Source organism: Nicotiana tabacum, chromosome 2 (assembly GCF_000715075.1).
Source record: "Nicotiana tabacum cultivar K326 chromosome 2, ASM71507v2, whole genome shotgun sequence".
In the NCBI taxonomy this organism is placed as follows: domain Eukaryota; kingdom Viridiplantae; phylum Streptophyta; class Magnoliopsida; order Solanales; family Solanaceae; genus Nicotiana; species Nicotiana tabacum.
This window is the reverse complement of record NC_134081.1, coordinates 83,533,776-83,605,864: the sequence shown is the minus strand read 5'-3', so window position 1 is coordinate 83,605,864 and position 72,089 is coordinate 83,533,776. Positions and strand designations below refer to the sequence as shown.

The window sequence follows — 72,089 nt, the reverse complement described above, 5'->3', positions numbered from 1 at the left end:
GCAGGAAAGGAAATAGAAATCTGCAAAGCGTTTCATGGAAATTGTTTGGTCCCTTGGTTTCAAACAGGTGATCTTTGTGCTATTGGAATTCTTAAGAATCAAACCAAATGGAGATGGAACATTTCCAAGACAAGATTAGACTCCTTGTCATATTATTTGTTTCGTGCATTAATGAATAACTGTTTTCTAAAACCACTAGATCTGACTGGTCCTTTTCATCTCTTTTGAATAGTCAACCCCAGCAATCAAGCAGATACTCCGATTATTGTAGTAATAAGAACAGATTTTGAATACTTCGGTCTCTTTCATTTGACCACATGGCCTGCCTGTTTACCCTAAAAAACAGATAACAATTAAATTTGTTTGTGGTTTTAAGGATACGTGGATTAATTCGATACAAACGATAAATTGCGTAAGATTAAACGGATAAAGGAGGTGATAAATTATCAAACCACTTGAGGGGGGTGATTTCGGACTTAACAACAGCCTTAATGAAATATCCGCCCTCGATCCCGGACTCACAATGACCAAGCACTGATGAACAAGAACTGGAACTTGGAATAACAGAGAAAATAATAGTATATTACATTGATAAGCGTGTTACACTATCCCAAATGAATAATGAGACCCCATTTATATAGTAGAGAAGTTTTATCCTAAGTACAATTTTATGAAAGGTAAAGAATCTTTTGTTTAACCAATCACTCGTTTTGTGCTGATAAGTGCCGAGATCCACGCCGTGATATCCGGCTGGTTACAGATATCACAGCCTTTTGTTGGTCGTGCTCGGTTACCTAGTAGTGTTCTCTGAGGCCTTTGGGATTCGAACCAAACTCAGGGTCATGGCTCCGATACTCTCGAGGCCGGGCGCTTTTCCCGGACCCCGGCTCGAGGGGCTCCTGGTCTCGATTCCGGATCCCTGCCGTTGCGCCTATTGCTCCGTTTGCTTCATCGGAAAATGAGTCATCTCATGGGCTCGATTTTACCGTATACCTCATTTTTTAGAGAGTAAGTTTACGGAAACGACATGAGCACCTCGTTTCCTTCCCAAAACGTCGCAGCAGAAACGACAAAAGATTCGAAACGTCCCGTCAGATGTGTCATAATGACTTCAAATGCGTGTTAGCTATCGACATGATGTCCTTGGATACGAAACATCGCGAAGTCCCTATAAATACCCCCATCTTTCATTCATTATTTAATTTTTGACCAAGTTTCTACCCTCGTACCTTCAGGATATCAGTGCTTCTCTTCCCACCCTAATATTTTTACCTCTGTTCTTCAAGAGTTTTCAGCAAATTACAAGTTTCCGTTTATCTTTTTACCCGAACCAGCACGTTTGATCTTCTCAGCAAACTTTTGTCCTTCATCTCCTAATCTTCCTTTTCACTTATTCTAACTTAGATAACAATGGTGAAGACTTCTAAGACTGTTCCCCAAAAAGTTGTTAAAGGCCGACCGCCGAAGTTGAGGAGAACGCTCCTGATGTGGTTGACCTTGAGAGGTTCGCTTCGGGCGCGGCTACCAATGAACCGGAAGCCGAACCTCCCTTGAAAATGTTCGTACCCGGAGGATGTTCGATCACTGACGACTTTAAGGTCGAAAAACCTTCATCGGTGCAAGGTCGATGCGAGGCGGTATCTTGGTACATTTGCTCCATCACCGAGGTCGTTCTCCCTGCGGTTCGCAAGGACTGTGGCTGGACGGATAAGGACATAGTAATCCCCGGGCCCGATGACGACATTACTACCCATATGAAGGGATATCTAAGTGTTTACACTTACCCCTTGACACTAGGCCCGGTGGACCCGGGTGTTCTGGATTTCTGTAGGAGGTATGAAGTGTGCTTCGATCAGATCCACCAATCTCTTTGGAGGATCGTAATCCTCCTCCGATTCTTCGTGAATAAAATTAGCTCCTCCCTGTTCACTATCGATCATCTACTCCGCATATACAGTCCCCGAATCTTCCGGAGGGGGACTGACAAAGCTCCTACGACGGGCCAGCAAAGCCCCATTTTCATGCATTGACGAAAATCGAGATCGGGGTTAGTAGGAAAATTTTGTCTGAGTGAGGACCGCCGACCTGATACCTGCCAAATTTAGGTCATTCTCTGAGAAGTTTAATGTACACGTAAATGTCCTTTTCTTTTATATGTCGATTTCACGTTTTACCTCCCTTTTCCTTATCGGTATTTGCAGTGGCTCTCGAGGCTCTCGAATACGTGAAATAGCAGTCCCGAATAGAGGCTCTCGAGGTGGTCCATGCCCGGGTTTTTGACCTCTTGGTCGAGATCGAAGATGCTAAAAGGCTCAAGGCCGAGGTCAAGAAGCTGGATGACCCCGAGGACGAGGAAGGCTCTGAGGACTCCAGCGAACCCGAGGGCGGAGAAGACCCCGATGGCCCCGGTGATGAGGCTGGCTTCGGTGGAGATCAGGCTTAGGTTCCTTAGAGATTTTTCTTTTGTTTTTGTGTTTTTGTTCATTTTGTTGAGGCCGTTTGGCCTTTGTAAATATCTTTATTGGAATATATATATTAGGCTTTCCTTTGGCAATTTTCGAGTTAGTTTCTTTGGTTTCTTCTTTATGATTGCAAAGATTTCCAATGCCTTAACACGAAATAAAACGTAGTAATAGGGTCTCGTTTGGAGGTTCTTACAAGGATCGTTCTAGATGTAATTTAGTTTGAAACTCGTGGGGGCTTGGTATGACTGGAAGCTTTCCCCAAAGTGCGTACTTAAACATTTTTAGATTATAGTTTTGCCGAGGGTAGTCTTTGAATTGGTTTGGAATTTTTGAAGGCCTTAAGTTTTGACTACGGGCCTTGGACGTCTCCAAGTCATTTTTAGGATGGCCATAGCCTTTTAAGTTTGGGTATTGGCTAATATGCTTTGTACCCCCGAGGCTCGATACCTAAGCCGTCCGAGCTTGCCTATGATGACAGTCCCCGAGTGGGGGTGATCTCTTGGATCCGGATAGAGGCGACCCTTGGGCTCAATATCTATCCTTAAGGAACAAAATGTAATAGTCTTAAGGGACAAAATATGTATCTGCAAGGTAGAAACTTTTTTTTATTTCTGTGTGCAACATACAAGATTGCAAATGTGTACAAGCTTCGTGTTATGGCTTAAGTGGTCTATGTGGGAACGGTTCATTTGACCGTTTGTCCCCTATAATAAATCCTATCCATCGAGCCCAGACTCTTGAAGCACAAAGTTTTCTTCCTTGCTAAAATCATTATCCGAGGGTGATGGCCCCCATTATTCGAGGTCTATCGTTGAAAGGGCTTGGATACTGTTGATGCGACCCTCGACTCCGGTTCATAACCGGCCTTCAATTCTAAGTTAGCACGATCTACTGTTGCCTCATTAAAAACCTTGCCTGAAAACCCATTTGGGACAAAATCGGTTCAAGGAAGAAAGAGTACAATTCGTGCTTTCGTGCCTAATAGCTGCATCATTCTTTGGTTGTTGCCTGCAAGTGATAGTCCAATTCGTAATATATGTAAAGAAAAGAATGGATGGGGTCATATCTTAGTAGTAGTATCTTTTTAATTGGGTTACGTTCCAGTTGTTCGATAGCCGCTCACCATTCCCTACTTCGATTTTTTATGATCCTTTGTCGGTAATCTCGATAATCCCACATGGACCTTCCCAATTTGGTCCCAATATTGAAGTATCGTAGGTTGGCTCTCCGCTTGTAATACCTTTCGATCCGTTATTTTTGGCCGGCCAATAGGACAAGGGCAGCATCGCGCCTCTCGTCCAATAATTCCAGGCTCGTGCTCATGGCCTCATCGTGTGATTCTTCATTCATATATCGGAACCTAAAACTCGGGTCTCCTACTTTGGCTGATATTACTGCTTTGACACCGTAGATCAGTGAGAACAGGGTGGCCCTGGTACTAGATTTTGAGGCCGTACGATATGTCAACAGGACTTCAGGCAAAATTTCCTTTCATTTTCCTTTGGTGTCGGTCAATCTCTTATTAAGGTTTTGGATTATGGTCTTGTTCGTAGAATCCACCTGACTGTTCCCACTAGGGTAATAAGGTATTGATAGGATCATTTTGATCTTATGGTCCTCGAAATATTTGCTCACATTACTGCCGGCGAACTGCTTCCCGTTGTCGTATACGATCTCGGCCGGTATTTCAAACCAGCATATTATGTGGTCCCAACTAAAATCAATAACTTCTTTCTCCATGACTTTCTCAAATGCCTGGGCTTCGACCCATTTAGAAAATAGTCAGTCATAAATAATATAAATTGAGCCTTACCGGGTGCCCATGGTAGGGGACCAACGATGTACATCCCCCATTTCATGAATGCCAAGGTGACAGGACCGAATGTAGTAGCTCCCCGAGCTGATGGATCATCGGTGTGTGCCTTTGACATCCGTCGCACTTTCATATGAACTCCTTCGCATCTTTTTCCATGTCGATCCAGTAGTAGCCAGCTCTGATTATCTTATGAACCGACGATTCGGCACCCGAATGATTCCCGTAGGTGCCTTCGTGAACTTTCCTTAAGATATATTCGATATCACCCGGTCCCAGACATATGGCGAGTGGGCCATCGAACGTTCTCCTGAATAGGGTGTTATCTTTGGACAAATAGAACCTGGCCGCCTTTATGCGCAGGGCTCTTGATTCTTTAGGATCCGAGGGAAACTTCCGATCTTCAGGTAATCTATATACTTATTTCTCCAGTCCCACGTTAAGCTTGTCGAACTTATCTCAGCGTGGTCTTTTTCCACTACCGATTTCATAAGTTGTATGACCGTTCCCGAGCTGAATTCATTGCCATCAACCGACGATCCCAACTTAGCGAGAGCATCGACTTCGTTGTTTTGATCCCGAGGTATATGTTACAGGGTCCACTCCTTGAACCGATGTAGCGTTACCTGTAGTTTATCCAGATACCCTTGCATTCGTTTCTCTTTGACTTTGAACGTCCCATTGACTTAGATCACCGCAAGGAGGGAATCGCACTTAGCTTCGATCACATCGGCCCCCAGGATTTTAGCCAGTTCGAGACCTGCAATCATGGCCTCATACTCGGCCTCGTTGGTAGTAAATTTTACAGTTCTAATAGATTGCCTAACTACATTACTCGCCGGTGGCTTCAACACGATGTCAAGTTCAGACCCCTTTGTGTTTGAGGCACCTTATGTAAAGAGGGTCTAGATCCTCGAGGAAGTCCCCGAGTTCAACAATAATTCCCTTTCGACCTCGGGTATTAGGGCCGACGTGAAGTTGGCCACGAAGTCCGCCAAAATTTGAGATTTGATGGCGGTTCGGGGTCGATATTCGATATCGTATCCACTGATTTCCATGTGATGGCATTGAAAATACGGTTTTAACTTCCTAGAGGTGCTTAGCAAAGCGAGCGCCAATTTTTTCAGATGAGGATATCTAGTTTCAGCCTCGTCTAGAGTCCTGCTAACATAATAGATAGGAAATTGTGTACCCCGGACCAGGACTCCACTTACCGCTATCTCAGATACCGCTAAGTACAAGTACATCTGCTCATCTTCTTTCAGAGTATGAATCAAAGACAGGCTTGGAATGTACCGCTTGAGTTCTTCAAAGGCTTGTTGGCACTCCGGGGTCCATGAGAAGTTATTCTTTTTCTTCAATAACGAGAAGAACCGATGGATCTTATCGGAGGACTTTGAAATAAATCGACCCAAGGCGGCAATGCGCCCGGTTAACCTTTGGACGACCTTGACATTGTCCACCACAGTAATGTCCTCTATGGAAATGATCTTATCGGGGTTGATCTCGATTCCTTTGTTGGACAGCATGAATCCGAGGAATTTCCCGGACCCGACTCCAAATGCACATTTCTTTAGGTTTAGCTTCAGATTGTATTTCTTCAATATGTTGAAGGTTTCATGTAAATGTTTCAAATGGTCCTCTGCTCGTAGGGACTTAACTAACATGTCGTCAATATAAACCTCCATTGATTTTCCTATTTGCTTTTCGAAGATCCGATTTACTAGGCGTTGGTAAGTGGCACCAGCATTTTTTAGTCTGAATGGCATTATGTTATAACAGTAGGTGTCGTACTTAGTGATGAAGGATGTTTTTTCCTGGTTGTCAGGGTCCATCCGAATTTGGTTGCACCCGGAATAGGCATCGAGAAAGCTGAGGATCTCGTGGCTGGCCGTCGCATCGATCATGCGATCAATGTTGGGCAAAGGAAAAGAATCCTTGGGGCATGTCTTGTTCAAGTCTTTATAGTCTACACACATTCTTAATTTATTCCCCTTTTTAGGGATTACTACTACGTTTGCTAACTAATCCGGGTATTTAACTTCCCGAATGGATCCTATTTTAAGGAGTTTAGATAATTTGTCTTTGATGAATGCATGTTTGACTTCGGACTGAGGCCTCATTTTTTGTGTGACCGGGTGGAACTTTGGATCCAGGCTCAGCTTGTGAGTAGTTATTTCTGGCGGGATCCCTGTTATGTGAAGGTAGGACCAGGAGAAACAATCTATGTTAACTATAAGGAATTCAATGAGTTTTTTGCTGAGCTCGGAACTTAACCCCGTGCCTAGGTATACATTCGATCGGGCAGGTGCTCGATCAATATGACTTGCTCCAGCTCCTCGATCGTTGATTTGGTGGCATCGGTATCGTTGGGGGCTATGAAAGACCTGGGAACTCTATAGTCGTCATCATCACTCATTCCCTGCTTTTCCGGCTCGGTCGGGGCCGGTATATGTGATTTCTATTTGGTTCCTTCCTTGGTGATCGAACTCAAATTCTTTGATGTCCAGAGTGCAGATATCGAGACCACCTCATCGATTACAAACATCTCCTTTGCGGCCGGTTATTCTCCATAAATTATTTTAATCCCTCCTGGTGTTGGGAATTTCAAAACCTGGCGTAGTGTCGAGGGCACCGCCCTCATGTTGCGATTCCATGGTCTCCCAAATAGAGCATTGTATCTCATATCTCCTTCAATAATGTAAAACTTTGTTTCCTGAACGGTTCCGACGGTGTTCACCGGTAGGGTTATCTCCCCTTTAGTGGTCTCACATGTCGTGTTGAATCCGTTTAGAACTCAGACTGCAGGCACAATTTGGCCTCGTAGACCCAGCTGTTCTACGACCCATGATCTGATGATATTGGCTGAGTTACATGAATCAATTAACACACGCTTAACTCGATATTTATTTATGAGTACAAATATTATAGTGCATCATTGTGCGGTTACACGCCGCCTTCAGCGTCCTCGTCGTTGAAAGATACAGTTCCTTTTGGCACGTAATCTCGAGTCCGTTTCTCCCTTGTGATGGACACGTTGGTGCGCTTTAACACCGGACCCTGGGGGACGTCGACCCCATCAATGATCATGTTAATGACATGCCGAGGTTCCTCCTGCTCGATCTTCTTTTTAGAGTCCCTATTCCTAAAATGATTTTTGGCTCGATCGCTCAGGAATTCTCGAAGGTGTCCGTTGTTGAATAACCGTTTACTTCCTCTCTTAGTTATCGACAGTCTTCAGTTATGTGGCCGTGAGTGCCATGATATTTACACATTAGGTTGGGGTCTCTTTGGGCAAGATCAAACTGTAAAGGTTGAGGCCATTTGGTGTCTTTGATGCGTTCGATGATAGATACGGTAGCAACAGCATCGGCATTGAAGTTGTATTCTTATAACCTTAGCGCTTCCTTAGGCTCGATGGGCTTTTCAAAACCGCTTTTGCTCATGAGCCCCCTGTTATTTTGTACTCGATCGCCTCTTATTTCACTTCTCACAAGGTTTCATCCTGGCCCATTACCTCTTCGATCTCCGTTATATGGTTGATACCGGTTTCTGTTTAATCTTGATTCACGATCAATGTCTCTTTTGGATCTGTCACTAGCTCTGACGGGATAAACGGACCCGGAAGGGGCCCCAAGCTGGTCATCTTCGATCCTGATTTTTGATTGGTACCGGTTATGGATGTCGGCCCAAGTTACCGCTAGATATTCTATCAGATTTTGCTTCAAATTTTGTGAAGAGCTTCGAGCATTGAGTCCTTGGGTGAAGGCTTGAACGGCCCAATCGTCCGCGACCGGAGGCAGGTCCATTCGTTCCATTTGAAACCGGGACACGAATTCCCTGAGCATCTCATTATCTCTTTGCTTAACTTTGAAAAGGTCTGACTTTCTGGTCTCGACCTTGATGGCCCCGGCGTGTGCTTTCACAAAGGCGTCTGCAAGCATAGCAGACGAGTCAATAGAATTAGGGGGTAAGTTGTGATACCATATCATAGCTCCTTTTGACAAGGTCTCTCTGAACTGTTTCAGCAAGACGAACTCGATCTCATCATCTTCCAAGTCGTTCCCCTTGATGGCACACGTATAGGAGGTCACATGTTCATTTGGGACAGTTGTCCCGTTGTACTTAAGAATTTAGGGCATGAGGAACTTCTTTGGGATCGGCTTCGGAGCTGCGCTCGGAGGGAAAGATTTTTGAAATCCAGACCCTTAAATATCGGTGCTGCTCCTGGGATTTGGTCGACCCTAGAATTGTAGGTTTCTACTCTTTTGTTATTAGCTTTGATCTTCTTTTCTCCCGATTCCACCTATTTTGTCAGTTCCTCAAGCATCTTTATAATCTTGGGGTTAGTCCCGGGTTCAATTTCACTCAGCCTTTCTATGATTGGTTCATTTATGCGAGCATTTTCCCAAGAAGGTTTGGGCTCAACCCTGCTGGGGGCGCGACTCTAGTTTTGCAACTAGGCTATCACTACTTATTGAGCCTGCAACATTTCGATGATTACTCGTAAGTTGATCCCATCACCTTCACCATCGTTTATGTTTTGGGCTACCGATCGGACTCCCCCACTGATGATGTTCTCAGAATCGGTAGGCGAGTTTGCATTGATGGCCACATGCGAGTTAGTGTCGATCGGGTCGGTGGCCGGAACTCCGTTGGGGTCGACAGGGGTACCTCGTTACTGGGTTCCACATCGTTGTTCTCGCCATAGTGTCCAGACTTAGCATCCACGTTCAAAAGGGAAGATTGGGAGTTCGACATTTTAAGCCTTGACCTGAAATTAAAGACTTTAAAGAACAAGTGAAAAATAGGGTGTGTTATAGAAATTCGTATCAAATTGCCACTATTATCCTTAGCCCCACGGTAGGCGCCAAACTATTTATCCTAAAAAATAGATAACAATTAAATTTATTTGTGGTTTTAAGGATACGTGGATTAATTCTATACAAACGATAAATTGCATAAGATTAAACGGATAAAGGAGATGATAAATTATCAAACCACTTGAGGAGTGTGATTCCGGACTTAACAATAGCCTTAATGAAATATCCGCCCTCGATCCCGGACTCACAATGACCAAGCACTGATTAACAAGAACTGAAACTTTGAATAACATAGAATATAATAGTATATTGCTTTGATAAGCATGTTACACTGTCCCCAATGAATAATGAGACCCCCTTTATATAGTAGGGAAGTTTTTTCATAATTACAATTCTATGAAAGGTAAAAAATCTTCTGTTTAACCAATCACTGGTTTTGTGCCGATACGTGCCAAGATCCACGCCGTGATATCCGGTTGCTCACGGATACCACGGCCTTTTGTTGGTCGTGCTCGGTTACCTAGTAGTGTCCTTTGAGACCTTTGGGATTCGAACCGAACTCGGGGTCATGGCTCCGATACTCTCGAGGTCGGGCGCTTTGCCCAGACCTTGGCTCGAGGGGCTCCTTGTCTCAATTCTGATTTCCTGCTGTTGGGTCTCTTGCTATGTTTGCTTCATCGGAAGATGAGGCATCTCATGGGATCGGTTTTACCCGTATACACTACCTACTTTTTATATTCTACAGGACAGCGGCTGCTTAATTTTTTCCTTCAAGAGAAGTTTTCGTAAATTTCATTTTTAGTATGGGCGATTGAAGATAATTCTTCTATTACTCCAAAGCTTCATCCTTGTTTCTTGTCAATACCGTCCTATGCCTTTGGTTAGATGAACTTGTGGGTTTGCCCTGAATTTCTAATTTAAGTATTAGGATTCTATTTCTTGAGGAATGGGAAAAAGACTCCTAAAATGAATAAATCTCATTTATATGTCTTATTCTTTTCTTGGAGGAAAAGTATTTGACATCTATAAATTGAGGATCTCTCCTTCATATACAACAACAATAACCTCCACAATGTAGTCTTTTAGAGAGTTTTGTTTAGGGGAGACCGTTCTCTCAAAAAAAATTGTTTTCTCCTTTGATATTAGTGATGAATCATATGTAGATCGATTGATCAAACCATAATAAATTATTATGCCTAGTTTAATATATTTTTCTTTTATACTCTGATTTATCGTCCATCAAACTTTGCATTGTTAGCTTCCGCATGCACCGTGTTATTTCGATCCTAACAGAACAGACTTTTTTAATGGTTTATAATATGCCAAAAGAAAAGAAAGGGTAGCCCCTTTAATTTAAGAAAATGTTGCATAACATGAATCACACTTGACGAGTGAGAACATAAAGGCAGTCTTTGCAACTAGGATTTTATTTGTATTGCTAGAGAGTTAGTTTTGAAAGGAGCTTTGGTGCAACAGTAAAAGTTGTCGCCATATGACAAAGAAGGTTACTTATTGAAGCCGGAGAAATTGCCTCTTGTAAAAATGTAAAGTAAAACCGAATACATAAGAGTTAAGACCTAAAGTAATCCGACCCTTTCTAACACGTAGCGAAAGCTAAGTACACCAAGATACCTTTTTAGAGAGTTAAGCGGTCAATCCTAAAAAAAAAAAAAGAAGAAGAAATCAACGTTGAGCAGTATTTTAGACTTGTATAAAGAAGCAATTTGTCCCATCTGCATCAATCATTATCCGTGGAAAATTGACTTGGTCTTGGTAATTGAGCAATCAATGACGAATTATTGTAACAAATAAAGACTGGCATGCATCAATAGTCAGAGTTGCCTTTTACTACATCTGGTAATTTTATATACTTTATCCATTTCAATTTATGTGAACATATTTAGTTTAAGAAAAAAGATAAGACTTTTGAACTTGTGATTTAAGATGAAGCATATTTATTTTGTATGGTTATAAATCATTACATAAAAGTAAATTGTTTCCAAATATAGAATGTGGTCATTATTTTTTATACGGACTAAAGAAAAAATAGGTTCACATAAATTGAAACTTTGAAAGTAGTAGTATATTCAATTTCAATACACGTATTTTTTCTGTACATAGCCCTTAAATAAAGGAATCCCCTCTTGTTTTTCTTGTTGAATGTTCTTCTTGAAGGTGGGCGTTTATTGAGAAATTCATAGTTATGTCACTTTCAACCCTTTATGTTTGATGTTGAAATTTATCCTTATAATTGCAGTCTCAATAAACTATGGACTATTCTTATTTCTTAGTCGACAAGGGCATAATAACCACATAAATCAGACAAGGAAAAAAAAGATAATTTTATTTTTGGTCTGTTCAATAAAAAAAAGAGTATACTTTCTTATTTGTAAATAATTTAACTTTAAATTTCCTACTTTATCCTTAATGAGATGATTGTCAGTCACACAAATATTTATGTCTTGTTTTGAACTACAAATTTCAAAAATTTCTCGTTCTTTCTTAAACTCCGTGAATCAAATACCGCCACATATATTAGAACCGGGGAACTAATATTTTTTATTCTTAAATCAATTTTACAACTGACTAAATACTCTGGAATTAGCATAGCTATTTTAAAATTAAAAGAAAGCGACTTACTGTAACTTGATTTGAAATCAAGGCGCGGCCTCACAAACAAACAAGTGGCAAAAGCTTTTAAGTGTTACGGCTTGTTTGGCGTGTTGTTTTATAATGTATCGTATTATATCGTATCGTATTATATTGTATTGTATTGTAATGAAGAATACAATGGTTGGATATATTGTATCTTTTGCCGTCATTTCATAATGTCATGTACTAACAATATGAAGCATAAACTTATAAAATTATTAAGAAAAAATAGGATACAAAATAAAATTATTATTTTAAAAAAGTAGAATAAAGGATAAAATATGATTATTTAATTCTAATTAGGAGAGGCAAGATGAGAGAAAAAAGTAAGGAATGCCGCTACCACACCAAATCTGTCGTTTCATAAAGTGACACTTTTCGTTATTATATAACGATGAATTTAACGATACGATGCAATAAAATTTAAGTAACAATCAAAACAAATATTATATTTAAAGTAACAATACGGTAAAAAATAATAGGTAACAACCATCCAAACAACCTGTTAGTTACCTTTCGTGTAATTTATGACAAGATGCATGGTCCATCGTTATAAATTGATTCTATACATTGTATCTAATGTCGGACAAATAGAAAATATAGCAAGCCAACAAATTTTTGACATGTATTAAATTAATTGAATTTGGTGTAACATCAAATGTGAATTAAATTTTTAACAAAAACAAAATTCTCCTTCTGGTTACTGCTCCTTCAAATTGCATTGCTAAAAATCTCTCATTTCTCCTAAGTTCACAAATTATTACCTTACTGCCGGCGTCGCTGCGTCATCAGCCAATATTCGAAGTTCAATTAAATCTCAGACCAGCAAAGGTGACGGAAACTTAGGATCCACCAAACTATATAAGTATCACGATTCAAAATTCTAACCTGTTTTGATGGTGCCTATCTCAATATTAGGCAAGCCGACAACCTCAATAAACCATATTTTCTCTTAAGTTTAAAATCATAATATTTGAATTTTCATAGAAAAATCTCACAAATTACTGACATAAGATACATTCCCAAAATTCGATGTCATTAAGTACATGAGCATCTAAATAATAACAAAATTTGACTGCTTAAAACACTGTCTGAAAATATAGAGCAGTCTAAAAAGTGAAAGGAAAGAGAGTCAAGGTCTGCAGACGCTAAGCAGCTACCTCGATAATCTCCAACAGATAAAATTTCGAGAACTAGCAACTGTCGTGTCCAGAAGTACCTGGATCTGCACACGAGGTGCAGGGTGTAGTATGAGTACAACCAACTCAGCAAGTAACAATACTAAATAAAGAACTGAAAGTAGTGACGAGCTTCACAATTAAGTCCAATTACAGTAATTTCCAACATAAGAAAGCAAGCATACTTGTAAGTTTAACAATTAAGGCCCAAACAGTAATTTCATATCAAGTTCAACTGAAACAGGAGATAATATCTCTCAGAAATTTACAACATAGTGATATATGACAACTGTAGTGCAATAAGAATGAAATCAAATGCATCCTCTTAGGACCACAGTCACTCGGCCATTCCATTCACTCAGCACTCGCACTCAGCAGGTATCTGCGCTCACTGGGGGTGTGTATAGACTCCGGAGGGGCTCTTTCAGCCCAAGCGCTATAATCCGCACGGACAATTCACGTGCTGTACGGACAAATCACGTGCTATAGTATCAATATCTAGATCCGCATGGACAACTCACGTGCTATAGTATAATATCTGGATCCGCACGGATAACTCACGTATTGCACGGACAACTCACGTGCTATAGTATAATATATGGATCCGCACAGATAACTCACGTGTTACACGGACAACTCACGTGCTTTAGTATAATATCTCACAATCAGGCCCTCGGTCTCACTCAGTCATAAATCTCTCTAGTCTCTCAGGCTCTCAATAATCATGAAAATCAGCCCAAACAACAATGATATGATGCATCAATAATGAACAATAAAGATTGAGATAAAATAAATAAGTAAACTGTGACTGAGTACAAAATAATAATTTAGCAGATAATTCGACATGTACACGACCTATGTGAGTCCCTACAGTGCCAACACATAATCTAAACATGATTTGTGGTTCAATTTCTCTACTACATGGAGAATGTACAAATAACAATAAATTATTCAAATAAACATTTCCATGGAATTTGACCAAGTCACAATCCTTACGGTGCACTCCCACATGCCCGTCACCTAGCATGTTCGTCACCCCAAAACCAATCACATATCACAACAATCTGGGATTTCACACCCTGAGGACCAAATTTAGAACTGTTACTTATCTCAAACCGTGTAGTTCTTTATTCTTCAATGCCTTTTCTTCGCGAATCGGCCTCCAAACGCCTCGAAGCTAGCCACAAATAATTCGATCCAGTCAAAACAAATTATAGGAATTAATTCCAGATGAAAATACTAATTTTCCAACAAAATCCAAAATTTTACCCAAAACTCGCCCGTGGGGCCCACGTCTCGAAATCCGATAAACGTTACAAAATTCGAAAGCCCAATTGACTATGAGTCTAACTATACCAATTTTGACCTAATTCCGATATTAACTGGACCCTCAAATCTTCAAATTAAACCAAGAGGGTTTTCTGAATTTTCCAACTTAATTCACCCATTAAATGTTAATGGAGTACTCATCCGACCACCTAAACGGATGAGTACTCTCTTCACACTCATCCGACCACCTGAACGGAGTATCTTTCTGGGTCAATTTAGTCATAGGCATTGCAATTGACGAGAAACCCTCCACGAAGCGACGATAATAACCGGCCAAGCCGAGAAAACTCCTAATCTCAGTAACTGAAGATGGTCTGGGCCAACTCTGAACTGCCTATATTTTCTTCGGATCCACCTTAATTCCTTCACTGGACACTATGTGTCCCAAGAATGCCACCGAACTAAGCCAAAACACACACTTAGAGAATTTGGCATAAAGTCTCTCCTCTCTCAGCCTCTGTAATACAATACCTAAGTGTTGTGCATTCTTCTCCTGGCTACGTGAGTACACCAGAATATAATTAATAAATACTACGATAAATAAATCAAGATATGGCTGGAATACACTATTCATCAAGAGCATAAATGCTGCTGGGGCATTGGTCAGCCCAAAAGACATCACGAGAAATTCATAGTGACCATAACGAGTCCTGAATGCTATCTTTAGAATATCTGAATCCTGAATTTTCAACCGGTGATACCCAGATCTCAAATCAATTTTGGAGAATACCCTCGCTCCCTGAAACTGGTCAAATAAATCATCAATACGCGACAAAGGATATTTATTCTTGATTGTAACTTTGTTCAACTGCTTGTAATCGATGCACAACCGCATAGTATCATCTTCCTTTTTTCACAAATAGAACCGGTGCACCCCAAGGTGACACACTAGGCCTAATAAACCCTTTATCAAGAAGTTCCTGAAGTTGCTCTTTCAATTCTTTCAACTCGGCTGGTGCCATAAGATATGGAGGAATATAAATGGGCTGAGTGCCCGACACCAAATCAATACCGAAATAAATATCCCTTTCGGGTGGCATAACCAGCAGGTCTGCATGAAATACATCCGGGAAGTCTCGTACTACCAGTACTAATCAATAATAGGAGTACCTGCATCAACATCTCTCACAAAGGACAAATATGACAAACACCCATTCCTAACCATACGTTGGGCCTTCAAATAAGGAATTACCCTGCTAGGAACATAATCTAGAGAACCTCTTCATTCGACCTTCGACAAACACAACATCACCAACGTTACGGTTTTTGCGTGACAGTCCAGAATTGCATGACATGGAGACAACCAATCCATACCCAAGATTACATCGAAATAAACCATACTAAGAAATAAGAGATCAACTCTAGTCTCCAATCCCCCAATAGTTACCACACATGACCGATACACACGGTCCACAACACGAACAGGTAAAACTAATGACTCGTGGGGCATATCCAGATAATGAGTAAAATACGATGATATATACGAATAAGTTGAACCAGGGTCAAATAATATAGAAGTTTCCCTGTGGCACACTGAGACAATACCTGTGATCACTGCATCTAAGGCAACAACATCTAGCCTAGCAGGATAAGCATAAAACCAGGCCTGACTGCCACCTGACCGGCCTCCCCCTCTTGGGAGACCCCAGATTGGCTGAGCCCCACCCAGAGTTGGCTGGGGAGGTGGTGTAACTGCTGGTGCCGTCGGCCGAGAACTCTGCTGTGGAGCCCCTCTCAGGAGCCTAGGACAATCTCTCTTGAAATGACCAAATTCTCCGCACTCGTAATAATCCCTCCTCTGAGGGAACTGCTTCTCCTGATAACCCGAGGAATTACCTGTAGAAGCCTGAGCGGATGAGGCATGGTGAGAACTCTACACTGGTAGTGCACTGAATGAAGACTGGCTTGAGTGAGCATTGTAAAAACCGTGGCTAGCTAATGCACCACGATGAGCTGGACAAGTCATCTGAGCGGGCCTATAAGGACGACCCCTGCTGTGGTAGGACTGTCCCCTAGAAGGTATCCCACCAAAACCGCCCGAACCTCAAGGCCTCTTGGTCTCCCTGTCACCATGCTCTTGGCTACGGACCACCTCTATTTGTCGAGCAATGTCAACTACCTCATCAAATGTAGCCCAGACACCCTTTTCCGAGTCATAAGTTACCGAAGCTGATATGTAAGGCTATCAATGAATATCCTAATCCTCTCCCTATCGGTGGGAACCAACCAAACTACGTGATGAGCCAACTCAGAAAACCTCATCTTTTACTAGGTCACAGACATGCTATCCTGCCGAAGCTACTCAAATTGTCTGCGCAGCTCCTCCCTACGAGACTGCGGCACGAACTTCTCCAAAAAAGAATAGAGAACTCCTTCCATGTAAGTGGTACTGCACCGACCATCCCGCGCCTCTCATAAGCCTCCCACCATCTGAAGACAGCCCCAGAAAACTGAAAAGTAGTAAACGAGACCCCACTGGTCTCCAAAATACCCACTGTCCGAAGTATCCGTTGGAACATATCCAGAAAACCCTGAGAATCCTCTGACCCAGCACCGCTAAATGATGGAGGTCGAAGCCTCCCAAATCTCTCAAGTCTCCTCTGCTCATCATCTGCCATAACGGGGACTACCGGGGCATGAACAGCTGCAGCCAGCTAGGCTGGTAGTTCCCCCGGTATCTGAAGTCCCTACACTACCTGCTCTGGAGTACGGGCAATAGGGGTATGAGTACCTCCCCCGGCTTGAGAAGTGGCAGGTGCGGCCTGAACCAAAAACACCTGAGCAAGGCCAGTGCAAACTGTCAATATCTGGGCCAAAGCCTCCTAATGGCCTTGAATCACAATGGGCACAGCTGGTCCTGTCGGCTCAGCTATGTCTGGAATCTGCTCCTAAGTTGGAGCAACTGGTGGTGCTACTCCAACTGCTGTACGAGCTACACCTTGACCTCTACCTTTGCCCCGGCCTCTACTACGGCACCAGCCTTTCGCGGCCCTAATTGGTGGTTGACCGTCCGATCCGGTAGTTCCTCACCATCTGTGAGAGAATAGAATAACATAAATATATTTCCCAGAATTAACAAATTCGCATGACAGAGTACAAGAAAGTCAAATTTTCCTAAGGGTTCGGCAGCCTCTCGAAGATAAGTACGGACGTCTCCATACCGATCCACAAGACTCTACTAAACCTGCTCATTACTCGTGAGACCTATATAACCTAGGCTCTGATACCAACTTATCACGACCCAAAAATCCTAACCTGTCGTGATGGTGCCTATCTCAATACTAGGCAAGCCGACAACCTCAATAGACCACATTATCTCTTAAATTTGAAATCATAATATTAGAATTTCCATAGAAAAATCTCACAAATTACTGACATAAGATACATTCCCAAAACCCTGTGTCACTGAGTACATGAGCATCTAAATGATAACAAAGTCTGACTGCTTAAAACACTGTCTGATCATATAGAACAATACAAAAATTAAAAGGAAAGAGAGTCAAGTCTGCGGACGCCAAACAGCTACCTCGATAATCTCCAACAGATAAAACTCCGAGAACTAGCAACTGCCGTGTCCAGAAGTACCTGGATCTGCACACGAGGTGCAGGGTGTAGTATGAGTATAACTAACTCAGCAAGTAATAATACTAAATAATGAACTGAAGGTAGTCACGAGCTTCACAACTAAGTCCAATTACAGTAATTTCAACAATAAGAAAGCAGGCATGCTTGTAAGTTTAACAATTAAGGCCCAAACAGTAATTTCATATCAAGTTCAATTGAAACATGAGATAATATCTCTCAGAAATTTACAACATAGTGATATATGACAATAGTAGTACAATAAGAATAATATCAAATGTATCCTCTTAGGACCATAGTCATTCAGCCATTCCATTCACTCAGCACTCAGCACTCGCACTCAGTAGGTACCTGCGCTCATTGGGGGTGTGTACAGACTCCGGAGGGGATCCTTCAGCCCAAGCGCTATAATATGCACGTACAACTCATGTGTTGCACGGACAACTCACGTGCTATAGTATCAATATCTAGATTCACACGGGCAACTCCCGTATTGCACGGACAACTCACGTGCTATAGTATAATATCTAGATCCGCACGGATAACTCACGTGCTGCACAGACAACTCACGTGCCATAGTATAATATATGGATCCGCACGGACAACTCACGTGCTGCACGGACAACTCACGTGCTATAGTATAATATCTCACAATCAGGCCCTCGGCCTCACTCAGTCATAAATCTCTCCAGTCTCTCGGACTCTCAATAATCATGAAAACTAGCCCAAACAACAATGATATGATGCATCAATAATGAATAATAGAGATTGAGATAAAATAAATAAGTAAACTGTGACTGAGTACAAAACAACAATTTAGCAGATAATTCGACATGTACACAACCTATGTGGGTCCCTACAGTGACAACACATAATCTAAACATGATTTGCGGTTCAATTTGTCTACTACATGGAGAATGTACAGATAACAACAGATTATTCAACTACACAGTTCCATGGAATTTGATCAAGTCACAATTCCTACGGTGCACGCCCACACGCCCGTCACCTAGGATGTGCGTCACCTCAAAACCACTCACATATCACAACAATTCGGGGTTTCATACCCTCAAGACCAAATTTAGAACTGTTACTTACCTCAAACCGTGTAATTCTTTATTCTTCAATGCCTTTTCCTCGCGAATCGGCCTCCAAACGCCTCGAATCTAACCACAAATAATTCGATTCAGTCAAAACAAATTATAGGAATTAATTCTATATGAAAAATACTAATTTTTCAACAAAATCCGAAATTTCACCCAAAAATTGCCCGTGGGGCCCACGTCTCGGAACCTGACAAACGTTACAAAATCCGAAAGCCCAATCGACTATGAGTCTAACCATACCAATTTACCTAATTCCGACATCAACTCGACGCTCAAATCTTCAAATTAAACCAAGAGAGTTTTCTAAATTTTTCAACTTAATTCACCCATTAAATGTTAAAAATAACCATGGATTCGGTAATTTGACCAATATTAAGTTAAGAACACTTACCCCGTTGTTTTTCTTGAAAATCTCCCAAATATTGCCTCTTCCCGAGCTCCAATTCATCAAAAATGGGAAATGGGACGAGGTCCCATTTTCAGATCTTAAACATTCTGTCCAGGTTCGCATTTGCGGACAAAAACTTTGCATTTACAAATGAACAGTAACCTCCCATGAATAGTGTTCGCAATTGCGATAAATTGTTCGTAATTGCGAACTACACTAAAATCCAAAAATCATCGCAATTACAATAAATTGTTCGCAATTGCGAGTGCACAGTAACCTCCAATGAACAGTGTTCGCAATTGCAAAAAATTGTTCGCAATTGCAAATGAACAATACCTCACCAGAAACCAGCAAACTCAAACTTCTCTGAAATGATCTGAAACCATTCCGAAACTCATCCGGAACCTCCTTGACACAAACCATATATGCATTTCACTCATAAAACACGTTATGGACCTGCTCGCGCACTCAAAACACTGAAAAAAGTTCGTCTTGACCCGATATTTAACATGGTCAAACTATCAAATTTCTTAACTTTACTAATCTCTTAGTCAATGATCCAAAAATACACCCAAGCCCATCGCAACCCCGTCAAATCATACCAACAAGTCCTAAAACATCATACAAACTTAGTCGAAACTTCAAATCACCTCATACAATGCTAGAACCACGAATCATATCCCAATTCAAGCTTAATGAAACTAAGAAATTCCAACTTCTACATTCAATGTCGAAACTTTTCAAATCACGTCTGATTGACCTCAAATTTTGCACACAAGTTATAAATGACATAACAGACCTATTTCAATTTCCAAAATCAAAAAGTCAACTCCTCGATCAAACTTTCCAAAAATTCAACTTTCGTCATTTCAAGCTTAACTCCACTACAGACCTCCAAATCACAATCCAGACACGCTTCTAAGTCCAAAATCACCCAATGGAGCTAACAAAACCATCAAAATTCAAATCCGTGGTCGTTTATAAAACATTCAACATCCGGGCAACTTTTTTAACATAAGTTTTCAATTGTGAGACTGAGTGTCTCAATTTACTTCAAAATCTTTCCGGACCCGAACCAACTAACCCGGTAAGTCATAAACTAACTGTAAAGCATAAATTGAGCAGTAAATAGATAAACGGGGCTATAATACTCAAAATGACCGGCCGGGTCATTACAGTAGAGAACCTGGTTCTCTATCATTTCCCACGAAATATACACAATAATAGATAAATAAATGACACAACAGAGTTTTATGCGGAAAACTCCTAGCTCATGGGATTAAAAAACCATGACCTACACTCGTAGAATTTCAACTTCACTACTGAGAAAACTTTAGATTACAAACTATTGTAACCTAGGAATTAATTTCTTAATCCCTCACTCTCTTGTAATAAATCTATTACAAAGCTCACAACTTGACTAACTCTAGCCAAGACACAAACACAAGGTTTATGGTTTTACTAATGGTTTCCTACACAATGCTTCTAGCTAAGCTAAGTAGGAATTACAAGTAGATCACTCTAACAAAGTTACAACACAACTAAGGACATATGGTAACTCAGTGATGGAAATTGGTCCTTTGTTCTGTTGTTCTTTATTCTTGAAGCCTTGAAGTCACTTGCAAGATGGCAACACACTTGAGAGAAGACTTGTTGATTTTTTTAGGATGTGCAAGTGTGTGTGTTTTTCTTTGCTTCATGTTGATAATATGTAAGTGATGTCACTTAGATGATGCAAGCAATTATCTTGTACAAGGCATTTCCCCATAAACTGATTGCTGCACTGTTTGCATTGTTGCGTGTGTGCAAGGGAACAATTGCAACGACTTTACAGTTGTGGGGAGTTGACTGATACAGTCAGCAAGGGAACTGATGTCCATCTGTTCCTTCTATCATTTCTTTGACTCTAGTTGTTGGAACTTGTCCCCGACTTGAGACTTGTTGTTCTTAAGCACTTTGAGGATGTGTAACAGGTTCCCGATCTGGTTCTTATCATAAAGTTTATTAGATTATCAAAATTTAAAAAGGCACATAACTTATCAATTTTCCCATTTTGATGATGACAAACTTATAATTGAAGTTCCCCCCTGGGAACCGGATCACCATATAATATTTTCTGTATTCCCTCAGGGAGAACCTGTTCCCCCTTCTCCTTCTCAATTTTCTTCCCCCTTTTGGCATCATAAAAAAATTATACACAAGTAATAAGCAAAAAGGAAGTCCAACATGGTTAACTCATGTCACATGTGTGCACACAAGCAAGACTAAAAACAGAGCATAAGAGTATAACATTCATAGAAAGAAAAGATGAGAGGCTCATTAATTTAAAGAAAAGGAGAACAGAAATAGTAGTACCATTGTTACACTACCATTCACAAAAAAAATAACTTTAAAATACTAGCCACAAAAATAAAAAAAAGAGGACTAAGGTAGGACAAACAACATTTAACTGGACACTGGGAAGGGGACTGTTTTAAGGAGCACTAGAAGGAGGAGGCAGGGATGAGGAGGAAAGGGTTCTGAGGAGAATATCCATTCGAGCATTTGCAAACACTTGTTTGTTAAGAAGACGCTCTTTCAGGTCCTCGACCTGTTTCCCGAGGTCTGCATTTTCCTTGGTTAGGCGTGCAACCTCTGTGCCTTATGCACTGCTGGAACCAAGTGCTTCCTGGGTCTGACTGAGCTGCCCTACAAGAATGGCATTCCGTGCACTCAACCTACTTATCTCCTCATTTGCAGCATTCTGAGCATCAATCAATTGAGAGATAGTGGAATTGTTGTCAACCCCTCATTTCTTATCAATGCACTCACATTCCTCCAAGGTGGTCATTGAGAAGGTCTTCTTGCGAGTTCCCACTGTTGCTTTTCCCAAGGGGACTTTGAAGAAGTGAAATACCTTAGTGAGCAAGAACACATAGGGTAGACCATGATTTCCATCCTTGAAGTCTGCCACTTTCTTCATATGTTCTATCATGAGACCAGGTAGATTGATAGTGGTGTAGGCATCCAGTGCTTCCATGAGGAATAGGTCTGATTTTGAAGTAATGGAATGCCTTTTCATACGTGGAAGAAATACCTTATTCACCATCTCAAACAGAAGTTGATATACTAGAAGAAGGGCCTTCTTGTGCACCCGTTCCCTTTGCTGCACAACATCATCCTTCAGAATGGCACTTTTAAAATTAGGAGAACAAGTCCCCTCAATGGATGAGATTTCTTTAGTAGGCACTCCCAAAATGTTCCCAAACACAACCTCGTTCATCACAAAATCTACTATGTTGACCTTCAAGCAGATGTTATCATCTTCCACTATGAACATATCTGCGTAGAAGCTACACACCTCTTCCTCATACACCTTGGGGCTCTCATAGGTGAACAAGTATGTCCACTTTTGAAACTCACAAATATCAACAAGTTGACGCATCCCTGTCATGTCAAGAATATCAGGAGAAAATGTTCTGCCCCACAACACTTCCTGCTTTCTAAGATTTTCTCTACCTTCATGCTTAGACGCACTTACTTTGACCTTGTTGGAGGAACCAGGTTCCTCGTTGTCACAACCATTCCTTTTCACAGACTTTCTCACACTTTTCTCTTTCTTTGCAGACTTCTCAGACAATTTTCACCTGACTTCTCAGACAATGTTTCACCTGACTTTTCTCCCTCAACAGTTTCTACTTCCACAACTTGCACAGATGACTCTCTCCTGGGTTTTGGAACCACAGGTTTCTTAGAGGACTTACGAATTTAGGAAGCACGTTCCTCATTCACCTCTTTATCGTCAATATCAACAACAAGTGCTGGAGGCACTTCTTACTCATTCACCAGCTTTCCCCCTTTCACCAGCCTCCTCATTTTCTTCTCTTCTTTGTTTTTCTTCAGAACAGATTCAAGGGCTTCCTTATTTTGCAGCCTAGTAGTAAGTCCTTTAGGAGTGGGCTCTTTTGGAATTGCCCTTCTACTCCTAGCCGCAAATAGCTTGCTACAGACACATTGTCATAGTCTTCCTAACTATTTTCATTTTCTTCTTCAGATAGAGATCTTATCTCAGGAAAGACAATGGTTAACAGCTCAACATCAGAGTAAGGAGAAGGAGAAGGATCAATACTGACCTGGGGCTCTTTTGAGGAGCAAGGAGTTTCATCCCAAGTAGGAGTAGAGGGTTCTTCTTGGGCTGAGGGATCATGTCCCTTATTTGGTTCCCTAGTAGTACTGGCATGTGCCAAATTCTTAGGGGGCACCAGTTCCCCACCCTCATCCTTATGACTTTCACCTTCCCCCTGAGACCCAATGGTCTCATTTTCACGGTCATAAACACCAACCAAACCTCCCTCTATATCGATTAGTAACATGTTCTCAATGGCTTCTTGTTTATTCAGCCCCAAAGTAGAATCAGAGGATACAAGAGGAACATTACCTGTAGGATTGGCAATATTCAGATCAAAGCTTGGAATGGGCGTTGCTGAGCCTTCACTACTATGAACCACTCTTTGTTGGGCTTCAGAACTCTCTATAACTTTCTGACTAGAAACTTCCTGACCCTCATCTCCGTCTACTATTTTGCCTTCTGCCATTTTTTTCGGCGAGGCAGAAAGAGAGGTTGCAGGAGCGAATCTTTTGGGGTTCTGAGTCTTACGACTACTGTGAGAACCTGAGCTTGATTGGGTTAGAGAGGAAATAGTAGGTAGTTGTTGGTCTGGTATGGGGTTTTGACTGGGTGACAAAGGGGACTCAGACTCTCGCTCCTGTACTTTGTGAGATGAAGAAACAGTGGGAACTACACTGGAAACATTTGAAACTTCTGGATTTTGAGACATAGAGAAGATTTGAAGTAAGGACACAAGAGGAAGAGTGTTTGCTTTAATAGAGAAAAGGGAATTTTTGTCTTTGATGTGGATAGTGAGGAAAGAGACATCGTTTGGGGTTATTTAGAGGAAGTGAGGGACCGGTTACAAAATGGGTATGAATCACTGGGTAGACGGGTCGTTTGGTAACGGGTGTGATGTTTGAGTTCTAAAGAGATGAGAGAGAAAGACTAAATTTTTTTAATGATGTGGCACTTTTATAGTCGTTAAAAATATGCATGAGAGTACACGGGAACTACTAACCTGAGTCAAGGGAACCAGGTTCCCTGACTTAGTTTTGTAAATGTGAGCCTCATCCTTTTACCAAGATGAAATATCATTAGCTGTTTGTTTGCTCTGTAGTTGCCATGCGTGTCTACCTGTAACGGTATATATATGAGTTAGAACTTGCAGAAAAGACTTTTGAGCTATTTTACATGTTCATTCTTTCATAGCCAATCATCGAGGGACCTGGTGCTCCGTTTAATTTTATCAACCCCAATGCCAATCGATTCTTTTCAAAGTTCTCTTTGCTCAGTGCTTTGGTGAAGATATCTGATACTTGGTCTTATGTTTTGCAGAACTTCATGCAGATAAGACCCTTTTCAACATTGTCTCTGAGAAAATGATGTCGTGTATCAATGTGCTTTGTTCTCTTATGATGAACTGGGTTCTTTGCCATGTTTAGAGAACTAATATTATCACACAGTAATGGCATGCAATCAGAAAATACACCAAAGTCCTCTAGTTGCTGCTTGATCCACAACAATTGAGCACAACAAGAGGCAGTTGTCACATACTCAGCTTCTGCAGCTGAAAGAGCCACATAGTTTTGTTTCTTTGTACCTCATAAAATCAAACACGATCCTAGAAAATGTGTCATGCCAGATGTACTCTTTCTATCCACCAGATAACCAGCATAATCAACATCAACATACCCGATTAAATCAAAATTGTCCCCTAAAGGATAATAGAGAACCGGGTCCTGCATTCCTTTAAGATACCTTAGAATCCTCTTGGCAGCTTTAAGATAAGATTCCTTTGGACTGGACTGAAATCTAGCACATAATCCCACACTGAATACGATATCAGGTCTACTAGCTGTGAGATACATGAGTGAACCAATGATGCTTGTGTACATGGTTTCGTTCACAGGAGAACCAAGTTAATCCAAGTACAGACGGGTGGCAGTGGCAATAGAAGCATCAATGGTTTTTGAACTTTCCATCTCAAATCTCTTCAGGAGCTCTTTAATGTACTTATGCTGGCTTATCATCATTCAATTAGGGGTTTGCTTAACTTGCAACCCTAAGAAAAAGTTCAATTCCCCCCATCATGCTCATTTCAAACTCACTCCCCATAAGCTTTGCAAACTCCTCACACAAGGATTCATTTGTTAGACCAAAAATGATATCGTTAAATAAACTTGCACAATGAGAAGTTTCTTTCCCCGTTTTTTCAGAAATAGAGTGTTGTCAATTTTTCCTCTTGTAAAGCCATTTTCAAGAAGAAACTTGGACAACCTTTCATACCATGCACGAGGGGCCTGCTTTAGTCCATATAATATCTTGTCAAGTTTGAATACAATATTCAGGATACTCATGACACTCAAACCCCGATGGTTGTTTGACGAAGACTTCTTCCTTTAAATATCCATTTAGAAATGCACTTTTGACATCTATTTGGAACAATTTGACTTCCATATGAGATGCAAAAGCAATGAGAATTCTGGCGGCTTCCATTCGAGCAACTAGAGAAAAAGTCTTATCATAGTCAATCCTTTCTTCTTGATTGTAGCCTTGAACTACTAACCCGGCCTTGTTCCTTGTCGTATTCCCAAATTCATCAAGCTCGTTTCTGAACACCCACCTGGTTCCTATGACCATTCTATCTGAGGGTCGATGGACCAGGTGCCATACACGGTTCCTCTCAAATTGATGAAGTTCATCTTGCATAGTAGTAATCCAGTCAGCATCTTTCAATGCCTCCTTGACATTTTTAGGCTCAATTTGAGAAAGGAAAGCTCAGAATGCAAACGAGTTTCTTGTCTTTGATCTGGTTTAAATTCCTGAATCAAGAAGAGTGATCATATTTTGGAGAGGATGTGACCTTTTGTGCTTCCAGTTAGACACATGAATCTCATTGTGGGAAGATCCAGATTCCTTAGAATGAGATCTATTGTTGGCATCTATTCATGGGTGAGTATCACTTCCCTGCTCAGCATTAGGAGTTCATTGCACGACATTAGCAACTCTATCCTCTGCTTCAGTTGTTGTGATGGAGGAACCAGGTTCTTCTACATCAGCTGAGGGTTCTGTTGTATTTTCTTCATTGAATTCCTTGACTTGGTTCAAGGAATCTTCGACTTCCCCCTGTCTTTATCAATCTTATCATGTGAACTTTTTCCACAAAGGTGGTGTGATTCATCAAAGATTACATGTATGCTTTCTTCAACATATTGAGTCTTTTTGTTGTAGACCTTGTATGGTTTTCTTTGTGAGGAATAATTAACCACGAAAGATTCTTTCATCACTTTTGGCGTCAAATTTTCCCAAAGCTTCCTTACCATTATTGAGAATGAATCATTTGCATCCAAACGTTCTTAGTGAGTTAGCTTAGACTTCCTTCCGTTCATCAATGCATATGGAGTTTTGTTCAGGAAAGACCTGATCATGCACATGTTCACCAAGTAGCAAGCAGTGTTGACTACCTCTACCCAAAAGACTTTTGCTACGCCACTGTCAATTAGCATATTTCTTGCCATGGCTTCAAGAGCCCTATTTTCCCTCTCCACAACACCATTTTGTTAGGGTGTTTTGGGAGCTGAAATATTATGACTTATGCCATTTTAAGCATAAAATTCGTCAAATTTTGCATTGTCGAACTTTGTACCACGATCAGACCTTATACTTATAACATTATGGCTCATCTTCACTTGAATCTGCTTCACAAATGCAACAAAGACTGGAAAGGTTTCATCCTTGGTTCTGAGAAACAAGGTCCATGTGAATCTGGAGTAGTCGTCAGCTATGACAAAGATGTACTTCTTTCCTCTTCTACTTGGCACCCTCCTAGGTCCACATAGGTCCATATGGAGAAGATAAAGAGGACCCGACTTGCTTTCCTCTTAAACAAGCATCACACACCTTGTGATCTTTGAACCTTGACTTGGGCAGCCTACGGGCCAGGTCCTTCTTGACCAACTTGTTCAGCAATGAAAAACTTGCATGTCCCAATCTTCTGTGTCATAGCTTAGAATCATCATCAACAACAATCAGACATGTAAGATCCCCATTGTGCAAGGACTCAAAATTAGCAACATAGATATTTTTAAATCTTTTTGCCAACAGAACCACTTCACCAATCACGAGATTTGTGACTGTGCAGGTTTTTGATAAAAATATCCACTTTGTTTCCTTTGTCGCAGATTTGAGAAACACTTAGTAGGGTATATTTCAAGACATTCACATAGTACACATTCTCAATTTAATGAGTGAGCGTCTTTCCAATTCTTCCTACTCCCAGAATGTATCCCTTTTTGCCATTGCCAAAGGACACACTCCCTCCTTGCAGGGCTTTGAGAGAAAGGAAATCATCAATGTTTCCAGTCATACGCTCAGAGCAACCACTATCCATATACCATTTTGACTGCTTTCTTTCACTGCTCCCTGCACAAGAGAATCAAGGATTAGACTCCCTTGTAGTGAGAAAAAGGGCAAATTAAACTTCTTTTTGTCCAAGCAGGCAGTACACATTTTTAATGGAGGAACCAGGTTCCTTAGCAGTAGTTACCTTTTCAACAAAAACTTTATTTTTCTGTTGGGACTGAATTCTAGCCTTACAGTTTTGTTTAAAGTGTCTTGTATTACCACAGTGAGTGCAGAGCTAGTTATCAGGGACAGTAACATACTTGCTATGTGGATTGTAGGGAGTCATCTCCTTTTGGAACCCGACTCCCTGCATGTCCCCTCAATTGCTTGTATACATGGAAATGATTGTATCAGAGGACCATGTCCACTTTAGAGATTTTTCTAGGTCATTTTTAACTTTGCCTAGATCTTCTTAAAGTTGTCCGTTTCTTTCAAGTTTAGTACACATACTAGATTTCACAAATTTTAGTTCATTTTCAAGCTTAATGTGTGCCCCCCTTGCAACTTCCTTTCCCTTTTGGATGTTCCCAAAACTATTTCCCCTTTTTAGTTCCTCAATTTTTTCTTTTTGAACCACAACTACTACCAACAGGTCATCTCTCTCATGCTATATGTTTTCAATTCTTTCAGTTAGAACATCCTTTTCCTTCTTTATAACCTCGATAGTTTCTTTTATGTCAACCACTACGACTACCAGATCATCTCTCTCATATTCTACCTCTCCTAGTTCCATAGTTAACACATTTTTGTCATTTATAAGATTATGATAAGCATCAATTAAAACTTTGGCCAAAGACATAGCTTCTTCTGAGAGTAAGACTTCAAATTTCTTTGAACGTCTAGAAAGTTTACCTCATCATCATTATCATCATCTTCATCATCGTCAGATTTTGCCATCAGGGCAAAAATGGAGTCATATTCTGCTGCTTCACTTTCAACTGCCATCATAGAGGTTTCACCTTGTTCATCATCTTCTCCAGATTTGCTGGAAGAATCTCACCATGCAGTAAGAGCTTGTTTCACAACATTGTCAGCGACATCTTTTCTCTTGAATCTTTTATCACGAACCGGGTTCTTCTTGACTACTTTGTCTGTATTGTGCTTCTACTGGTCTTCTTGAGGAGAGGACAGCCTTGATAAAGTGCACTGGCTTCTCATATTTATGACGCAAGTCATAACCTCTTGTATTGATGGAGCTACCCCTTTTTGGAATGCCTCAATTTCTATGCACCATTTTCTGAAATCTTTTTGTTAGATAAGCCATGTGAGCATCCTCACTACCCGAGTCATTGTTTTTAGCCTAGAGGACCATGTTTTTCTCCTTCTTGGGTTCTCTTCTTTCATGGTCCTTCTTTTTCTTCATTTTATAAGTCTTCAGATTTCTGATGAGTTCATCAAGGGTCAACGTTTGCAGATCCTTTGCCTATGTGATAGCATTTACTTTGCTTTCCCAGGAACCAGGTAATACACTAAGTATTTTCCTGACAAGTTTGTTCCTTGAAATAATTTCTCCTAGAGAGTGGAGCTTGTTGATGATGAAGGTGAATCGAGTGTGCATGTCCTGAATGGACTCATCATCCTTCATCCTAAAGAGTTCATACTCGGTGGTGAGCATGTCGATCTTTGAGTGCTTGAATTGAGTTGTTCCTTTATGTGTTGATCTCCTTGGCAGATTGACAGGCAGAGATTCTGTGTACTTGTCTGGTCCAATACCACAGACGAGAATCCTTTTTGATTGAAAGTTCTTCTCTATGGCTTTTCGGTCAACATCATTGTACCCCTTCCTTGTCTTTGGACCTGTCACTGCTGGCTCGCCAATAGTTTTCACGGGCACAAAGGGTCCATCGAAGATAACATTCCAAAGCTCTGAATCTCCAGCCATGATAAAATCATGCATCCTTGTCTTCCACCATCTGTAGCATTGTCCTTGAATCTTGATGGTCTGTAGGTTGATTGACTTTCTTCAAATTTTTGTAGAGCAGCCATTTGGATCATTTCTAGGTGTTAGCCTGATAGAAAGAACCTGCTCCGATACCAATTGATGAAAACTTATTGTCCACCAAACTGTATAGAGAACCTGGTTCTCTATCAGTTTTCACAGAACACACATAATAAGAGATAAGTAAATGACATAACAGAGTTTTACGTGGAAAACTCCCAGCTCACGGGATTAAAAACCATGACCTACACTCGTAGGATTTCAACTTCACTACTGAGCAAACTTCAGATTACAAACTATTGTAACCTAGGAATTAAACTCTTAATCCCTCACTCTCTTGTAATAACTCTATTACAAGCTTCTTTGTAATAACTCTATTACAAAGCTCACAACTCGACTAACTCTAGCCAAGACACAAACACAAGGTTTATGGTTTTACAAATGGTTTCCAACACAATGCTTCTAGCTAAGCTAAGTAGGAATTACAAGTAGATCACTCTAACAAAGGTACAACACAACTAAGGACATGGTAATTCAGTACTAGAAACTGGTCCTTTGTTATGTTGTTCTTTATTCTTGAAGCCTTGAAGTCACATGCAAGATGGCAACACACTTAAGAGAAGACTTGTTGATTTTTTTTTTGGATGTGCAAGTGTGTTTTTTCCCTTGCTTCATGTTGATAAAATGCAAGTGATGTCACTTGGATGATGAAAGTAATTATCCGGTACGCATTCCCCCATAAAGTGACCGCTGTACTGTTTGCACTGTTGCGTGTGTGCAGAGGAACAATTACAACGACTTTACAGCTGTGCGGAGTTGACTGGTACAATTAGCAAGGGAACTGATGTCCATCTGTTCCCTCTGTCGTTTCTTTGACTCTAGTTATTGGAACTTGTGCCCGACTTGAGACTTGTTGTTCTTGAGCACTTTGAGGATGTGTAACATGTTCCCGATCTGATTCTTATTATAAAGATTGTTAGTTCATCAAAATATAAAAAGGCACATAACTTATCAAAAGGCTACTAGTTACTATATGAACTTTTTCATTAATTAAAATGATCATGTGTGCGCAGTGGAATTCACAAATGCTAGTTCTGCTTTTTGAGAAAATAGATTAACTCTAATTTGTTGGTCTGTATATGAAGTACTAATATGGTATTTATGATGTGAATTTGATGTATATATTATATTAGTAATAGTAGAATGAAATATTAAAATGATTACTAAAATGTTATTTTGATTGGGAAAACATTATATAGTTCAGAATTTGAATAGTTTAAGGCGGAAAAATCGGCTTGGAGGGAGCACATTGCACTGCTACAAATAATGAAGAAAAGAGTGTTGCAACTACTAGCTGCTTGTAGCCGGGGAGAAGTCAGGAAATTCAATAAGGGTGTTCAAATTTTAAATATCCTTTGCCAGTGGACTATGCAATGTTATTCAAAATTTATTTTTTATCAATAACAAGTAATATTTTACAGTATAATTTTTTGGCGAAGGGTATTCAATTGACCACCCTTGGCCACACGTAGCTTCGCCCCTGCTTGTCGCAAATGAGTGAATTCGTGTCAACTATCTGGCATCTAATGTTGTGATGGGGGTCTCACTCACTGTAACATTTACATTTGCATATTGGCTAGAAGGGAATTCCTCATCTTTTGCATTTCTTTCTATTTAAAAACCTGGTTGCTTAGCCTGTGGCAATACACCTTCATTGTTTAACATCACAACCACAGAAGAAATACTTGGGCGATCTTCAGGACATTGTTGGACACATAATAGACCAATGAAGATTGATCGTACCACTTGAGTTGTCGAACAAGAATCACCTAGGCATTCATCAAGTAGTTCTATTGACCTACCTTCTTTATAGAGTTCCCATGCCTGTAAATGTTTCAAGCTTATTAGTAATCACCAGTGTTTTAAAAGGCGTGGGTGTAAGGCGAGTCGTTTTATATATGCCTCAACGAGGCGTAAGCCCCGAGTCACGGGGCATAAGCCCCATAGGTATTTAATTTTTAATATTTTATGAAATAATATAATTACAGTAAATATTTATAAACAGGTAAAATTGCATAAAAATTAAAGAAGCTTCATTCTTACAAAAAACTAGTCAAAATAATTTATTATATGCTACTTAGAAGCACAACTAACTTGAGTCGAAAAGAATAAAATTTTCTATATGAAGGACAAAAAAGATGACTAACGTGTAATTTAAACTTTAAACTTGCTCCTATATAGGAGAATTGAGTTCTCTTTGTATTTGTAAAAAAAAAATTGAATATTCGTTGGAGATATTAGCAGATTAGCGGACAAGATAAAGAATTGGGAAAGATCATGAATTAGGGCTTCAATCAATAAAAAAGGTCTTGTCTTTTAAATTTAATACATTTTAGTTCCCTTTTTAAAATCTTTGAGTAATTACCACCTGACTTTTGAGAATTTGAGTAAATTAAAAAGGACTTATTCAACAAATTTTGTTTTAATTTGAAAAATTCTCGCATCACTAAAAAAACGCGTCTCAAACGCCCCACACCATTGCCTCGAGGCGTTTTTGGTGCGCCCAGCCCCGGGGCTCGCCCCAAAAACGCCTTTTAAAACGGTGGTAATCACTAGCTTTGCCAGATATTTTACTATTAGATAACTCGAACAGGTAAATATAATAGAGCAAATTAAAAATCTTACATATCCAAGTAGATTGATGCTATGGTCTGGATGAAAGAATCTTCTGTTGTTTCTCCCACTCACGATTTCCAGTACTAATATACCAAAGCTAAATACATCTGAGTTTACTGAGTATTTCCCGTGCAATGCATATTCCGGTGAGAGGTACCCACTACATAAAAATGTACAGAAAAGATAGAATTACTTATAATGCTGGAAAATATACCTTAACTATATCAAGATTCTTCTTCTGTTCAAATTTTTAACTATCCAGTAGAAGGTTCTTACTATGTTCCAACAACTCGGTTTGTCATGGCTCCAGTGTCATCCTCTTCCCATATTTTTGCTAATCCAAAGTCTGATATCTTTGGATTCATATCCTTGTCTAACAAGATGTTGTTAGCTTTCAGGTCTCGGTGAATTATTCTCAATTGAGAATCTTGATGCAGATACATAAGTCCCCGAGCTATACTATTGATAATGTGAAAGCGCTTAGGCCAGTCTAATACCCTGCTTTGCGTGTCATCTGCCAAAAACATTGTTGGGTCACTAATGCGCTAGAAAGTAAGTACCAAAACATAAAACTAAAGTCCATTCTCTTTTTGAAAAAAAGAATATCATATGTTTGGGCTACCAAGTATGTCACTATTGCGCTCTAATGCAGCTGAGTTCCTAGTTCTTTTCTTACATGTTTTTGTCTTGCTTCATGGTGTTTTCATGATTGGAAGAAGATTATTGAAGTACTCCTAAAGACATCAGCTCACTGTTGTGCAATTATTAGTCAATATGCATAATAATGGATGGAGAAGTTGTACCAAATATAAAGGAATCAAGACTCCCGTTTGGCAAGTACTCATAGATCAACATTTTTTCTTCCCCTTCAATGCAGCAGTCAAGAATCTTCACCAGATTCCTATGTTGAAGTTTTGCAATATATAAAACTTCATTCTTGAACTCGGTTTCTCCTTGTGTGGAAGTTCTAGACAGCCGCTTGACAGCTATTTCCTGTCCTTCAAGTGTGCCCTAAACATAACAATCTCTGCATGTTAATATTTTCAATACCTAATTTGGTGTATTTCTTGTACAAAACTGCACCAGGCCTCAAGTTTTTATACCTTATAAACAGGTCCAAAACCGCCCTCTCCAATCTTTTTGTCTATTGAAAAGTTATTGATAGCCCTGGCTATCATAGATAAGTCAAACAGTGGTATCTCAAATTCTTCAGCACAATTACTCCTGTTGTAATCCATCTTGTAGCTGCCACTGCATCCCCATCTTCCTGCCAAAAGCAAATTATGTGAGTTTTCTTTAAGCTACAAACACCAGACCAAAAAGATAGGTAGTTGTTTTCACACTTATTTAAATTTCTATTCCTTTATTTTGCTCAGACGGGACAAAAAGGGACTTATCCAGCTTACCTTTTTTTTTTTGAGTTCTAAAGCGTTCTTCCTTCTTCTATGGCAAACCAGCAGGCTAAGGATTACTAGAATCACACCAACTGATAATGGAAGAATCCAGAAAAGTACATTTCCTTCCTTTCCATCCGATTGCTGCGCACTATCTGCAATTAATTCCAGCAAAATAAATAATAAAATTTCACTTTCTATCTCTCCGATCCTTAGAGGAGTTGATAAGTGATATATAGTTATAACGATCCTGCTAACCTTTGTAGTACTGAACGTGCATTCCATAACAGTTTAATTTTGAGTGATATTTTTACCTTGATTGATGCTAGTATGAACTGCTAGGTCTGTAGAAAACTATCACTACTAAAAAACTGGCTAATTCGTCCCGGAAAACCGACCGTAATCGGTCGGAATTTGAGAAAAAGTGATCGATTTCCGACCGCTTTTAATTAGTCAAAAAAATGATGGTCGCTAAGGTGTTGCAACCGAAATCGGTCGAAATTTTCCGACCGAAAACGGTCGGCTATTTCAATGCGTTGATTGACAACCATTTTTCAAATACCGACTGAAATCGGTCGGTATTAATTAAATTTTTTAAATTTATTTTTCAAATACCGACCGAAATTGATCGGTATTAATTAATATTTTTTAATTTATTTTTTAAATACCGACCGAAATCGGTCGGTATTAATTAAATTTTTATTTTATTTATTTTTCAAATACCGACCGAAATCAGTCGGAATTTTAAATATATAATAATTTTAAAAATCTTCCAAATATATATTTTTTTGTACCGCATGTATACTCCCCGCTCGAGATATCATAGCACCACAATATTATATCTTATTACTATATTACTAATTAGTACTAGTATATATCTTATTACTATATTACTAATTAGTACTATTATATATTATTATCATTATTATTTTATTGAATTCTAATTCTAATTATAGAATATTAAATCTTATTACTAAGCACTAACTACAACCCTTCCTATATTTGCTTATTTTTTGTTAGTCCACAACTGTTGGACTCTATGGCATCAAAGCTCAACTTATAAGATGAAAAAGCTCACATCTTTCAGCCAATGTGGGACAAGAGCATAATTTGAAAATTTCCGATCGAAATCGGTCGGAATTTTTGAAAAATTCTAATATAAAATTATATTCCCATGGAAAAAGCTCACATTTTTTAGCCGATGTGGGACAAGAGCATAATTTCAAATTTTTCGACCGAAATTGGTCGGAATTTTTGAAATATTTTAATAAAAAATTATTTTCCCATGGAAAAAGCTCACATATTTTAGCCTGATGTGGGACAAGAGCAGATTTCAAATTTTCCGACCGAAATCAGTCGGAAATTTTGAAATTAACGAAATTACCGATCGAATTCAGTCGGAAATATCAGTCGGTAATAATAAAATATTTTGACCGTTTGACCTCAATATTTCCGACGGAATTCAGTCGGAATTTAATTAAATGTTTCCATTTTTAAATTATTTTAATTATACCGACCGATTTCGGTCGGTTTTAGTGGTCATGTATTTAAATTATTGTTATTTTAATATATGACAAATGTTAATGTATGGTAATAAAAATATTTAAGGCAATTCCTTGTAAATTATATTATAGAATTATGAACTATATTTTTTAATTCAAATTTAAAGACAAAAATATTATAAAGAGATATTCAAAGCAATGCGTTAGTATAATTAATATATATATAAAAGCTATATTCGATATTAAATATTGAATATTAAAATTTAGGATGTTAAATCAATTATTAGGTAAGCACATAACCGTAACCATTTTTGCCAATTCTTCCCGATCTTTTTTTAGATCATAATATAAGAGAGATTGAGAGAGATTGATGATTTTGTGAGAAAAATGAAAGAATGAGGGGGTATTTATAGTTGAAAATAGGGAAAAGATGTAATTATAAAAAGTTTGTTGATACTTATAGTGAAGAAGATTTAAACAATATTTCTCAAGAGTTTTATGAAACTTGTGCTTTACATAATCAAATTATGTATTTTGTTCCTTGGTTTATAACCACATATTTACCACTTTTTATAAAAGTTTTGGAAAGATCTTATAAAGACGGGAGTGACAATATTACTAAAGCCATCTACCCTCCTCAATCATCTTTTGTTTTACCTAATAATACAGGTATTACTTTTACTGCATTTTAAAAATTTATTGATGAGGATGTTGCTGCAGTCAGCATCGCAGAAATTAATAAATTAATTTCTCAAAATAATTATTTGAGTTTATATGTTAAAGTTTTGGGTGAAAACATTAGTTTTCTTAATAAAAAACTTGATGATTTAACAGTCTTGATTAAGGATATGAATACTAAAAAGACCTCCTGATATTCAGGATTTTAAATTTAAATCTTTTGGTGACTTAGAAGAACTTCTTGATAAAAAGTTATCCGGTTTGAATATCAAACCTATTAATTTATCAAATGATTTTACTGATAAATTAGATTCTACTTTTGACTATAAAAAGGATGTTTTGTCAGAGTTTAATAAACTCAGAAGTTACCCCAAAAAGAATAGTAAGTTTGCAGATAGCAGATATGCCGATAAACCTAGAATGCAGACTTATTATTACAATCGTCCTACTCCTCAAGATGTTTTAATAGAGGAACGTGATTGGAATCAGACTAATACGTCTTACAGTGGTTTTGAAATTTACGAATGGAATCTTGATGGTTTGACTGATAGGCAGTTAACATATTATAGTACATAGAATGCTTATGTATGCAACTATCTGTAAAAGTGTGAAGAATACAGATAGGAATATTTGCAGAATGATTGTTGCAGGTTTTACTGGCCAACTTCGTGGCTGGTGGGACAATTATTTATCTATCGACGAAAGGGCAATGGTTATTAACGCTAAAGCCATTGACGAAGGACTTGATAACTTAGGCATGGCCCTAGTGGCAAATAGAGAAGATGCCGTTTATACCCTTATTCTTACTATATTAGAACATTTCAATGGTAGATTTACCAACCAGAATGAGACTGTTCGTACCCTCCTTAATAGCCTTAGATGTAAGACTTTAAGTGAGTTTAGGTGGTATAAAGACACCTTTATGAGTAGAGTGATGGAACTACCTGAAAATAAGCTTGAACATTGGAAAGCTAAGTTCATAGATGGCCTTCCCTCTTTATTTGCCGAAAGAGTTAGAAAGGTTTTAAGAGGTAGTTATGGTGAAATTCCATACATTGATTATACCTACGGTAAATTGATAGGAATTTGCACACAGGAAGGGTTAAACTTGTGCAATGAATTAAGATTGTCCAGACAGCTTAAGATGGATAAGCATAAGGAAAGAAACAAGTTAGGGGACTTTTGCACCCAGTTCGGATTACCCGAGACTTCTACTCATAAGAAGAAGAAACATAAGTATCATAGATACCCCAATCAAGACAGTCCTTATAGGAGAAAGAGATCTAGATATAGATCCAAAGAAGAACAAGAAGCCAAGAAAGCACATCGCAAGTCTACTAGATTTAACAAAAATAGGTCTAAGCGAGATCTTGCTGACATTAAGTGTTATAAGTGTGGTAAATTTGGCCATATAGCTCCAAATTGTAAGCTTCAAAAGCTGAAAATCTTAGGACTAGACGATGAACTACGTGATAAGGTTTATAGTTTGTTATACACTTCTGGATCGGAATCTGATTACTATTCTGAATCAGAATCCGAAGCTGAAATTTATTTGCTTGATTTATCTGATAGTGATAAAAATATTGATAATACTTGTACAACTTGCAAAGGTGATACATGTGCTTGTGATGATGAATTTTATAAATTACAATCACAATTTGAAAATCTAAACATGAAAACTATTACATCTGATAATGTAATAGAACTTTTAAAAGAAGTTACTGATGAAAAATTTCGTGAAAAAATTATTAATTTAGCTGCTAGTTCAAGTTCTAATTCAAGTACTAGTTTTACAAAACCTTTTGAAAAAGAATTTGAATATTCTCCACCTTATTCTTTACTTGAAGTTAATAACCGTCTGTTAAACAAAAATGCAACTCCAGCAAGAGATTCTTCTTTCGATGATTTAAAAATTGAAGTTGAAAACTTGAAACGAGAGATCAAATCTCTTAAACAAAATCAAATGATTTGTGATCATAGGATTACTCAGATTGAGAAAATCAATTCTCCAGCTGAGAAATCTAATGATAAAAACAAAGGTATTTTTGAAAATGATATTGAAGAAAAACCTATTAGTTTTAATCCTAAACATGATATGTTTTTAGGGATGATGCAAATTATTACTGCTCATAAATGGTATATCAAATGTACTATTCTCATTGATAATAGTTTTTCAATTACAAACATTGCCATGATTGATAGTGGAGCAGATGTTAGCTGCATTCAAGAAGGTTTAGTACCTACGAAATATTTTCAAAAAACTACTCATATGGTTAGATCTGCATCCGGACATGCTTTAGATATAAAGTATAAACTTTCTAATATGGGTATTTGTCAAAATAAAATCTGTATTCCTCACTTCTTTTTCTTGGTAAAAAACCAGTTATACCCTCCAATTATACTTGGGACACCGTTTATTAACGCCGTTTATCCTTTTACTAGCATAGACTCGAAAGGTTTTACTGCTACCTATAAGGATAAAGAGATAAGTTATACTTTTGTTACGGATCCAGTAACTAGAGATATTAATGCTTTAATTGATATGAAGCAAAAACATGTTGATTCTTTACAATTAGAATTGTTTAGTATGAATATATTTGATACTTTAAATTCTACTAAAGTAGAAGAAAAAATCAAATTGATTTCCGAACACATTGCTGTTGATATTTGTGCCGAGCATCCTAGTACTTTTTGGAATCGAAAAAAGCATATTGTCACTCTTCCTTATGAAGATAACTTCACTGAGGATGATATTCCTACTAAATCTGGACCTTGTCAGATGAATGCAGAATTGGTAGAATTTTGCAAAAAAGAGATTGATAGTTTGCTATCAAAGGGTTTGATAAAACCCTCAAAATCTCCTTGGTCTTGCACAACTTTTTATGTTAATAACGCAGCTGAAAAGGAACGTGGTGTTCCTAGATTAGTCATTAATTATAACCATGCGTTTTCACATTTAATGTTAATGCATCTAGTATATTAACATCAGATAAAGATAATTGCAAGTTGGGTTGAGTATTAAAATATACTGGGCCATAGGCGACAGAAGATTCAATAGAACCCATCAGAGACTGTCTAAAATTCAAATTTCTGGCATCTCTGAGAGCAGCCAAAAATGTCTCTGGTAACCCTTTAAGGGTTAAAGGCTTAAAAGCAATTTGAACCATACCAATATGCAAATAATTATATTGGTGTTTATAAATATCTACATCATGCTTGTTTAACAAACGAATAGTCTGTTCAGACGAATTTAAAGCTAAAGATTGCTCAGTTGTTTTAACAAGTTGTTTAGAAGAGAGTTTATCAAACCATCCATAATCATAGATTGTTCTAATAGGGACTTTAGGAATAGTCCATTTGTTTAACAAATCAAGGTTTTGAGGTATATCTACCTCTTCCAATCTAGTATTTTTCATACTAGTTTCTCCTAAATCCATATTTCAGAAACATATCTATGTCGAATATTTCATATCTATCTTATATATACCATAAAAGTACCTAGGCTCTGATACAATTTTAACAGGATCAAGTTTATGTATTATATTATGACAGACCCCTTGCTTGAGTAAAGGTTTTTAACCTTCCATACAGTCATTAAACTATATATAAAATTTAAGTATATTTCAATTCTTATATCCTTACCGATTGTGCGGATTACCGCCAGTCTTTAAATATAAGGGTACTGAATTAGCTAGATTAAGAATTCTCAAATATGTTAAAGTAGAAATCTTTATCTGGTGGAAACCTTCCAGGCATATAAAAGTCAGATATGAGGTGTGAAACAAGTCCAGTTCCCGGTCAAACAGTGATTTCTATTTTAATATAATTAAAAAGGCATGGCGGATTACCGCCCGCCACTTGATCCTGTTAAAATGGAAATCACCGTTTGACCGGGAACTGGACTTGTTTCACACCTCTGTCGTAATATAATACATACTTTTATTGAGCCCATGTGTCTAGCAGTCCTAACCGTGAAAGAAGATGCCCTTTTAACTCCTTTATCGGGCTGAGGTTCACGGCTGGCTAGACGAAGCCACTAAGGCAAAGCCAATAAGAGCAGTGTTATATCAGACTTTACCAACCATCTTGACACCAAGTCAAAACTCTATATATAAAACTCATTTATATTTTAATAGATGCCGTCGCTTTCATGGTGTATATAGGAGAGAAGTTAGATACTCAACATAGATATGAAGTCTCTTAGCCGGACATCGTCACGGGCAGAGAGGAGAGACTAGAAGAAAAGCTAACTAAGAAAGACAGAAATATGTACCTTGTTGCCAAGAAGCAAGGCCTTGAAGATGAAGAACTAAAAACTTTTATTTACTTGTTCTTCTGTTACAATGAGCAAACTACTAAACTAACTCTTTACTTACAACTTAGAGAGAGAGAGAGAATTCTAGAGAGAGAGAGAGTCTCGAGTTCTGCCTCTTTAAAAAATGAACGAATGAATTCTATAAATAGAAAAGAAAAGGAATCTATGAACAGTAAAAGTGGGTCCCCGTGGGTCCCTCTAACAGTGTTTCTACTGTTGAAACAGTGTATTTACTATTGATGAACAGTGTATCTACTGTTTGAGTGGGTCCGGCGGCTTCACTGTGCTGTGGGTCTGGCGGCTTCACTGTTTGAGTGGGGTCCAGCTGTTTCACTGTACTGGTTTCTTTTCCGCCTTTTTTATTTTGCGGATGAATTCTTCTGTATCATGTAAGTCTTCTTCAGATAATATTCTTTCTGCTTCAATGGGCTGAGAATCTTCAGCAATATCATCGTTGCTTGTTTCACTTTGCATTGACGTATCTGACTTTTCATATTGATTAATGGAAGACATTAAATTTCTTTTAACTTCTTCCAAGTAAATGTTAATCATTTCTGTTTTATCTTCTTCTTGAAAGGAGATTCTTCTGGCAATATACCTTACCGAACTGTCATCAATTACCTCTTTATGAGGTTTGCTGGAATATTCTTGGATTTTTATCTCGATTGAATCCAAGAGCTCTTGACCATATAAGGTCTTTGTTTTGGGATCTTTCTTCATTAACTTGTCCCAAAAATTATTGTAAAAAGTCCTGTATAAGCAGGGGACTTGTTCTTCAGTGAATCCGACTTCTGGATTCCATTTGTGTATCCAAGGGATAGAAACATCAAGAAAGAAATATATTTGGTTAATTTTTTCTGGGTAGCAGATATGATCTGCGTGATATAAATCGTTAATAAAAGGAGAAATTTTTATCCATTCTTTGTATAACATGAGGAATGAATCTGGTAAAATCTTTATTGTTGGACCGTGGTATGACCACCAGTTTAGAAACCAATTAGGAACAGTTGCTGCAAATATCTTTGCACATACTTTTATAAACCAAGTATGTTTGTGTCTATCATTATTATAGTATAATACTTTATCAAAAGCTTGGATATAATCCCAATAGGTAAAATTCATTTTATTTTTGTTAAGGCTTATCTGCCTTTCTTTCATTGTGGATATACCCCAGACTTCAACAGATATAATCTGTTTAATTATAATCTTTGAGAAGTTATAAACGTTCTCGTCTGTGCTATATCCAGAAAAGTGCTGAAAATCTGCACTGCCAGTACTGGTTAGTATTGTTTCATAGTAGGAACGAGTTTTGTATGACTCACCCGGATAATATAACCCATTTATCAAATACCTTTGGAATATTTTTCATGGTTCTTCTTTTCTCTGAATGTCAGAATTTTCTAAGAGAAATATCATTTCTCTTTTTGGTACTTTTTCGTATGACTTGATATCATCATTGTCATCTTTAGAAATGGAAGCAAAAGTGTCACTTTGCTTAACAGAAGTATCTTTCTGTTTCTGAGCAGTCAAATATGTGGTTATAAACCAAGGAACAAAATACATAATTTGATTATGTAAAGCACAAGTTTCATAAAACTCTTGAGAAATATTATTTAAATCTTCTTTATTATAAGTATCAAAAAACCAAGTTTTAAACTGGTTCCATTTATCAGTGAAAAATTCTTTTTGAATATAACCTCTAGCTTGTGACCCTGGACTAAAATCAATTTGGTATGGAATCATTAAGTATCATTGGGGTCAAAGTCCATCTCGGACGCAGAAGGAATATCCTTATCAGAAATATTATCATTATCCTGAACAATATTTGTCTTGGGGTTAATCTTAACCCTTTCAACTGGCTTATCACCTACTTTAGTAGAAATTGTGTGTAAAGATGCAGCACGATTTCTAGCTGGTCCATAGACTGGTTCAACAGGAGAAATGTGTTGAATATCAGGCAATAGTCTATGACTAGTAAAGGAATGTCTATTATAATTAGAACTAATAGTAGGCAACAGTCTATTGTTAGAAAATGACTGTCTACTATAAGCGGAACTATTATCGTCAAACTGAATGCAAATCCTACCATCCGGATTTTGAGTAATATGAGAATACTCAGTATTACTGACAGCATCAGTTATCTGACTGGGGGATATAACCGAATCCAAAGTCCATGTGGTTGGAAAATTAATTTCTTCCCACTTAATAGGTCTCCTTGTGGTGACCTTAGACTTTGCAAATTTCGTTTCTACTAGAATAGTTTGATCAGATGTATCATATAATTTATATCTGGGGTTTAACGTAGATAGTAATTTAAAATAAATTCTATACGATAAACATATCAGTTCAGAACCAGGCGCATAATTATAACCATGCGTTTCTTCTTTTGATGATTTAAAAATTGAAGTTGAAAACTTGAAACGAGAGATCAAATCTCTTAAACAAAATCAAATGATTTGTGATCATAGGATTACTCAGATTGAGAAAATCAATTCTCCAGCTGAGAAATCTAATGATAAAAACAAAGGTATTTCTGAAAATGATATTGAAGAAAAACCTATTAGTTTTAATCCTAAACATGATATGTTTTTAGGGATGATGCAAATTATTACTGCTCATAAATGGTATATCAAATGTACTATTCTCATTGATAATAGTTTTTCTATTACAAACATTGCTATGATTGATAGTGGAGCAGATGTTAGCTGAATTCAAGAAGGTTTAGTACCTACGAAATATTTTCAAAAAACTACTCATATGGTTAGATCTGCATTCGGACATGCTTTAGATATAAAGTATAAACTTCCTAATACGGGTATTTGTCAAAATAAAATCTGTATTCCTCACTTCTTTTTCTTGGTAAAAAATCAGTTATACCCTCAATTATACTTGGGACACCGTTTATTAACGCCATTTATCCTTTTACTAGCATAGACTCGAAAGGTTTTACTGCTACCTATAAGGATAAAGAGATAAGTTATACTTTTGTTACGGATCCAGTAACTAGAGATATTAATGCTTTAATTGATATGAAGCAAAAACATGTTGATTCTTTACAATTAGAATTGTTTAGTATGAATATATTTGATACTTTAAATTCTACTAAAGTACAAGAAAAAATCAAATTGATTTCCGAGCAGATTGCTATTGATATTTGTGCCGAGCATCCTAGTGCTTTTTGGAATCGAAAAAAGCATATTGTCACTCTTCCTTGGCGGGCGGTAATCCGCCATGCCTTCTTAATTATATTAAAATAGAAATCACCGTTTGACCGAGAACTTGACTTGTTTCACACCTCACATCTGGCTTTTATATGCCTGGAAGGTTCCCACCAGTTAAAGTTTTCTACTTTAACATATTTGAGAATTCTTAATCTAGCTAATTCAGTACCCTTATATTTAAAGACTGGCGGTAATCCGCACAATCAGTAAGGATATAAGAATTGAAATATACTTGAATTTTATATATAGTTTAATGACTGTATGGAAGGTTAAAAACCTTTACTCAAGCAAGGGGTCTGTCATAATATAATACATACTTTTATTGAGCCCATGTGTCTAGCAGTTCTAACCGTGAAAGAAGATGCCCTTTTAACTCCTTTATCGGGCTGAGGTTCACGGCTGGCTAGACGAAGCCACTAAGGCAAAGCCAATAAGAGCAGTGTTATATCAGACTGTACCAACCATCTTGACACCAAGTCAAAACTCTATATATAAAACTCATTTATATTTTAATAGATGCCGTCGCTTTCATGGTGTATATAGGAGATAAGTTAGATACTCAACATAGATATGAAGTCTCTTAGCCGGACATCATCACGGGCAGAGAGGAGAGACTAGAAGAAAAGCTAACTAAGAAAGACAGAAATATATACCTTGTTGCCAAGAAGCAAGGCCCTGAAGATGAAGAACTAAAAACTTTTATTTACTTGTTCTTCTGTTACAATGAGCAAACTACTAAACTAACTCTTTACTTACAACTTAGAGATAGAGAGAGAATTCTAGAGAGAGAGAGTCTCGAGTTCTGCCTCTTTAAAAAATGAACGAATGAATTCTATAAATAGAAAAGAAAAGGAATCTATGAACAGTAAAAGTGGGTCCCCGTGGGTCCCTCTAACAGTGTTTCTACTGTTGAAACAGTGTATTTACTATTGATGAACAGTGTGTCTACTGTTTGAGTGGGTCCGGCGGCTTCACTGTGCTGTGGGTCCGGCGGCTTCACTGTTTGAGTGGGGTCCGGCGGTTTTACTGTACTGGTTTCTTTTCCGCCTTTTTTATTTTGCGGATGAATTAAACTTTATCATGTAAGTCTTCTTCAGATAATATTCTTTCTGCTTCAATGGGCTGAGAATCTTCAGCAATATCATCGTTACTTGTTTCACTTTGCATTGACGTATCTGACTTTTCATATTGATTAATGGAAGACAGTAAATTTCTTTTAACTTCTTCCAAGTAAATGTTAATCATTTCTGTTTTATCTCCTTCTTGAAAGGAGATTCTTCTGGCAATATGCCTTACCGAACTGTCATCAATTACCTCTTTCTGAGATTTGCTGGAATATTCTTGGATTTTTATCTCGATTGAATCCAAGAGCTCTTGACCATATAAGGTCTTTGTTTTGGGATCTTTCTTCATTAACTTGTCCCAAAAATTGTTGTAAAAAGTCCTGTATAAGCAGGGGACTTGTTCTTCAGTGAATCCGACTTCTGGATTTTATTTGTGTATCCAAGGGATAGAAAATTCCAGAAAGAAATATATTTGGTTAATTTTTTCTGGGTAGCAGATATGATCTGTGTGATATAAATTGTTAATAAAAGGGGAAAATTTTATCCATTCCTTGTATAACATGAGGAATGGATCTGGTAAAATCTTTATTGTTGGACCGTGGTATGACCACCAGTTTAGAAACCAATCAGGAACAGTTGCTGCAAATATCTTTGCACATACTTTTATAAACCAAGTATGTTTGTGTCTATCATTATTGTAGTATAGTACTTTATCAAAAGCTTGGATATAATCCCAATAGGTAAAATTCATTTTATTTATGTTAAGGCTTATCTGCCTTTTTTTCATTGTGGATATACCCCAGTCTTCAACAGATATAATCTGTTTAATTATAATCTTCGAGAAGTTATAAACGTTCTCGTCTGTGCTATATCCAGAAAAGTGCTGAAAATCTGCACTGCCAGTACTGGTTAGTATCGTTTCATAGTAGGAACGGGTTTTGTATGACTCACCCGGATAATATAACCCATTTATCAAATACCTTTGGAATATTTTCTATGGTTCTTCTTTTCTCTGAATGTCAGAATTTTCTATGAGAAATATCATTTCTCTTTTTGGTACTTTTTCGTATGACTTGATATCATCATTGTCATCTTTAGAAATGGAAGCAAAAGTGTCACTTTGCTTAACAGAAGTATCTTTCTGTTTCTGAGCAGTCAAATATGCCTGCAAATGTGCGTATAACGGGCTATCTTCTGGAATATCTTCTAGGTGGACGGATGGTCCAATTGATGATTCTTCTCTGAGAGATATCCTCTCATTGACTAAACTCCTTCTTCCCATTTGTATAACTGGGGAGTTTGATGAGGATCCGTATGACGATCCTGAAGGTGATGACCTTCCTTTGGATTGTGGGGATGATCTTCCCTAACCTCTACCTCTTCCCCTAACCCAGGGGGGTTCCATTCTGTAAATATTCACGAGATAAGAAATCTGGCAGAGAATTATCAATTCCCTTTTTGTATTGTATTTCAAAATCAAAAGGGGCTAATTGAGCCTGCCATCTTGCAAATATCATTTTCGAGGCATCATGTTTAAAATCTTTGTTAAACATATATTTAACAGATTGTGCGTCAGTTTTTATCAAAAACTTTTGATTGTATAAGTCGTCTTGAAATTTTAAAACACATTTTACTATGGCTAACATTTTATGTACCACAGTAGCGTATTTTCTCTGGGCTTCAGACCATTTACCAGAGTAGAATCTAATCAGATATTCATGTTTATCATTGGGATTTATTTGTTTCAAAATTCCTCCATAACCAATATTAGACGCATCAGTCTCTATAATCTTTTGCCATGCAGGATTAGCAAGGGTTAAGCAAGGTAAAGATTTAACACGTTGCTTAATATTTTTTACCAAAGTAGTGTGACTATCAGTCCAAGGATTTTTATAATTCTTTTTTAGCCTATCATATAAGGGGGCTAAATCACGTGACTGATCTTTATAAAAAGGCAAAATATAATTTAAACTTCCCAAAAATCTTTGTAGCTGAGTTCTATCAGTAATAACATCGGGAAATTTTGAGGCAAAATCAATTGATCTTTGAATAGGAGTAATCTTTCCTTGACAAATATAATGTCCTAAGAATCGAATGTTAGTTTGGAATAAACTCATTTTTTTTTTTTTGAGATTACCAAACCATTTTGTATAACAATTCTTTTGAAAATATCTAAATGCTTAATATGCATTTCAAGTGTTTTGGAAAATACCAAAATGTCATCGATATAGACAATGACGAAGTCTAGATAGGGGTTGAAAATATCATTCATAATTTTTTGGAATTCTGAAGGGGTATTTTTCAAACCAAAAGGCATAACATTCCATTCATATTGCCCAAATGGAACATTAAAAGCAGTCCTATAAGTATGCTCTTTAATAACTGAATCTGCCAATATCCAGATTTTAAATCAAATTTTGAAAATATATTGGCGTCATATAATCTAGACAATAAATCTCTTTTATTAGGAATAGGATACCTAACCCATTTCAAATATTTATTCAAGGGCTTATAATTAATGACTAATCTAGGAACACCACGTTCCTTTTCAGCTGCGTTATTAACATAAAAAGCTGTACAAGACCAAGGAGATTTTGAGGGTTTTATCAAACCCTTTGATAGCAAACTATCAATCTCTTTTTTGCAAAATTCTACCAATTCTGCATTCATCTGAAAAGGTCGAGATTTAGTAGGAATATCATCCTCAGTGAAATTATCTTCATAAGGAAGAGTGACAATATGCTTTTTTCGATTCCAAAAAGCACTAGGATGCTCGACACAAATATCAACAGCAATCTGTTCGGAAATCAATTTGATTTTTTCTTGTACTTTAGTAGAATTTAAAGTATCAAATATATTCATACTAAACAATTCTAATTGTAAAGAATCAACATGTTTTTGCTTCATATCAATTAAAGTATTAATATCTCTAGTTACTGGATCCATAACAAAAGTATAACTTATCTCTTTATCCTTATAGGTAGCAGTAAAACCTTTCGAGTCTATGCTAGTAAAAGGATAAACGGCATTAATAAACGGTGTCCCAAGTATAATTGGAGGGTATAACTAGTTTTTTACCAAGAAAAAGAAGTGAGGAATACAGATTTTATTTTGACAAATACCCGTATTAGGAAGTTTATACTTTATATCTAAAGCATGTCCGGATGCAGATCTAACCATATGAGTAGTTTTTTGAAAATATTTCGTAGGTACTAAACCTTCTTGAATGCAGCTAACATCTGCTCCACTATCAATCATAGCAATGTTTGTAATAGAAAAACTATTATCAATGAGAATAGTACATTTGATATACCATTTATGAGCAGTAATAATTTGCATCATCCCTAAAAACATATCATGTTTAGGATTAAAACTAATAGGTTTTTCTTCAATATCATTTTCAAAAATACCTTTGTTTTTATTATTAGATTTCTCAGCTGGAGAATTGATTTTCTCATCTGAGTAATCCTGTGATCACAAATCATTTGATTTTGTTTAAGAGATTTGATCTCTCGTTTCAAGTTTTCAACTTCAATTTTTAAATCATCAAAAGAAGAATCTCTTGCTGGAGTTGCATTTTTGTTTAACAGACGGTTATTAACTTCAAGTAAAGAATAAGGTGGAGAATATTCAAATTCTTTTTCAAAAGGTTTTATAAAACTAGTACTTGAATTAGAACTTGAACTAGCAGCTAAATTAATAATTTTTTCACGAAGTTTTTCATCAGTAACTTCTTTTAAAAGTTCTATTACATTATCAGATGTAATAGTTTTTATGTTTAGATTTTCAAATTGTGATTGTAATTTATAAAATTCATCATCACAAGCACATGTATCACCTTTGCAAGTTGTACAAGTATTATCAATATTTTTATCACTATCAGATAAATCAAGCAAATCAATTTCAGCTTCGGATTCTGATTCAGAATAGTAATCAGATTCCGATCCAGAAGTGTATAACAAACTATAAACCTTATCATGTAGTTCATCGTCTAGTCCTAAGGTTTTCAGCTTTTGAAGCTTACAATTTGGAGCTATATGGCCAAATTTACCACACTTATAACACTTAATGTCAGCAAGATCTCGCTTAGACCTATTTTTGATAAATCAAGTAGACTTGCGATGTGCTTTCTTGGCTTCTCGTTCTTCTTTGGATCTATATCTAGATCTCTTTCTCTTATAAGGACTGTCTTGATTGGGGTATCTATGATACTTATGTTTCTTCTTCTTATGAGTAGAAGTCTCGGGTAATCCGAACTGGGTGCAAAAGTCCCCTAACTGGTTTCTTTCCTTAAGCTTATCCATCTTAAGCTGTCTGGACAATCTTAATTCATTGCACAAGTTTAACCCTTCCTGTGTGCAAATTCCTATCAATTTACCGTAGGTATAATCAATGTATGGAATTTCACCATAACTACCTCTTAAAACCTTTCTAACACTTTCGGCAAATAAAGAGAGAAGGCCATCTATGAACTTAGCTTTCCAATGTTCAAGCTTATTTTCAGGTAGTTCCATCACTCTACTCATAAAGGTGTCTTTATACCACCTAAACTCACTTAAAGTCTTACATCTAAAGCTATTAAGGAGGGTACGAACAGTCTCATTCTGGTTGGTAAATCTACCATTGAAATGTTCTAATATAGTGAGAATAAGGGTATAAACGGCATCTTCTCTATTTGTCACTAGGGCCATGCCTAAGTTATCAAGTCCTTCGTCAATGGCTTTAGCGTTAATAACCATTGCCCTTTCGTCGATAGATAAATAATTGTCCCACCAGCCACGAAGTTGGCCAGTAAAATCTGCAACAATCATTCTGCAAATATTCCTATCTGTATTCGTCACACTTTTACAGATAGTTGCATATATAAGCATTCTATATACTAGAATAGTTAACTGCCTATCAGTCAAACCATCAAGATTCCATTCGTAAATTTCGGAACCACTGTAAGACGTATTAGTCTGATTCCAATCACGTTCCTCTATTAAAACATCTTGAGGAGTAGGACGATTGTAATAATAAGTCTGCATTCTAGGTCTATCAGCATATCTGCTATCTGCAAACTTACTATTCTTTTTGGGGTAACTTCTGAGTTTATTAAACTCTGACAAAACATCCTTTTTATAGTCAAAAGTAGAATCTAATTTATCAGTAAAATCATTTGATAAATCAATGGGTTTGATATTCAAATCGGATAACTTTTTATCAAGAAGTTCTTCTAAGTCACCAAAAGATTTAAATTTAAAATTCTAAATATCAGGAGGTCTTTGAATATGAGTAACAACAATTTGAGGTTCTGATTTGCTTCCTGAAGAAGAGGCAATATCAGTCAAAGTCTTTTTAGTATTCATATCCTTAATCAAGACTGTTAAATCATCAAGTTTTTTATTAAGAAAACTAATGTTTTCACCCAAAACTTTAACATATAAACTCAAATAATTATTTTGAAAAATTAATTTATTAATTTCTGCGATGCTGACTGCAGCAACATCCTCATCAATAAATTTTTGAAATGCAGTAAAAGTAATACCTGTATTATTAGGTAAAACAAAAGATGATTGAGGAGGGTAGATGACTTTAGTAATATTGCCACTCCCGTCTTTATAAGATCTTTCCAAAACTTTTATAAAAAGTGGTAAATATGTGGTTATAAACCAAGGAACAAAATACATAATTTGATTATGTAAAGCACAAATTTCATAAAACTCTTGGGAAATATTATTTAAATCTTCTTTATTATAAGTATCAAAAAACCAAGTTTTAAACTGGTTCCATTTATCAGTGAAAAATTCTTTTTGAATATAACCTCTAGCTTGTGACCCTGGACTAAAATCAATTTGGTGTGGAATCATTAAGTATCATTGGGGTCAAAGTCCATCTCGGACGCAGAAGGAATATCCTTATCAGAAATATTATCATTATCCTGAACAATATTTGTCTTGGGGTTAATTTTAACCCTTTCAACTGGCTTATCACCTACTTTAGTAGAAATTGTGTGTAAAGATGCAGCACGATTTCTAGCTGGTCCATAGACTGGTTCAACAGGAGAAATGTGTTGAATATCAGGTAACAGTCTACGACTAGTAAAGGAATGTCTATTATAATTAGAACTAATAGTAGGCAACAGTCTATTGTTAGAAAATGACTGTCTACTATAAGCGGAACTATTATCGTCAAACTGAATGCAAATCCTACCATCCGGATTTTGAGTAATATGAGAATACTCAGTATTACTGACAGCATTAGTTATCTGACTGGGGGATATAACCGAATCCAAACTGGTGGTCATACCACGGTCCAACAATAAAGATTTTACCAGATCCATTCCTCATGTTATACAAAGAATGGATAAAAATTTCTCCTTTTATTAACGATTTATATCACGCAGATCATATCTGCTACCCAGAAAAAATTAACCAAATATATTTCTTTCTAGAATTTTCTATCCCTTGGATACACAAATGGAATCCAGAAGTCGGATTCACTGAAGAACAAGTCCCCTGCTTATACAGGACTTTTTACAACAATTTTTGGGACAAGTTAATGAAGCAATATCCCAAAACAAAGACCTTATATGGTCAAGAGCTCTTGGATTCAATCGAGATAAAAATCCAAGAATATTCCAGCAAACCTCAGAAAGAAGTAATTGATGACAGTTCGGTAAGGCATATTGCCAGAAGAATCTCCTTTCAAGAAGGAGATAAAACAGAAATGATTAACAGTTACTTGGAAGAAGTTAAAAGAAATTTACTGTCTTCCATTAATCAATATGAAAAGTCAGATACGTCAATGCAAAGTGAAACAAGCAACGATGATATTGCTGAAGATTCTCAGCCCATTGAAGCAGAAAGAATATTATCTGAAGAAGACTTACATGATACAGAAGAATTCATCCGCAAAATGAAAAAGGCGGAAAAGAAACCAGCACAGTGAAACAGCTGAACCCCACTCAAACAGTGAAGCCGCCGGACCCACAACACAGTGAAGCCGCCGGACCCACTCAAACAGTAGATACACTGTTCATCAACAGTAAATACACTGTTTCAACAGTAGAAACACTGTTACAGGGACCCACGGGGACCCACTTTTACTGTTCATAGATTCCTTTTCTTTTCTATTTATAGAATTCATTCGTTCATTTTTCAAAAAGGCAGAACTCGAGACTCTCTCTCTCTAGAATTCTCTCTCTCTCTATAAGTTGTAAGTAAAGACTTAGTTTAGTAGTTTGCTCATTGTAACAGAAGAACAAGTAAATAAAAGTTTTTAGTTCTTCATCTTCAGGGCCTTGCTTCTTGGCAACAAGGTACATATTTCTGTCTTTCTTAGTTAGCTTTTCTTCTAGTCTCTCCTCTCTGCCCGTGACGATGTCCGGCTAAGAGACTTCATATCTATGTTGAGTATCTAACTTCTCTCCTATATACACCATGAAAGCGACGGCATCTATTAAAATATAAATGAGTTTTATATATAGAGTTTTGACTTGGTGTCAAGATGGTTGGTACAGTCTGATATAACATTGCTCTTATTGGCTTTGCCTTAGTGGCTTCGTCTAGCCAGCCGTGAACCTCAGCCCGATAAAGGAGTTAAAAGGGCATCTTTTTTCACGGTTAGAACTGCTAGACACATGGGCTCAATAAAAGTATGTATTATATTATGACAGACCCCTTGCTTGAGTAAAGGTTTTTAACCTTCCATACAGTCATTAAACTATATATAAAATTTAAGTATATTTTAATTCTTATATCCTTACTGATTGTGCAGATTACCGCCAGTCTTTAAATATAAGGGTACTGAATTAGCTAGATTAAGAATTCTCAAATATGTTAAAGTAGAAATCTTTAACTGGTGGAAACCTTCCAGGCATATAAAAGCCAGATGTGAGGTGTGAAACAAGTCCAGTTCCCGGTCAAACGGTGATTTCTATTTTAATATAATTAAGAAGGCATGGCGGATTACCGCCCGCCACTTGATCCTGTTAAAATGGTATCAAAGCCTAGGTACTTTTATGGTATATATAAGATAGATATGAAATATTCGACATAGATATGTTTCTGAAATATGGATTTAGGAGAAACTAGTATGAAAAATACTAGATTGGAAGAGGTAGATATACCTCAAAACCTTGATTTGTTAAACAAATGGACTATTCCTAAAGTCTCTATTAGAATAATCTATGATTATGGATGGTTTGATAAACTCTCTTCTAAACAACTTGTTAAAACAACTGAGTAATCTTTAGCTTTAAATTCGTCTGAACAGACTATTCGTTTGTTAAACAAGCATGATGTAGATGTTTATAAACACCAGTATAATTATTTGCATATTGGTATGGTTCAAATTGCTTTTAAGCCTTTAACCCTTAAAGGGTTACCAGAGACATTTTTGGCTGCTCTCAGAGATGCCAGAAATTTGAATTTTAGACAGTCTCTGATGGGTTCTATTGAATCTACTGTCGCCTATGGCCCAGTATATTTTAATACTCAACCCAATTTGCAATTATCTTTATCTGATGTTAATATACTTGATGCATTAACATTAAATGTGAAAACGTATGGTTATAATTATGCGCATGGCTCTGAACTGATATGTTTATCATATAGAATTTATTTTAAATTACTATCTACGTTAAACCCCAGATGTAAATTATATGATATATCTGATCAAACTATTCTAGTAGAAATAAATTTTGCAAAGTCTAAGGTCACCACGAGGAGACCTATTAAGTGGGAAGAAATTAATTTTCCAACCACATGGACTTTGGATTCGGTTATATCCCCCAGTCAGATAACTGATGCTGTCAGTAATACTGAGTATTCTCATATTACTCAAAATCCGGATGGTAGGATTTGCATTCAGTTTGACGATAATAGTTCCGCTTATAGTAGACAGTCATTTTCTAACAATAGACTGTTGCCTACTATTAGTTCTAATTATAATAGACATTCCTTTACTAGTCGTAGACTGTTACCTGATATTCAACACATTTCTCCTGTTGAACCAGTCTATGGACCAGCTAGAAATCGTGCTGCATCTTTACACACAATTTCTACTAAAGTAGGTGATAAGCCAGTTGAAAGGGTTAAAATTAACCCCAAGACAAATATTGTTCAGGATAATGATAATATTTCTGATAAGGATATTCCTTCTGCGTCCGAGATGGACTTTGACCCCAATGATACTTAATGATTCCACACCAAATTGATTTTAGTCCAGGGTCACAAGCTAGAGGTTATATTCAAAAAGAATTTTTCACTGATAAATGGAACCAGTTTAAAACTTGATTTTTTGATACTTATAATAAAGAAGATTTAAATAATATTTCCCAAGAGTTTTATGAAACTTGTGCTTTACATAATCAAATTATGTATTTTGTTCCTTGGTTTATAACCACATATTTACTACTTTTTATAAAAGTTTTGGAAAGATCTTATAAAGATGGGAGTGGCAATATTACTAAAGCCATCTACCCTCCTCAATCATCTTTTGTTTTACCTAATAATACAGGTATTACTTTTATTGCATTTTAAAAATTTATTGATGAGGATGTTGCTGCAGTCAGCATCGCAGAAATTAATAAATTAATTTCTCAAAATAATTATTTGAGTTTATATGTTAAAGTTTTCGGTGAAAACATTAGTTTTCTTAATAAAAAAACTTGATGATTTAACAGTCTTGATTAAGGATATGAATGCTAAAAAGATTTTGACTGATATTGCCTCTTCTTCAGGAAGCAAATCAGAACCTCAAATTGTTGTTACTCATATTCAAAAACCTCCTGATATTCAGAATTTTAAATTTAAATCTTTTGGTGACTTAGAAGAACTTCTTGATAAAAAGTTATCCGGTTTGAATATCAAACCCATTGATTTATCAAATGATTTTGCTGATAAATTAGATTCTACTTTTGACTATAAAAAGGATGTTTTGTCAGAGTTTAATAAACTCAGAAGTTACCCCAAAAAGAATAGTAAGTTTGCAGATAGCAGATATGCTGATAGACTTAGAATGCAGACTTATTATTACAATCGTCCTACTCCTCAAGATGTTTTAATAGAGGAACGTGATTGGAATCAGACTAATACGTCTTATAGTGGTTCCGAAATTTACGAATGGAATCTTGATGGTTTGACTGATAGGCAGTTAACTATTCTAGTACATAGAATGCTTATGTATGCAACTATCTGTAAAAGTGTGAAGAATACAGATATGAATATTTGCAGAATGATTGTTGCAGGTTTTACTGGCCAACTTCGTGGCTGGTGGGACAATTATTTGTCTATCGACGAAAGGGCAATGGTTATTAACGCTAAAGCCATTGACGAAGGACTTGATAACTTAGGCATGGCCCTAGTGGCAAATAGAGAAGATGCCGTTTATACCCTTATTCTTACTATATTAGAACATTTCAATGGTAGATTTACCAACCAGAATGAGACTGTTCGTACCCTCCTTAATAGCCTTAGATGTAAGACTTTAAGTGAGTTTAGGTGGTATAAAGACACCTTTATGAGTAGAGTGATGGAACTACCTGAAAATAAGCTTGAACATTGGAAAGCTAAGTTCATAGATGGCCTTCCCTCTTTATTTGCCGAAAGAGTTAGAAAGGTTTTAAGAGGTAGTTATGGTGAAATTCCATACATTGATTATACCTACGGTAAATTGATAGGAATTTGCACACAGGAAGGGTTAAACTTGTGCAATGAATTAAGATTGTCCAGACAGCTTAAGATGGATAAGCTTAAGGAAAGAAATCAGTTAGGGGACTTTTGCACCCAGTTCGGATTACCCGAGACTTCTGCTCATAAGAAGAAGAAATATAAGTATCATAGATACCCCAATCAAGACAGTCTTTATAGGAGAAAGAGATCTAAATATAGATCCAAAGAAGAACGAGAAGCCAAGAAAGCACATCACAAGTCTACTAGATTTACCAAAAATAGGTCTAAGCGAGATCTTGCTGACATTAAGTGTTATAAGTGTGGTAAATTTGGCCATATAGCTCCAAATTGTAAGCTTCAAAAGCTGAAAACCTTAGGACTAGACGATGAACTACATGATAAGGTTTATAATTTGTTATACACTTCTGGATCGGAATCTGAATATTAAAATTTAGGATCTTAAATCAATTAAATATTATGTACATATATGTATATAAATATATATACACATACATAGATAGGATATAGTGTCCATATAAAAGTAATTTTAAAAAACACATACACACACAAATATATATAGTAGTAGTGTATGTGCCTATCAAGTACTTCTAGGAAAGTGACTGGGGTCTAACCAGTCATTATGCTTACAAATTCAGCTTATAATTCAGATCAATTTTACTCTAAAGCAGTGATTCTTATATTCTAATGATTTGTTAGTTCCTACCTATATACAGGGAAAGCAGGAGTTGGCAGTTAATATTATAGTAGATGTTTACAAGCATAGGAACAGTTCAAACTTAAAGTTAAGGTCTGCTTTGTTAAAAGTACCTGCAACCATTACTTCTTTTTTCATCTTCAGGTATAATAAATCAGAAATCACTAGCAACTCGGACTCAACAATAAACCTACCTGATTCAGAACCAGCCATTCTAATATATATATCTTGCTCTTCATTGGGTACCTGCTGAATGTCATGCAGATCCTCGAACCACAATAAGCATTCTCTTCCTCCATTACGTATGTCAAGATTTGAGTATGCCATACAAGAGCAATTGTTAGAGCAGATATTCTTGCATTCGTCTAGTGTCATAGTCACATTGGACCAGGAGTTCCGTGTGTCTCGCAATTTGATATGTGAATACTTCAAAAATACATCTCCTTGGAGGCTGTTTAGTGCAGTTCTCCGGACACAGCCACCTGACCAGTCTGTCTTCCACCAATCTTCAGTATCTTTTGGCACAAATTTGTCCACATACAGGAGAATCTTGACTGTTGCAGCTACCGTATGCACCACACAACTTGTAATCATCACAGTTATCTGAGGGCATTAAGACAAAAGGGACCCAGCCCTGTTGCCGGTCACCCCAAGTCCAAAACTGTATGACACCATTCTCACTTATTATCAATCTAGCGATAACTGAAGACAGGAGCTTATAAGTAAAATACACCTCTATCTTGCTGGAAAATACACCAAATGTATAGAAAGTACCTTCTCTAGTGTTTGGTGCCCCACTAAAACGGCGACCATTCCATGGTCCAGAGCGATATACAACATCTGTGCCGTTTTTCAGGATCACGTTCTGTGGATAACCAGAAGGATCACAGTGATAGGTAAAATCGCCTGGAGCTGGATCCTCCTCGTTCTTCCACGATGACAAGTACACCTCTCGACCTTTTGCAAAATTCCAACCAAGCTTCATGCCTGGTAATAGTGTATCAGTCGGATGATAAAAACTCTGCCATAGGAAATTATCATTGCCAGCTTCTTTGACTACAAGATTTCCAGAATCCAGCAACTGTGCAATGTGATTCTGCACAGATCTAGAGGTATTAGTTGACCACACAACACTGTCAGTGCCATTGAGAAGGACAAGAAGTCCTGGCTCAATGACCTTAAGGATACCTGATTCATTTGTCAAAGGAGCTTCTCTGTTGGCAACCCACACCACTGTCCTAACAGATATGTTCTTGTACCAAATACCAACATAACGAAGCTTAGAATTACTTGGACTGAAGAACCCCATTTCGAAGGTTCCACCGGCTGAAGTAACATTGGCATCACCATCTTTCAGAAAATGGGTTGTAGTTATGGTATCTGTAGCGCCAAAACTCCTCTGGTGGATGGAATACAACAAGTAGATGAGCAAGAATATGTAAAAATGTTCCCTTAGTAATGCCTTCATGCTTCCAAATCCAATGAATGATTCTTGTTCGTGTCACATCCAGGGCGTAGCAACTAGCAACTCTGAACCACATCCAGTAACCTAACAGTTCATTTTACTACAGAGTACTGTATGTCGCCTCTGTTCCAGTTTACGTGAACCTATTTACCTTTTGGTCTGTTTCAAAAAAATGTCCTATTTTTTTGTAGTGGTGCCATCAAGAGAAGGCAAAATATACAAGTTAAGGGGAATTAATTATATATACATACAAAATATTATATATATATACACACACAACATAATATTTCGGTACAGAGCTATCAATTGACAGTTAAAATTGTATACGTTCGAAACCGATTCTCGGCCATAAAGACTGGTCGAGACGATGATGTCTCGACCAAAGGGTATCCACATGACAAGCTCGAACGAATTCCGGTACAGGGGCATCGAGCTTCATAAAAACCGATCAAACGGCAAAATTCGGTATCATTATCGAGCCCGTATCCGTATCGAACTACGAGGCAACACCGACCGACACAGGCCCCGAATATCGATGCCCCGAAGCAGAATCGAGCTCGAACCAAGACCAAGGGTCGATCCAACACCGAGCTCGAGCCAGTGCCGAGCTCGCAGACAAAAGCCGTTACATCCGCACCAAGGGAGAGAATCTCGGCGGGAATCAAGAAAGAGACAAACCATCATGGGTCCTCCACTATGTATTATTTTATTATGTTATTATAGATAAAGTGGTGACCCTCTATTATAAAAAGGGACAAGACTTTGTAATAAGATCATTTTTTTTCAACAGACATTAGGATTTCATTTTATGCTTGTTTTTCTCTAACTCATTCAGTTTTCCTATTCATCACTCCCATTTTATAGGAGAATACTTGTATTGTCATTTTTGTATCAAAGGAATTTGCGTATCCTTAGAACCATACCTAAATTCAATATTATTCGATTTTTCAGGTAAACAAAAATGTAAATGAGTAAATACACGAATAACAAAAGAGGAATCAAACAGTCACGCCACTGATTTATCAGTTTTTGCATTGTTTGCGTGTTGCTATTACAATGCGATGCCTGTTCTATCATTTGTCCTGGGACCGGAAGGAAATTTCTTTGCAATTATATCTGAATTGAACAACTTATAATTGGCTGAAAAAGAAATTTACTACAGTACAGAGAAATCTACAGTACACTCCAGCTAAGGGTAAGCGTAACAGTGATTGTTTGATATAAATCTACAGTACACTCCAGCTTACGACTTCAAATCAGCAATGGCTCTACCTACCGACCTCGAAACCGGCCTTCAAGATGAAACCAACAACTGGGTGCCCAGGGTCGGAAGGCTACCTGATGACGGCAACGAGGCTCGAATCGAAGAACCCGAAATTTGAGCCAAAATACCCTTGGATATCAATTCACAAATAGCTCTAGAAACGAATCAGCGTTCTAAACCGGAAAAAAGCGTTGAGGGCGGTGTTCGACCCATAGCCCGAGACACCCACAGCACGGGGAAAATCGGGGTCAGCTTGCGTATGATTTTCGAAATGCTTCAAGCCCAACAAGCAACGATATCTCAGTTGCAGAGCCAAACTCATATGCAAAGCAGGCCAAACTCCAATCCGCTTCTTCGAGAAGTCACCCCTAGAACGGAGCTCGCCATAGTGAAATCAAACGAGCAGGAATCGGGGACCGCTCCTGAAATTGCTAAATTGCTCGAGGAACTCACAAAACGAGTCGAAGCCAACGACAAAAAAGTGGAAACGTATAACGCTAGGGTCGATCAAATCCCGAGGGCTCCGCCAATGATAAAATGGCTCGACTCGAAAAAATTCATACATAAGCCTTTTCCCTCGAGCGCGGCCCCAAAACCAATCCCCAAAAAATTTCGTATGCCTGAAATTCTAAAATATAACGGTACGACCGATCCTAACGAACACGTCACCTCCTACACGTGTGCCATCAAAGGCAACGATTTGGAGGATGATGAGATCGAATCTGTATTGTTGAAAAAGTTCGGAGAGACCCTCGCAAAGGGAGCAATGATCTGGTATCACAACTTACCACCAAATTCCATTGATTCTTTTGCCATGTTAGCAGATTCATTCGTAAAAGCACATACTGGTGCCATAAAGGTAGCAACAAGGAAATCAGACCTTTTCAAAGTAAAACAAAGGGGTAACGAAATGATGAGGGAATTCGTGTCCCGATTTCAAATGGAATGTATGGATTTGCCACTGGTCACAGATGATTGGGCCGTACAAGCTTTCACCCAAGGGTTGAACGGACTAAGTTCGACAGCATCACGTCGGCTGAAACAAAATCTGATCAAGTATCCAGCAATAACTTGGGCAGATGTACATAACCGATATCAATCAAAAATCAGGGTCGAAGATGATCAATTGGAAAGTCTGTATGGACCCGTGCATCAGAACCACACAACCACTAAAAACCAGAGGGAAATCAACAGAGGACAAAGGTCGAACAGAGATGATACCAACCATACGTCACAGATCGGATGAAAAACGGTTCAGCACGTGATACGGTTCGGAACAGCCGCAGGACTGACCGGGGGCAAAATATTCGGGGACTTATGAGCAAGAGCGGCTTTGATAAATACGCCGATCCTATAGAAGTTCCTCGATTATCGGAATATAACTTCAACATTGATATATCCGCCATCGTATCGGCCATCGGACGCATCAAAGACACAAGGTGGCCTCGACCCATGTAGACCGATCCAGCCCAAAGGAATCCCAATCAAATGTGTGAATATCATGGCACGCATGGCCACAAAATGGAAGATTGCAGGCAATTAAGAGAGGAAGTCGCCCGCTTATTTCACAAAGGACACCTTCGGGATTTTTTGAGTGATAGGGCCAAGAACCATTTTAAGGACAATGACTTCGGCAAGCAAAACGAACTAGAAGAACCGCAACACGTCATTCACATGATCATCGGCGGCGTCGATGCCCCTCAGGGACCAATGCTTAAACGCACTAAAACATCGATTGTGAGGGAAAAGCGATCTCGAACTCAAGATTACGCACCCATAGGGACTTTGTCTTTCAATGATGAAGATACAGAGGGAATCATCCAACCCCATAACGATGCACTAGTAATATCCGTACTCATGAATAAAACTAAGATTAAGCGTGTGTTAATTGATCCAGGTAGCTCGGCCAATATCATCAGATCGAGGGTCATAGAACAGCTCGGCCTGCAAGATCAGGTCGTACCCGCAACTCTGGTTCTAAACGGATTCAATATGGCATGTGAAACCACCAAAGGTGAAATTACCCTACCGATAAACGTGGCTGGAACCATCCAGGAAACAAAATTTCACGTGATCGAAGGCGATATGAGATATAACGCCATTTTCGGAAGGTCGTGGATCCACAGCATGAGAGCCGTACCCTCGACCCTACACCAGGTCCTCAAGTTCCCAACATCGAGAGGTGTCAAAATAGTGTACGGAGAACAACCGGCCGCAAAGGAAATGTTCTCCGTCGAAGAAGCAAAATTAATATCCTCGCCTTCGCCAATAAAAGGATCAGGTTCAGAAGGAAACATAATCAAAGAGCAGAACGCCAAATAGCAATCACAGACATCGGCTTCGACCCAACCAGGTAAGCAAAACATTGAAGAAGATGATGATCGATGGGTAACCCGATCCTTCATAATCCCCGATGATTCCGATGCCACCAAATCAACAATCGAGGAACTGGAGCAAATCATACTGATCGAACACTGGCCTGAACGAAAGGTATACCTGGGTACGAGTTTGAGCCCCGAACTCAGGAAGAAACTCATTCAATTTCTTATCGATAACATCGACTGTTTTGCCTGGTCCCATCTAGATATAACAGGGATCCCACCGGACATAACGACGCACCAGCTAAGCTTGGACCCTAGGTTCAGACCGGTGAAGAAAAAAATAAGACCCCAGTCCGAGGAAAAGCAAGCATTCATAAAGGATGATGTAACCTAACTTCTCAAGATAGGGTCCATTCGGGAGGTAAAATACCCCGAATGGTTAGCCAATGTGGTTGTAGTACCTAAAAAAGGGAACAAACTTAGAATGTGTGTGGGAAAAGACTTCATTTGTGACCCCATATGGAACATATTGTTATAATGTAATGCAGGGGCTACTTATCAACGCCTAGTGAATAAATTGTTCGAAGAACAAATAGGTAAATCGATGGAAGTCTATATTGATGACATGCTAGTTAAGTCCCTGCGCGCAGAGGACCATTTGACCCATTTGCAGGAAACGTTCGAGGTTCTGAGGAAATACAAGACGAAGCTCAACCCCGAAAAATGTTCTTTCGGGGTCAGTTCGGGCAAATTCCTCGGCTTCATGGTGTCAAATCGGGGAATCGAGATTAACCCCAACAAAATCAAGGTCGTCGAAGATATTACCATCATGGATAGCGTGAAAGCTATACAAAGGTTAACGGGAAGAATTGCAGCCTTAGGCCGGTTCATTTTGAGATCATCAGATCGAAGTCACAAATTTTTCTCTCTACTCAAAAAGAAGAACGACTTCGCCTGGACACCAGAATGCCAACAAGTGCTACAAGAATTGAAACGATATCTATCAAGCCCACCACTGCTTCACACACCAAAAATCGGCGAAAAACTATACTTGTACTTGGCGGTATCGGAAGTTGCCATAAGCAGTGTCCTAGTTCGAGAAGAGCAAGGTACGCAATTTCCCATTTATTACGTAAGTCGGACCTTAGGAGAAGCGGAAACTAGGTATCCACACTTAGAAAAATTGGCACTTGCGCTAGTAAGCGCCTCTCGAAAGTTAAGGCCGTACTTTCTATGTCACCCCATAAGCGTATTAACCACCTACCCACTCCGTAACATTTTACATAGGCCCGAACTGTCAGGCCGATTGGCCAAATGGGCCATCGAACTCAGTGGGTACGATATCGAATATCAACTCCGTACAGCCGTCAAGTCACAAATTTTAGCAGACTTCATGCCAACCCTCATACCCGAAGTCGAAAAAGAACTCCTTTCGAAATCAGGTATATCGTCAGGGGTATGGATCCTTTTTACGGACGGGGCTTCAAATGTAAAGGGATCCGAGCTAGGCATAGTTTTGAAACCCCCCACGGGTAACATTATTAGGCAAGCTATTAAAACTATCAGGTTAACTAACAACGAGGCCGAGTATGAAGCCATGATTGTAGGTCTCGAACTAGCTAGAAACTTGGGAGCAGAAGTCATTGAGGCGCATTGTGACTCCTTGCTGGTGGTGAATCAAGTAAACAAAATCTTTGAAGTCCGAGAAGGTAGGATGCAAAGGTATTTGGATAAACTGCTCATCACTTTGCACCATTTCAAACAATGGACTCTACGGCATGTTCCACGAGAACAAAATAATGAGGCCGATGCTCTTGCAAATTTGGGATCGTCGGTCTAGGGAGATGATTTGAGCTCGGGGACTGTCGTTCAACTTTCAAGATCGGTAATCGAAGATGGGCATGCTGAGATAAATTCTACTAGCTTAACCTGGGATTGGAGAAACAAGTATATTGAATACTTAAAAAACAAAAAGCTCCCTTCAGACCCTAAAGATTCCAGGACCCTACGGACTAAAGCTGCTCGATTTACGTTGATTGCGGACAGAACACTATATCGAAGAACATTCGATGGACCGATGGCGGTATGCATGGGTTCGGGAGATACCAATTACATCCTCCGGGAAGTACACGAGGTCACTTGTGGCAATCACTCCGGTGCCGACACATTAGTTTGAAAAGTGATCAGAGCGAGATATTATTGGATTGATATGGGCAAAGATGCGGAGGAATTTGTTCATAAATGTGATAAATGTCAAAGGTTTGCACCAATGATCCATCAACCCGGAGAGCAACTTCACTCGGTCTTATCCCCATGGCCATTCATGAAATGGGGAGTAGACATCGTCGGCCCTCTGCCATCGACCCCAGGTAAAGCCAAATTTATTTTATTTGTGGCTGACTATTTTTCTAAATGGGTTGAAGCGCAGGCATTCGAGAAAATAAGAGAGAAAGAAGTTATAGACTTTATTTGGGATCATATCATATGCCGATTTGGGATACCCGCCGAAATAGTATGCGATAATGGGAAGCAATTCGTTGGATGCAAAATCACAAAATTCTTCGAAGATCACAAAATAAGAAGGATATTATCAACGCCATACAACCCCAGTGGGAACGGACATGCCGAATCAATGAACAAGACTATTCTTCAAAACCTGAAGAAGAGATTGAACGACGCTAAGGGAAAATGGAGAGAAATCCTGCCCGAAGTCCTTTGGGCATACCGAACAACGTCAAAATCCAGTACAGGGGTGACCTCATTCTCCTTAGTATATGGTTCTGAAGCATAGATACTAGTCGAAGTCGGTGAACCTAGTCCCAGATTTCGATTCGTGACGGAAGAATCAAATAACTAGGCTATGAACACCAGCCTTGAATTATCGGACGAAGGACGAGAAGCTGCCCTCATCCGATTGGCCGACCAAAAGCAACGAATCGAAAGGTATTATAATCGTAGAACTAAGTTTCGCCATTTCAAGCCCGGGGAATTAGTGTTAAGAAAAGTCACCACCAATACTCGGAATCCAAACGAAGAAAAATTAGGACCAAATTGGGAAGGACCATATCAGGTGCTCGAGAATGTCGGAAAGGGATCATATAGGCTCGACATCATAAATGGCAAATAACTATCAAGCAGCTGGAATGTGTCACACCTAAAATGATACTACTACTAAGGTACGACCTTTCCATATTCATTTAACCGACCCCTGCAAAGTCCGAGCAAAAGCTAAGGTGGATCTTTCGCTTAAAAGCACGTGTTGCACTCTTTTTCCCTTAGACCGGTTTTATCCCAAATGGGTTTTCGGCAAGGTTTTTAATAAGGCAACCATTGATCGTGCTGCACTTTTAACAGTATCCGAGGCCTCTTTCCTATCGACCTCGAATACCGGGGGAGCATCAATCCATCTAATAGTACTCAAATATAACGAGTTCAGATGTAAGAAAGTCATTTCACAACTCAAATACATCGAGTTCAGATGCAAGAAAGTCATTTCACAACAATAGGTTTCCAACAGGAAAAATTGTAAGAGCCAAATGGTCAAAATGAACCATGCTCATATAGATTGGCCCAAACATAAACACGTGCGCAATGACTTGAGATTTATTGAGGAAGCAGAATTAAGATTCACTCAACGTTTATATTGAGCTACGTTTACTCCGAGTTCGAGCAAACACTCACTCGACCATTGTGCCTACATGCCACATTATCTTGAGTTCGAAACATTCACTCGACTATTAAGCCTACGGGCTACCTTTATCTCGAGTTCAAAAAACTCACTCGACCATTGCGCCTTCAGGCCACATTATCTCGAGTTCGAAACATTCACTCGACCATAAAGCCTACGGGCTACGTTTATTCCGAGTTCGAGCAAACACTCACTCGACCATTACGCCTATGGGCTACTTTATCTCGAGTTCAAAACATTCACTCGACTATTAAGCCTACGGGCTACCTTTATCTCGAGTTCGAAACATTCACTCGACTATTAAGCCTACGGGCTACCTTTATCTCGAGTTCGAAAAACTCACCCGACCATTGTGCCTACGGGCCAAATTATCTCGAGTTCGAAACATTCACTCGATCATAAAGCCTACGGGCTACGTTTATTTTGAGTTCGAGAAAAAGCTCACTCGACCATTGCGCCTTCGGGCCACATTATCTCGTGTTTGAAACATTCACTCGACTATTAAGCCTACGGGCTACCTTTATCTCGAGTTCGAAAAACTCACTCGACCATTGTGCCTATGGGCCACATTATCTCGAGTTCAAAACATTCTCGATCATAAAGCCTACGGACTACGTTTATTCTGAGTTCGAGAAAAAGCTCACTCGACCATTGCGCCTTCGAGCCACATTATCTCGATTTTGAAACATTCACTCGACTATTAAGCCTACGGGCTACCTTTATCTCGAGTTCGAAAAACTCACTCGACCATTGCGCCTTCGGGCCACATTATCTCGAGTTCAAAACATTCACTCGACCATAAAGCCTACGGGCTACGTTTATTCCGAGTTCGAGAATACACTCACTCGACCATTGTGCCTACGGGCTACATTATCTCGAGTTCGAAACATTCACTCGACTATTAAGCCTACGAGCTACCTTTATCTCGAGTTCGAAACATTCACTCGACTATTAAGCCTACGGGCTACCTTTATCTCAAGTTCGAAAAACTCACTCGACCATTGTGCCTATGGGCCACATTATCTCGAGTTCGAAACATTCACTCGATCATAAAGCCTACGGGCTACGTTTATTCCGAGTTCGAGCAAAAGCTCACTCGACCATTGCGTCTTCGGGCCACATTATCTCGAGTTCAAAACATTCACTCGACTATTAAGCCTACGGGCTACCTTTATCTCGAGTTCGTAAAACTCACTCGACCATTGTCCCTACGAGCCACATTATCTCGAGTTAGAAACGTTCACTCGACCATAAAGCCTATGAGCTACGTTTATTCCGAGTTCGAGAAAACACTCACTCGACCATTGCGCCTTCGGGCCACATTATCTCGAGTTCAAAACATTCACTCGACTATTAAGCCTACGGGCTACCTTTATTTCGAGTTCGAAATAATCACTCAAATATTAAGCTTACGAGCTATTGTTATTCTGAGCTACTGTCGACCATTACGCCTACGAGCTACGATATTTCAAGTTCGAAACACTCACTCAACGGCTAATAAGCTACCCTTTCACTGAGTTTACATTAACTCAATCATTACATTACACATACGGATTATGTTCCTTCAAAGTTTGAATCATCGATTCAACAAGCAAACCTAGGGGCTACAAATCTGATCGATCAGAGAGACTACGAGGTCAACATTTGATTATATATATATATATATATATATATATATATATATATATATATATATATATATATATATATATATATATATATATATATATATATATATATATATATATATATATATATATATATATATATATATATATATATATATATATATATATATATATATATATATATATATATATATATATATATATATATATATATATATATATATATATATATATATGGTCGAGCTCTTCCCCGTCCTCAGATCCTCCTTTACTACCATCATCATCATCATCATCAGAAGCCAAGGCTTCAGCCTCCGCTTTGAGCTCTTTTGCCTTTTTTACCTCTTCGGTAAGGTCGAAACCTCGAGCATGTATCTCCTCGAGGGTCTCCCTCCGAGACCTACACTTAGCAAGTTCGGCAACCCAATGAGCTCATGCATCGGCGGTCTTCGCCACTTCCCGGGCCTCCATCTGAGCATCCTCAGCATCAGCCCGATATACAGCAATGGACTTATCCGCCAAGACATTCGATGACTCAACCTCCGCCTTAGCCTCAACAAGTCGTGTTTCAAGATCATCGATCATTTTAGCTTGAACCGACCCCTTTTGCTTGACACTTCGAAGTTGAACGTCAGCCGATTATAATTTTGTTAAGATGGTTTCTTTTTCCGCTGCCAGGCGGTCGAGGGTCTCCTTCCACTGATTGCATTCAGCTCGGATTTGATCGATTTCTTCTCGAAGTAACCTGATCTTTTCGATCTTTTCGATCTTTTACTGCAACTGAGACAACGAAGGATTAACTTCCACAGTTGAGTCAGACCCATACTTTAACAGAACGAGGCTCACCTGCTTATCGAGCTCGACCCCTTCTTCACGGACCTTAGCCAAATCCGTTTGGAGATCCTTTATAGCCTCGTCCTTTTGGATGCAAAGAAACCGCAGGGCATCTCTCTCACCTGAGACCTTCCGGAGCTCGGCCTCACACTGGCTAAGATCAACTCGAAACCTACTAATGGCCTGCACAGTAAAGAAACACGAGTCAAGTATGGAAAAGAACAAAGAAACCGAGTATGGAAGAATCATTACTCGAGTAATGAAACGCTGAGCCTCCTCTAATAAAAGAGAAGTGTCACCGATATCGGAACCGTCGTCGACTCCAGTAAAACAATCCTTAAAAGGATCCCCTGCATCAGAGCATGCACCGATATCGGGAGTCTTCAACTCTCGAGCTTCCTTCAACGCCTCCTCAGAAAAAGATGGAACATAAGGCGAATGACCCATTGTCATGGCCCGGAGAAAATCACTCGGAGTATTCCGATCGAAACTCTGGTCTTCGAAACCAACCCTGATAGGCACAACCGCCATTGGCTCGGGGGCTCTAACAACCTCGATGGCCTCCATAGACCGAACTACCAAAGCCGAGGAGCTATCTTCTTCTTCTTCTTCTTCTTCTCTCAGTCGTTGGACCGAGTCAATCGTAAGGGCAATCGCTTTTCTCCTCACCCTTCGAGTTTTGGGCTTAGGGTCCTCTGACCGAGGGGAAGCCTTTCGCTTCTTATCTTTCCCCTGTTTAGGGACCAGGGACTTGTTTCCTTCTTCACCGCTCGAAGGCCTCAAAGTGGCATCCCTGGTTACTCCTGCATAAAAGGAAATCGGTAACAAATCGAACGCAAAGAATACATCGAAGGAAACAATAAGCAAACCTCACCATGGTTCTTGGCCTCCCATCTTCCTTTAGCCAAATCACGCCAAGCACACTCGGCATAAGAAGAGGTCGAGGCCAACTTCCGAGCCCAGTCCTCAAGGTCAGGCACCATTTGTGCCATCCAATGGGCAGCTGAACATCAGGGAAGGACATAAAAAAAATCGGAAAAGGACATGAAAAGTGAACAAGAATCACTTACGGTCAAAATTCCATTCTTCGGGGAACGACATCTTCTCTTCCGTAATAAGATCACGGGTCCTCACTCGAATATAACAACCCATCCAATCCCGATCCTTGTCTTCATCGATGCTCGACATCAAAGCCTTCGATGCTCGACGATGAAGTCTAATTAGTCCTCGAAAAATCTGAGGCAGGTACAGTCGTATGAGGTGGTTCAGAGAAAAATCCAACCCCCCGGCCTTGATAGAGAATAAGCGCAACAAAATCACTATACGCCATAAAGAAGGATGAATTTGGCCGAGGGTGACCTGATATCTTTTACAGAAATTAATAATCACCGGTTCTACGGGTCCCAATGTGAAGGGATAAGTATAAACACTTAAAATACCCTCCACATAAGTAGTGACGCTCTCATCGGAGGATGGAATTTGCAACACAACCTCGGAACCCCAATTGCAGTCTTTTCTGACGACCTCGAGGTGATCTTCTGTTATAGAGCACGTATACATCGATATGTGCTTACATCAACCCGGAACAGACGAAGGTTTCTCCATCTTAAAATCGGCTTTCAAAGTGCACGGGCCAGGAACATAGTCATGAACGGACGGCTCCGCCGGCGCCTTATCATCAAACGGCTGTGAGGAAGAAGCTTGCTCCTTCAGAGGTACGATTTTGGACGTTTTCGCCATTGATATGAGAAGAAAGAGTGCAAAGGAAAGTGGAAGAATAGACAGCACCAAAACTCTTGTAGGGGCAGCCCTATAGCAACGAAATAGAGAGGATAAATAGGAGAATTTGGAAGAAGAGGAGGCGCAAAAACGGTAAAAGTTGTATGGAAAGACTATTTATAGACTGAGGCATGACGATTCGGTATTAGCGGTGGCCGACCACCATCTGACACACATTAAATGCCTCGGTAAAACTGAGCCGATGGGACAATTATCACATACATCATGATCAAGGTCGGTAGAAACGTCAGCATAGATTTGATCGAGTCATAGAGAAATCATATCGTTTCTCGCCACATTCTTTCCTAGAAACGAGGGGACTATCTGTATACGGTCGAAATCGATTCTCATCCATAAAGCCTGGTCGAGACGATGATGTCTCGACCAAAGGGTATCCACATGAAAAGCTCGAACGAATTCCGGGACAGGGGCATCGAGCTTCATAAAGACCGATCAAACGGCAAAATTCGGTATCATTATCCAGCCCGTATCCGTATCGAACTACGAGGCAACACCGACCGACACAGACCCTGAATATCTATGTCCCGAAGCAGAATCGAGCTCGAACCAAGACCAGGGGTTCGATCCAACACCGAGCTCGAGCCAGTGCCGAGCTCGCAGACAAAAACCGTTACATCCGCACCAAGGGAGAGAATCTCTACGGGAATCAAGGAAGAGACAAACCATCATGGGTCCTCCACTATATGTATTATTTTATTATGTTGTTATAGATAAAGTGATGACCCTCTATTATAAAAAGGGACAAGACTTTGTTATAAGATCATTTTTTTTCAACAGACATTAGGATTTCATTTTATGCTTGTTTTTCTCTAACTCATTCAGTTTTCCTGTTCATCACTCCCATTTTATAGGAAAATACTTGTATTGTCATTTTTGTATCAAAGAAATTTGCGTATCCTTAGAACCATACCTAAATTCAACATTATCCGATTTTTCGGGTAAACAAAAATGTAAATGAGTAAATACACGAATAACAAAAGAGGAATCAAACAGTCACGCCGCTGATTTATCAGTTTTTGCATTGTTTGCGTGTTGCTATTACAATGCGATGCATGTTCTATCATTTGTCCTGGGACCGGAAGGAAATTTCTTTGCAATTATATCTGAATTGAACAACTTATAATTGGCTGAAAAAGAATTTTACTGTAATTCCCTTTATACCTTGAGTGCCTTAACCAATTTGCCTTTTAATAATATTGTGGTTCATCTCTGTGACATCGTGCCCACTTTACCCACTACTCTTTTATTTGTATTCTCGGGCCAGAGGTTTGGTCGAGACCGTAAAGAACTGTCTTGTGGTCAGTGTCTCCACTTCTTTATCCATACCACTCTTGAAAAGTTGCCTTGTGCATGGATCACGTTTTTACGCTTTCATAATTTAGAGTAATTTTACACTACTAAAAATCCGGCAAATACTGTCCAAAAAAATCGATCAAAGTTGGTCGGTAATGGCTAATAACCGTTCAAAACGCGACCATTTTCGTGTGGACGGTATTTTGAAGGTCGGAATGGCATACCGACGAAATTTGGTCGGAAATTTCCGACCAACGTTGGTCGGTATGCTCTACATGACCATCTGACAATGTATTTGGCTTACCGACCAAAGCTGGTCGGAATATTATTTTATTAATTTAATTTTACCGACCAAACTTGGTCGGTGTATTAAGTTTATTAATTTTTCCTACTGACCAACTTTGGTCGGTATTTGAAAATATATTTTTTGTATAAATTATTAAAATTTAAAAAAACCGACCAACTTTGGTCGGTAATATAAAATTTATTTTATTTTAAATAATTAAAATGTAACAACACCGTCCAAAATTGGTCGGTAAACTGGACTGGGCAGGCAGAAAATCGACCAAAGATGGTCGGTAATGTTGAATTTTGGGAATTCATTGCACATTAACTGACCAACATTGGTCGGTAATGTACAATTTAATTTAATTTTTTTATTAATAACCGACCAAGGTTGGTCGGTTTTCTGGTGTTAATTTTGGCAGAATATGCCTGTTTTGGTAGCTACACCACCTGCCAAATAGAAACAGCATACCAATACCCCCAATTCAAATGTAATAACCTGATTCACCACCAATTCACCACAAATCCAACCAATAACCAAACAACAACAACAATAACAACCTAACATCCAATTAATACTTTACAAACTAACAAATTAAAGTTCAATTGAACATCAGAATCCAAAACCAAGCAAATACTAAATACAACAAGTTCAAAATTGTTCAATCTAATCCAAAACTGGTTCTATTAGTCTAGTTCAAAGTATATCAAAGTAATTGTCAAGGGGTATTTTCTACAACATCATCATCACCGTCTGATGAACTTTCATCTACAAGACGGTATAAAGAACGGTCTTTGTGGAGGAAGGGAATAACGATCACGGGGAGGACGGGAGGAATGATCACGAGCAGGACGGGAGGAACGATCACGTGGATGTCGAGCCTCTAGTGATGACTCATGAGACCGGGGCAACGACAAAGCTCTAGTAGATAGGAGAGTTCTGATTTGAGCTTGCATGCCATGGAATTGAGCATCTCTACGCCTTTCTCTTTCCTTGGCTGCTTCTAGCTCGGATGTAAGCTTTGTCACTGTCTCCCGCATAGCCGAGAGGCTCTCCCTATTAATTTTCTCGCCTTGCGAGGAAGTCCCTATTCCTTGTATTCCACACCTATAGCGATAGAAGGTTTTAGTAGGAAGCCCGTATACCTTCCCCATTTTGGACCGCCAACAACCTCCAACAACCTCCAACCATATTCCTTCAGCATCCTCGTCTGAAGATTGGGTTTGCTTGCCCGATTCACCAGTTAGCTGACTACGAATGAAGACCTCCACGTTACTTTGGTAGTAATCCTACATTATTTTAAATTAAATTGGTATTTAAAAATTCTTATAAAAGTAAATTATAACACTTAAAGAAATTTGAAAGCTTACATATGCAGTCGAGGCCCGGTCCTCGACCCACCTATCTCCATCCCCCTCTTTCTTCTTCTTTATAATATGCGTCTCCTTGAATAGCTCATCATGGCTCATTGGACGCCTATACTTCTTTTCCTGAAAATAAATTAATTTAGTTAATAAATAG

At 38.5% G+C, this 72,089-nt stretch overlaps 1 protein-coding gene and 1 pseudogene across 2 annotated transcripts in view; both read right to left on the bottom strand.

The window, feature by feature from the left end:
• The window catches only part of LOC107770684 (G-type lectin S-receptor-like serine/threonine-protein kinase At4g27290), a 3,622-nt gene extending 3,458 nt beyond the window's left edge, over nucleotides 1-164 (bottom strand). Inside the window, exon 1 of one of the 2 annotated variants that reach the window (XM_016590020.2) lies at nucleotides 1-164. This exon is cut by the window's left edge and continues 1,243 nt beyond it. In XM_016590020.2, the coding sequence (XP_016445506.1) occupies nucleotides 1-36 (36 nt within the window). In that variant the 5' untranslated portion in view covers nucleotides 37-164. The other variant, XM_016590019.2, reaches the window with a different exon arrangement.
• A 31,177-nt stretch (nucleotides 165-31,341) lies between these two features.
• LOC107770685 (G-type lectin S-receptor-like serine/threonine-protein kinase At4g27290) lies at nucleotides 31,342-57,457 on the bottom strand (annotated as a pseudogene).
• Nucleotides 57,458-72,089: the final 14,632 nt, after the last annotated feature.